The sequence below is a fragment of the Leiobunum rupestre genome, chromosome 4 (genome assembly GCF_980474605.1).
Source record: "Leiobunum rupestre chromosome 4, qqLeiRupe1.1.hap1, whole genome shotgun sequence".
Taxonomy (NCBI): Eukaryota; Metazoa; Arthropoda; class Arachnida; order Opiliones; family Sclerosomatidae; genus Leiobunum; species Leiobunum rupestre.
The window spans coordinates 19,940,964-20,013,052 of NC_143387.1; the positions used below are offsets into that span (position 1 = coordinate 19,940,964).

Genomic DNA, 72,089 nt, shown 5'->3' on the forward strand with positions numbered 1-72,089 from the left:
GTTTTTCTAATCAAGTTAACAAAGTGTCTAAAAAAATTCCATCCTCTGTTGTATTTTAAGCATAGTTTATCTAGTATTTGCTAAAGACTTCCATCCATCAACAACGACTCGCAAATAGCTTTATAGGTTACATAAAATAATCTTCATAATTCTTCAACAATGCTTCAATATTTAACTCATGGCTAGTCATTTTTTATGAAACCAATTAATATGTTCCTTTTCTGGCTATAGAATTGAATGTCAACTAATTAAAAACCACGAAAAAAGTCTAATATTAATATCATTTAAAATTCTTACCTTTTTAAGTTTTAAATCCGTTTAAATATTCGTTTTCTTGTAGTATACTCCAGATGACATAAATTTGTGGCTAGCACGATATCATATCACGTCATATTAGGCTTACTAAAAGCACTGATTTAAGTTACATGTGTATCGATTTTAAAAAGTCGTATTATTGTTTTTAAAATGTCGTATTTTAGGTTCAATCATATATCTACTTTATATACTTTATTTTGTACTTATAAATTTTGTTTGTAAGTAGATAAATAAAATGTCTCTTTGTTTTTACAAAAAAATCGCATTATTCATCCTACGAAATTAAATCGTGTAATACCTTCTTCGCCATTGCCTCCTCGATTTTTCAGCGGTGTTTATTGCATTAAACACCAGATTAACAAATTTCTGGCTTTCATAAAGTTACACTACTCTCCCGATGGAATTCAAAAAAAGTTATTTTAGCTTGCCCAACTTGTCACTTTTTCAAGTCGTATTTTTTTAGTGAAAAAGACGTCTATTTTTTTTTGCGCCAACGCTATTTGTACGTTTTCGGTGACGCTCTACAATTTTCTCATTGACAATTTTCTTATAGCACCTAGCGGTTAAAAATTAAATTTAAAAAAAACGTGAAAATATTTTTCGATTTAGATGCAATTTTGGTAGAAAGTGTCCCCCGGCACGTATAATGTACAGTACAAATTTCAACTTTCTAGAAAACACAGTTTTTGAGAAAAATCACTTTTTCGAGCAAAGAAAAAACACCCTGTATAGTTTCCTGATGATACCTAGCTAGCTCATATCCAAAAGTTACATTTTTCTTCACTGTTTGTTTGGGAATTTTACATTGGTCGCATAGACCTAACTATTTATAATACTTAGTTTATAGTAGGTTTTCAGTTTGCTTCTGTTAAAATTAGTTGTACTTTTTGGTCTTTGCTAAAGGATTATATAAGGTATTAACCAAGTATATTCTTGCTGGCTCTGAGGTCTACATTTAGCGTTGAAATAATACACAATGTATATACTAATTTAAAGTATTAAATATAATTTATTATACGTTTGATTCGCTCACGTTCTACATGTCGAACAGTCTCATCGGTGTCGTGTTTTCTTTTCAAAGCACCATCTTCGTTTTCAAAAATTTCTACATCTAAAATATTATCTTACTTGGTAGAGCAGCCACGCTCGGGTTGATAAATTCCACACAAAACGCGTCTAAATCTTAAATTTTAAAAATAAATACCTTCAGAAACCGCAGTTCTCTTATTTCTAAAAGCCAGTTTTATATTCTGATAAATCATTTTGCCGCGATAAGTGTTAATTTTAAGTTTGAAAGTTATAAAATATTAAAATTGTGAATAAGCCTTGGCTACGGTGCTAAGGGCTCGCGGCGGAGATTTCTCCCGCGTGGTTCTAAGTTGAAAAACTTTCGCGCACGTCTTCTGCGCATTAATCATGTGGGGTGGCGGAGTGGTTAGCACTTTCGCCTCACAGCAAGAGGAGCCGGGTTCGATCCCAACTTGTGGCAATGGGTGAAAACTCGGAACTACTCCTTCTGCGTTGAGTTTGCAAGTTTTCTCCCCGCTGGTTTAAGGGGTTTTCCCCGAGTTCTTCGGTTTCCCCTTCCATAAAAAATTGTAGAGGTTAACGGTACGAGTTAGTGTAGGGAGCTGTTGGCTCGCGTGGCATGTAGGGCTTGCTACCACCCTCCTACGCATTGTAACCCGGCCACCTGTTTAAAGGCATAATAAGTCGCTAGATGACTTGGGCCTAAGGTGGTGCCTTGGGTATTAGCCTAGCTGATTATTAATAACGGGTATGTGATCGTCAAAAATATGGCCTAGACCTTTGCTTATGGATACCTTATGGTACAACGTTACAACCATAGATATAGGAAACGTATATAAAGGTCTAGATAAAATATTTCAAAGGGAGTGAATACGGAGGTGACATCTAGCAGAAACGCGTAATTTCTGCAGGCTATCCTTATAAGGCGCTATCTATCGGTAAGAAAACTCGTACTATCATCGCGAGAGCCATTGTCTCATGCTTAAAAATTATACTAAAAGTCGCCAACAGATGGTGTCTAAAGACTACGGCCTGTGGAAAGGTCAAGCACTTAGTACTAAAATGCTAAGAGAGCTCGCGCTCTTGGTCACGTGCCTTCCTCGGTGTCTGCTAGGTGTCTGCTAGGTGTCTGCTAGGTGTCAATTCCGTATTTTATGTTTGGCTTAGACGCCCCGAAATTTATCTAGACCTTTATATACATTTCTTATATCTATGGTTACAACCGCGAATACGACACAACGATTGCTCGTATGCAAAATGTTCATAGAACTTCTTTTGTAAGAAATAGCCGGGCCCTAATGTTCGTAATTAGGATTATAGCCGTACATACAATACTAACGTAGATATTCGCGATAAACCATTACTGTGCACCGGTTTCCCCCATAACCATTGCGCGTAAAACAACTATTTCTAACAGTAACCTGTGAAAAGATGTTTTCTTTTGTGTATTTACTCTTACACGATTTATTTACGCAATTTTGAGCCATTCCACAACTTTAATTAAACATAAGTCCGCTTTAAAGATGTCAAAAAACCGCGTTAGTGGCGAGCTAAAGTCGGCCATTTAATCTTAGGCGAAATAGAGTGTTAGTTCACCAGTGCGGCGCCGATGGCGTAATTTTCGTTGCCAGCCAAACGAAAAGCATGGGTTAAAGGCAGGGTTCTTTAAAAGTTCTAATCGGACCACGCGACAAAATTTCAAAAATCGTTCAAGTTTGTTATCCGATTTCTATGGTCATATACATAGCAGGCGGATAATTTACCTTTGCGTCACGAGGTTGAAAATAAGCTACAACGATATTTAGGCAAATAGCCTTGGAGAAAGTCCGTGTTCCTTTAAGCTTTTTTAAACTTATTAACGTCAATTTATTCTATATTTTTTTAATATTTATAAATTAAAGTTAATTTATTATATTCATTTAAAATACAGTCGTGTCCAGGAATCGAACCTGGGTCATATTACGGCTGAGCCATTAATTTCCACAGGAATAACAGGATAAGTTTAAATTTGCCGCGCTTTTTAGTACAGTATGACAGCCAAGTGAGGCTAGCATCTCCTTTCAAAATAAACTTACATAGCACAAAGTCTAAATCGGCCCTCCTGTTATTTCTCCATGGACAAACCTTTCCGAGGAGAGGTATATTTTGGCTGGTCAACTTGTTTTCCTTAATACAGAGTAATGGCAGTGCTACGTCACCCGACGTCACCCATGCTTTTTCCTATTCATAAAAAAACTCGCACCCACAATGGCAAACATGGCCAAAGCTCCTTTTTTTTTTTTATAAAACTACAATTGAAGGTAAACTCTAGGCTGAACCCGTCTAACCATGGTCTAACATTTATCCTTCAGTATTCATCCATAAATCGTCTGTTATTGAACCTTATGTTGTCTGCTTTTTATTCTGTTCCTAAACTCTGAGGGAGCGGCAGCCCGCTTTCTCACGTTATTGTATAAAATCTATACAGCTACTTCTAAGGTCGCAAAGCATGGATTTAATAAACTCTGGTTTGATGATTGATACAGGAAATCTTATAAATTGTAAAGAGATTAAAAGGAAAACGTCTCAGTCATCATCTGATGAAGTAATTTCTTTAGAATTGACACTTGCATCATGAGTTGGTTATTTTTTGATTAATTTTGTTAGATCAGAAGTAAACATGCCTGCCATGTATTAATTTTATTTTGCTTTTCTCCTAAGTTTTTTGTTTAACTTTATTGCTTTTTAAACAAAATATATTCATTGGTCACTGCTCTTATACCAGAGAAACCATTTTCTCTAGGGTCCAGTATGTAAAGTTTTCCGAAAAATAGCTTGAACAAATTTGGATTATTATGCCGGAATATTTTTGAGTACACAGAGAAAATTATAGATTTGGAAATTTTCTGTTTCAGTTGGCTGAGAGTATCACTTTCACTTTGCAGTCTTGTGTTAGTAATGGAATTTCTCACAACAAATTGTCTAAAGTAAGTTAAGATTGTTCTATAGTATTGCAATTTAAAAAGAACCTATTGCTTTGTAATTTGTTTTAATCTATTACTTAATCATTCATACTATCTTTAGACTCTGGTAGCGTGATTATAGGCACTGTTTTTTTTCCACATTAGCTAGAAGATTCTGTTTTGGTTAAAAATGAGTCTAAATTTTTAATAATAGCCATTCATATTTTCTAAGGCCTCTTCCAAAATAGGTCAGAAGTGATAAGCTAAAACCTCTCGGATATACCTTTGTTAAAATATTTTGTTTTATGAGAATGGGTTATTTAATATAATATTGATAAATGAATATTTATAATCATAAATATTAAATTTCCTTTCCATAGTAAATTAAAATTGCTAAATTTTTAAATTAAAAAAACTTCATGAATAAAAATGGTTTCATTAAATATTGTAATATAAATAAAGCTTCCAGAACGCGGTCCTTCTTCAGTGTCAAATTATTACACAAATAAATGATTTCTCCAACATTTACACCTAATAATATTTTTTGTACGTAAAATTTTATTTACAAATTTATCAATATTTAGAATCTCCACCATTTTCAGGTACTTGTAATATTTAAAAGGAACCTCAATTAAATCGAGAACAAATGGATTTTTAGATCAGCCTTTTATTTTAATTAAGTTGAAAAATTAATTTCACAATAGGTTTTCCACAAAACAATCTTAATTTCTTAATTTTTAAAATTTAATACTTTTGCTATTTATTTTAAATATTAAATTTAATAATTGAAAAGTATTTTTTTTTCAAAAAATATAATTTATGGATAATATAATTTTTTCAAAAATAGTTATAATGAAAAGTAAAAATTATATAAGGTAAGATTTTACTATGAGTGTTAACACCAGTAGAGGGCACAATTTGGTCATATTTATACATTTTGATATTCCGTAGGGTACACGAAGATACAATTATTTATATGTAGACAAAACTAATGAGTTTTTTTATTATATTAAAGAGTGTTTAAAATTTAAACGGATTTTTCATGTGTTTTTTATAGCATTTTTTAGATTTTAGACCAAAGTAGACGAATATTGGGATGTATCGAAGGTTTCATAGGTTTTTGACCTACAAAATCGATTTCGACTATGATGCTTTATCATTCTGCGGCTTGTTCTCTTTTATATATAACACATTATCCCACGAAACTATGCACCGTCTCTGGGCCTCTAAGCCAAGAGGACCTGTTGGCTCTGTTACGCTCTCGAGCGCTTCGACGGCTGTTCTGCTCAGCGGTAAATGTAGTATCTGTCACATTGCAGAACGCCTCCACAGCCGTTTTGTTAAAGATTATTTCTCTAAGTTAAGCTTCTATCAGTTTACTATTGGGTAGTTTTTAGCTGGTTAGGTTAGGTTGGGTTGGGGTGGTGCCACACGCCCCCAGCGCTTGAGCGAAGCGAATGCGCAGCACCGTCAGGTGCCAATAAGGGGAACATTTGAAAACATTTTAAATTAATATACTTATATCATATTTGAGAAAAAAATTTATTACATTGAAATCTATAAATATTTTATGATATTGGCGAAAATATCTCCAACTGGAAGCCATTTGCAATCTTGGTTTTTGCCAAACATGGACAAGTAACAATACTCTGATAAGTATTGTGCCACAAATTTACTATCCTTGGATGAGTTAATATTGGATTTTGCCCAGCGATTGTTAATTTTCGCAGAACGATAAGGCACCATAGTCGAAATCGATTTTGTAGGTCAAAAACCAATGAGACCAACGATATCTCCCAATATTCGTCTACTTTGGCCTAAAATCTAGCAAATGACCAAACAATTGCACGTGCATCACGTGCTCTACGTGCTCAAAATGCCAAAAACCAAATTATTGAGGTACTAATAATATAAATATTAATTAAGTCTAAAATATTGGTACTCTCGTCAAGTACCCGTTTGTACCCTGAATTTTCATTTTACAGGAAATTGAGAAACAAAAACGCCATCTAGGGGGGCGACACTCATAGTAAAATCATACCTTATATAATTTATGAATAAATTTTTACTGAAAAATTATTTATCATTGACCAGTTTGAAATTTTTTAAGGTGAAGTTGAAGTTTGAAATTGGAACATTTCTGACCACCCCCAATTCTCAATTATTTAGTTTTATAATTATGATAGGAAGAGATAACACAGGTAAATTTAGAATTTCTAAATGGGGAAATATTTTGAGAAATCAGTTTTTAAGCCAGAAAAAAGCGCTGGTTTTGTTTAGGTCCATTTAATTGAAATTATTATTTAAAATTTTAATATTTCCAGAATGGAAGGATTATTCTTAAAAGCCCCGACCAAGCTGCTATAGGAGAAGTTGAAAGAAAAGATATCAAACTTACAGGCAAGATATTTTGTAAAAAGTAATTAATTCGATCCATGAGCTTCTAAGTGGACACATTTGAAAAATGTAGCTCAAGATAATCTTTTAGAAGCCACTGTTGCATTCTTAAATGGTCGAATACGTAGTCCACACTTGGAAAAATATTTGTAGTGCTCAAAGGGAATCCGACCAGGGTTAAGACTATGCTTTATAACTCTTCACCAAAACCAATTAAATGCTCTCTTGTGGATCCATGGTGAAATGATGAGTTTGTATATTAGAATTGTTAGAATAGACGGTAAAATAAATTCCAACGGCTTCCTGGCCTCTGAATGTTTTTTTTAGTTTGAGGGTTGGAAAAAAGGGGAACATTTCGTGACTTCATTAGTCAGATTATTTCTACCATTTTTAAGTCTGATGATGCATTCAATTAATTTGCATTTTCCTTCTTATGATGCATTCAATTAATTTGCATTTTCCTTCTTATGATGCCCTTACCAAAAATAAGTTGGATTTCAGTTTGTATACACATTATTAGTTGATATTAACTTGGTATTAAGTAGGCTCAAGTTGTCAGCATATTTCAATTTACTATTAAAGAGGTAATAAGTTGTTATTTAGTTGGTAGGAAAATACTTCTTTTACTAAGTTTGTAATTAGTTGGTTTTTAGTAGTCAGGAAGTTACATATTATTTTTAAGTTGGTTTTAAGTAGTTAAATGTAAATGTCAATTCTGGTTTAGTTGGAAATAAGTTGATTAATAAAGACGATTTGTTATTTTTTAGTAGGCATTTGTCCCAAATACAAACTGAAAACCAAGTTGAAATACAAGTAGTCGTAAGTGGTTTTTAGCCAACTTATTTTTTGATAAGGGTGCATCCAATTTGCATTTTCCACCTTATGATGCATTCAATTGATTTGCATTTTCCTTCTTATGATGCATTCAATTTGTATTTTCCGCCTTATGATGCATTCAATTTATTTGCATATTCTGCCTTATGATGCATTCAATTTGTATTTTCCACCTTATGACGCATTCAATTTATTTGCATATTCTGCCTTATGATGCATTCAATTAATTTGCATTTTAATTTAACAAGTTTGAAGTGCTAAATTGCTTTGATGGAGCCATGTGCTCCACGAGGAATCTTGATTTATGACTATATCATAGATATGTTTCTTGGAAACCGCCAAAAATGGTCTCTGAGCATGCTCAAATATCAACCAATCTGGTGTTCTATCCCTTAATTAAGAGCATCCAGTTTTGAAGGAACAGCGACGTTTAAAAATTGCACTCCGATGGATTTTACCGTTTATTCTATGTTATATTGTTAGGAATTTTGAAATACCTATATACGGTGGATGGGAGCAAACCAATTTTGGAGCTTGCGCTCCTCTCATTTGGAATGTCAGAAAATACTAGAGGAGCTATTTGAAGAGCAGAGCGCACCCATCTCTGCTATATACTGAATATAAAGTATATTATCTTATTATCCATAACATATATCAAATAACAAAGACCCTCAGTATAGCCTTCTTGAGCCTATAGCAAAAGAAATAAAAAAATGAATACTTTTAGATTTAATACACTGATTAGAGTGAACATACTGCACCCCAATCACAAAATAATATAAATTAATTTTGATACTGCCTTGGACAATATACTTTTTTCTATTATTTAAACAATTTTTATATTCTACATTCAGTACAATTATTGTGGAAATTGTTATTAATTGGGAGTGCAGTAGTTTCATTCTCAACCAATAATGAAAATGTTTTAAAAATTTCTTTAATGTTATCTGAGTAATGTAAAGAATTTACTGTTTTTTTTTGAGGAAATACTATATATTCAGTATTTATTCTCCAGTTACAGTGTTAAGAATGCTTTAAGCCTCTTTATGAATAGATCTTCAAAGCAATTCATTTACAGTAGTTTTGAAGGAGGCAATTGCTTTAAATGCCCACTTCCACTAATTACTTTAAATTAAGGTGTGCAATTGCAACATTCATATTTTTGCATTTGCTAATTTGGCATAAAAATATTTATTTTGCAGCTGATAGTTTGAAAACTTTTACATAACTTAATTTATTATTGCAGTAAAGGTGTTTCTAGTGAGATTTGAAACCAGCCTTTTAAGAGAGGCTATAAAGGAAGGCAAGTATTTTTCAACTAATTTGTTAAAATGCTGAAAATATTTTTGTGGGAAGCTTAGAAATTTGTACACCACGAAGAATGTTTATAATAATCAAACTATAATCTTGTGAATACGCTTGAATTTTTTGCATATTTTATATGTGAATAATTTTTTAAACAATTTAAGTGTTTTAATTCATCATGCAACTTTGAATCTAAATACTTCGATCACTTTTAAATCAAGTACTCAAGTTGATCAAATTACCAACATTTCAAAAACCAGTGTTTTGAGAAGTTTCTGATTTTTTGTATAAATAGTAAAATAAATTCCAACGCCTTCCTGGCGGTTTATCACTGATATTTAAAGGAAGAGTAAAATTTATTTGTTATGGTTGAATTAAAATTTAGCCAAGAAATATTAACAAAAATTTTATCTGTTGAGACTGGAAAAGAAAACCGTGTATTTAAATCTTGGGTTTTATGTTATGTAATACATAGAAAATTACCTAACATTGATAGTAATTATTTTCAATGACAGTCATGGCTAAACTTGAAGTAAACCTGATTGATTCACTCATACTAACTCTACATTCGGATCAGAGTGCTAATGAAACATGGAAGCCAATGTGGAAAGTCTTAGAAGAGCAAGTAGAGCAAAAAAAGCTTGTGACAATTGGTGTTAGCGATTTGGATACCCAGAAATTGAAAGAACTGTTTGAATGGTCAAAGGTAAAATAGGTTTTTTTATAAGATTATTTTAATTGTAATTAATGAATTTTAAAAACCAATTTTCAGATTAAACCCAGCGTTAACCAAGTGAATTTGGAGTCATGTTGCGTAATGCCTCCAGAAATGAGTGCTTATGCAAAAGAAAATGATATACAACTTTTGACCCACAGTGATCCAAAAGGTAAGAATGAGTGATCTACAGTGTGAAAGATTTTTTACAAAAGCTCTTCTTTTCAGAGCTCTTATCAAGTGATACATTAAATAAAACTCTTAAGCCAATAACCCCTACAACTGATGCTCCCTGGCAGCTTGATTGGATCACACGATACTCAGCCATTGTAAAATGCAGGGGAATTATTCAGAATAGGGGTTATCTGTTGGCTGCTTCAAGTATTCAACAGTAGTGGATTAACAGTAAATTAGAAGTCATTCCATTTATTAATATTAAATATCCTGTGAAAGTACTATTTCTGTAATAGTTTTATTATTTAATTAAAATTTTAGGTGATAGGAAAGAGTTAGAGGAGTTTAAGGCGTTAAATTTGGTATTGCAAATTTTTACTTTTATACTGCCTAAGAAAGAATGGTTGTCATTGGTCAACTTGTATAAAATAAAGAATATTTAAAGACCAGTTAAATGATATTTTCTTTTTTTGGTACTACATAAAATTCATTAATGTTAAAAAATTGTCAATAAATAAAAAAAATTATTCAAAAGTGAAATTTCCAAATCCTTGCTATCGGCTCATTTTACATTATTCTTGCTAGTAGCTGCCTCATGACTAATATAGGCATACCCAATCTCATTGACGTAAGAAGACTAATTTCACTATCTTAAGAAAAATGCTGTTCTTGAAGTGACGTTTCTTCGTTATAGACAAAATGAAAATTCTTTTTTTTTTACTCTACACATTTTACCTTCTAAGAGAAAAATACCACATGTGGTTTTTCTTAAAGGGAATATAATCTCTGTTATTTCTGTCGCCCTCCGAGGGTTCCAATATTTTCCATTGCCTCCCATGGTTTTTCACAACTGCGGCGCTGATAACCGCTGATTGTGAACGGAATAAAGGAAACTGATGGGGTCTTCCATAAAGAACGAGTTGGAGGTTCTATTCCCTTTAAATATGAAATTACAACATTTGCCATTTTTCAAATTATGCAAAACAACTACTATTTTATAGGTAAAGAATTTCCAAAGTGCAGAACTGAACTGTGTGCATGTATATTACAGATATTGCCATTCCCTACCCGGAAATGTAAAACTACTAAACCCTAGGAAAGATCATAACCACACTAACACCAATTTATATCCCAAAATCGAATTAAGATGCCCTTACCAAAAAATAAGTTGGTTTTTACATTTAAGTTGGTTTTAAGTTGTTTTTTAGTAGGTTTTCACATTTAAGTTGGTTTTAAGTAGGTTCAAGTTCCCAGCATATTTTAATAAACTATTTAAAGAGGTAATAAGTTGTTTTTAAGTTGGCTGGAAAATACTCATTTTTTGAAGTTGGTTTTAAGTTGGTTTTTAGTGGTCAGATAATTACTTATAATTTTTAAGTAGGTTATAAGTTGGCTTTAAGTGGTCTTTCTTAAGAGGTCTTTTTAAGTAAGTTTTAAGTTGGTTTTAAGTGGTCTTTATTAAGAAAGCTTTTAGTTGGTTTTAAGTTGGTGTAAAGTGGTTTTTAGTTGGTATTTAGTTGGCATTTGTTCCAAATACCAACTTAAAACCAACTTAAAAAGTTACAAGACCACTTATTTTTTGGTAAGGGATATGTTTCCATTGATAATGTGATAATGGATTTGGGGAGCAATTTATATGTACCATTTGTATTTATTTCAGTTTCATTATATCTGAATGATCATTCCTTTATCACAGACGATCCCTTACCAAAAAATAAGTGGTCTAGGAAATACTTTAAGTTGGTATTTGAAACAAATACCAACTTAAAACCAACTAAATACCAACTTAAAACCTACTTATAACCAACTTACAAATAATATGTCATTTTCTGACCACTAAAAACCAACTAAATACTAGGGATGCACCGATATATCGGCTAATTTTTCAAATATCGGTATCGGCCAATATCGGCTTAAGCGAGGCCGATATTAGCCGATACTTCTGGTATTAGAAAAACATTAAAATTTAAAAAAAGGCGATACTCAACTAATTAATGGAAAACATTTATTGCCACAACCTTACATTTCCTTTTAAAAAGGCCAGTTCTTCCACAACACTCGGCTTTAGTCTATTTAACAGGTGGTTACGAGAGTAAACAAAAAAGCATAATATTGTGATAGGTAACTTTGTTAATATCGGCCGATATATCGGCTATCCTAGGCCGATAAAATCGGCCGATATTATCGGCCACGATTAGCCGATATATCGGCTGTACCCATATCGGTGCATCCCTACTAAATACCAACTTAAAGAAAAAGGCATTTTCCCACCAACTTAAAACCAACTTATTACCAACTTAACTAGTTTACTGAAATATGCTGACCACTTAAAACCAACTTAATATCAACTTAAATGTTAATAGTATTGAATACCAACTAAAAACCAGCTTATTTTTTGGTAAGGGATTACCCTTACCAAAAAATAAGTTGGTTTTTAGTTGGTATTTAGTTGGTTTTCACATTTAAGTTGGTTTTTAGTTGGTATTTAGTAGGTTTTCACATTTAAGTTGGTTTTAAGTAGGTTCAAGTTCCCAGCATATTTTAATAAACTATTTAAAGAGGTAATAAGTTGTTTTTAAGTGGGCTGGAAAATACTCATTTTTTGAAGTTGGTTTTAAGTTGGTTTTTAGTGGTCAGATAATTACTTATAATTTTTAAGTAGGTTATAAGTTGGCTTTAAGTGGTCTTTATTAAGAGGTCTTTTTAAGTAAGTTTTAAGTTGGTTTTAAGTGGTCTTTATTAAGAAAGCTTTTAGTTGGTTTTAAGTTGGTGTAAAGTGGTTTTTAAGTAGGTTTTTAGTTGGTATTTAGTTGGCATTTGTTCCAAATACCAACTTAAAACCAACTTAAAAAGTTACAAGACCACTTATTTTTTGGTAAGGGTGCACACTTGAAAACATTTCCTTAACAATAGAAAACCACCAAAATCTGTATTAGAATCTTGCAGCTGCTACTTGTCATGCTACCAAAAAGAAATTCAGAACAACTCAAATTAATTTAAATAGAACAGGATCTTTCATAATAAAAATTAGGTTGTGATTGACTAGGGATGCACTGATATATCGGTCTTGGCCAATATCAGCAAATAGCGGTATAAGAAAAATATTTTCAGGAAAAACTTAATTTTAAGAAAATTCTCAATTAACTATTTGATTTGTGATAGAAAATATGTATTTCTTAAAATGAAAAGAAACATTTGCATATGCCCTTGCAAACTTTTTTTTAATGAAAACTAAGAATTAAATGGTATGACAGTGTTCTTAAAATATTAATGAGACAGCCTACGTAGATATCCTTACCACTAACTATCACTTATAATTATTAACCCCTGCAAGTTTTAATAGACCAAATGATAAATTTAAATCATTTATTTAAAATAACATTGGAGTTAGCTTTAATTCATCAAAACTTCCAGTTGAACCAATCTTGCATTAGTATCACCAGGCATACGATATGGAATCATTCCGGCAAACATTATAAGAGCACGAGCTTGCTTCCTCAAATAACCGACATACTGTAAATAAAATAAACTTTTCTATAAACTTAAATTTATTTTAAGAATATTATTAAAGGCTATCCCATACTCAGGATAGCACACTTTAGTGTTAATGTTTGTTATTTAAAGAAATGCGACTTACTTGTTCATGTCCATGAGAGCTATCATCAAAGAGAAGAGAATTGTTTAAACTTCCTGACGCAGTAAGAGAATTTCTGTAAAACGTTAATAAAATTTTTATTGGAGATCCAAATGGTGCATTTAAAAAATCTAAATTAAAACCTCTAAAATTTGTATGTTGTGAAAAGTGAATGATTAAAATTAATATTTTATTAGAGGACAAAAAGAGTACACTGTCATTTTTCAAATTATTTGTTTTCCAGTTTTACTGTACTAAACTATTCGTAGACATCTATGCATTTGGGGTGTTTTTGGGTAAACCATTTTACACCTGATTAAAAGTAGGAGCACTTGGTACAAATAGAAAGAAACTTATCTATATCCTTAATTGATATAAATCAAACGCTGCTTTAACTTGGGTAGACAAATGCCAAAAAAAACTAATCAAGTATTAAGCAGAACATTGTTTACACTGTCATCTCATTACTGAAATCGATTCAAATTGGAAGATATCACATTTCCAAATGAAATATCAGTTGTCCAGTCCCCTCCCCCTCCCCTCCCCTCCCCAAAGAAAAAGGGGGATAAGTTTTATAAATTTTCACCTTTGACAAAAATTCACAATCCCAATAACTGTTGGTTTGGTTTGTCAACTTTTCACCAAATAAATATTGTTAAGGAGGCATGAATATTTGTTTTTAATCATATCCAAAAATTTTCATATCGATTTAATCATTTTTGTCGCGCTTTCAAATCATATCTTAAATTTAATTTCTTTGTTTGTATTGTCCTAGTAACCACCACGTATAGGCCTTGCCTCTGTGGTTGCCTGCAGGGTTTTCTTTTCTTTGCGAAATAAATATTATTATTATTATAACATGTACACTAAAACTAATTAAAATTATTGATTATAATATAATTAAAAAATTAGCTCTGTTTGCCCAAAATACTTACTTGGTTGTTTTATACTGTGTATAAAGGATATTCATTGTTGCTAATAGAATATCTGGTACATTTCTTCTAACCTAAAAAATACTGATTACTAACCACGTATAAAAGGTAATGATGAACATAACATAAAAGGAGGAGTGGCTGAGTTGTTAGCATTTTCACCTTGCAGCAAGAGAAGCTGGGTTCTATCCCAGCTTGTGGTGCTTATTTGCTTTATGACAAAAACCCTAATTTATAATTTAATACCCCATTTTGCTCAGCTGTACAATTAAGTTGGAAGTTAATAAATATGAAACCACCTTTGCAGCTTCCTAGTACCAAGACCTTTAATTTGCTCATCAATCTAGTTTTAAAATGATACTGATAATTTTGGTTTTCATGTAAATTACATCCACTTTTTAAAGCTGGGAGTTTAAAAGAAATTTGCAGCAACACTTAGGGCGACTTAAACTTTGGCCTTGTAGCACTGTTTCTCCACGCCAAAAGCGTATCCTATATGGTAGGCAGTTTTTGTAACTGATTTTGAAAATCAAACCAGGAAATTATACAATGCATGTGTATAAACTTGGAATGTCTAAGAAAGATTATTGTGGACCTGACAATTCTGAAAAAGCGGGGTGTGGTTTAGAGAGGAGATTTCACTCACAACGTGCTAAGCTGGACTTGACTGCTGGTCCACAATCAGCCTTGTTCACTCACCTCCTTGCTCTTTTTTAACATTCTAAATTAATTTACACCGAAATAGACATGAAAAAATCTATAAGATCTTCAGTGCACTGATCAAGGTTTGTTAAACTCATTCCCTAGCAAGTCTATTTTTGAAGTGAGTGTTCATTTTCTTTTTCGAGCCACATCTTTGTAGTCATAACGTGAAAAACTCGTTACATCTTATATTTGACTGCTTCTAGAGATCCTTTCTCAACATGGTGACAATGGATCAAAAGACATTCCAAGTGTTACATATATAGTTTCTTGCTCTAACTTAACTACTACATAGTCAAGTAGTTACATAACCAAGAACACATTTAGGTCCCTAAGAATTTAACTATTACACAGGGCTTTTTCGTGGTGAACACTGAACTGATCACCACTCTAATCTAAGCTTAATTAACATGTGTCAAAATTTATAAAAACATCATTTAGCATTTTAAATTTAAATAAAAGTTTATCACAATCTAAAAATAAACTTACTTCTTCTGTAAACAAGGAGAAAGCATTAACTCTCTGCTCAACTTCAGTGGATTCAAATGGGATGATTTTCAATGCTTTAATTGTCTAAAAACAAAAGAGAGCTAGATAAATAAATTATCATAATACTATATCATAGAATAACACTTAACAGGTACCAAATATATTATCGACAGGGTTTTAGTTCAAAATATATACTACTTTTATCTGTGCATTTAATAATCTAAATACAAACATGTTATACGGATCTCATCATCTCACAGGTCATTTATGGGTGCCCCAGCTCCAAAGTTGCATCGGCTAATGCTAACAAAATAATGTCAAGAATGTTGGAACTACAGATTTATAAAGTGATAAAGATTTACCCTTAAACAAATAGCATTACACCAAAATCTTAGATAGGATGAAATCCTAGTCACAATACTCTAAACATTTACATGTCATTCAATTTAAAGAATTCTGTACATATAGATTGTTGCTAACTGATAACCCCAAGTGTAATAACTTATTTTCCTTTTAAACAACCAAAGACATTCTATATCGCTAGTGCTAACAATATCTTGTGATTATGTAGAAATTGATGCCCCAAACTTCTAGTTACTGTTATCATCCCTACAATCTACTTTATAGTTTTTAAGTAAATACCTACATCAAGTGCTTCCATTAATTGTTTACTGTGATAGTAGTTGAAAAATGTCATTATATCCAAGAGCAAAAAGAAAGTTCCAAATATATCTTTGTTATTTATATTATTTCCACAGCCATGAATTCTGTATCTCTTAGCAATATTCATTGCCAATAATTCAAGGCGCTCACGAGAAGAACCAGGAGAGTTAACCTGGGATACCACTTGACTTAAAAGCTTATTCAAAAGTTCCACAACTTTTCCATAATTCTGATAAATAAATGAGAAAATTAATGAATGGAAGTTTATACGTAAAAACAAAAAAAGTGCAGAGAACTACACAACCGAAATTTTAATACAAATACCTTTCCAAGATCATAAAGTCTAATAGCATCTTCATACAGTCCTTTCTCTTCAGTATCAGCTGCCACAACTCCAATTATCGTGGCTGTATCTCCACCAAATTTATCAATTATGCCTGGCTGAAATAAAATAATAAAACAAGATTAGTAGTTGCATAAACTAGAGATTTTATTCTGAATAAAATAGCAGGTCAAAGTTATCCTTAAGTAAATTAATTTTGACATCTATCGCCTTCTTCAATAAGTCCATAGTGAAAAAAAGGGTGAGGAAAATGGAATGCTTTGTGAAAAATTTCACCTAAGACTAGTGAAAATAAATGGTTAGTACAATCTTCTGTCTTTGTATTTTTACTATTTGTATGCGATTAGATTTGAATATCTTATGTAATAAATCAATTAGGTTTTCTTATATTGGCATGAAAAAGTTGAAAGATATAAGACCCAATCGTTCGAGAAAGTTTTAAGCATTTTAAATAAAAGTATTTTTAAACTTTAAAGTTTTGAACAAAACACAAAAAGGAGGGCATTTCATTAGTTGCCCCTTCCAATAATCAGTTTGGAGAGGTAATACACCCTTGCCTCCCCTAGTTCTTATGCCCCTGATTTACATAATCTATTTCTTTCCATCTCAAAATACTAATATTACACCTTCCGCTTGAAAATTCATTTAAAGCAATTGTCGGCTCTATCATGGCCACCTGTATAAGGCCCTTGTTATTAGATATGGCATTGAATCTATCCGATTCTTCGAAAAAAACGTTTTTACTAGAGTGTGGTGCCATCTATTAATGGCAAAGGAAGCTGCAATTCAAATAGCTAAACAATAACGTCGTTGTAGAGTATTATAATTAGACAACTTAGTGAACTTTAACCTAAATTATACATCCCATATAAAATATACTGTTAAAATTTACTATAATTCAAGTTATTGTCTTTTATGTCCCGCCTTTTAGCTCAAAATTTAGCTGAAGTATCTTGTTTTGATTTCAATGCTAGCGACACCAGTGGAAAAAAAGAGCCAACACTTGCTTTAATAATAACAATATTGCATGGGAAATATATTTTTATATGGATCATCTTTATAAATACTACTATTATATCGAGGAAGGATGGTTTATAAAAAAAAAAAGTAGTGAAATTTATACATTTTACACCATAGCTACATGTGGTAAGTTTCAGTCTAGTTGAGGTGAATGCATACCCAATCTGGTAGGAAAATTGCACATATTGGAAATTGCCTTGAGCCACAGGTTATGTTCTTAAAATAATATAAATGGAGCTTGCTTTTCAGATCTACTCAAGAGAATATCTCTAGATTTAACTAGGGTGACCAGACTAACAGTGCCTCTTTTGTAGTTACCCACACCGCGATCAAAGGTAACTGTTGTCCCCTTTCTCAATAAATGTTATGTCTATCAGTTATATAGAACTCTTATTAGTCAAATTTAGTCTTGTCTTGGACAAGAGAAATAAACCTCAGGCCTGCTGGATACTTCTAGCTCTCATAAGAGATATTTCATATGTTTAAAAAAGTAATACAAATAAATATAATACTTACAGTACGACAATTATCTTCTTGCATAGAGCCCAAAAGCATCTCATACTAAAAAAAAATCTTTATTACTTAATTTAAATATGAATGCTTAGAACTATCATTCAATACATATAATTACAATAAAAAAAAAACAATGAAATAAATAAACTAAAAATGTTTAATGGTCTAACATCTCCTAGCTGCAAATAACTTAATTTTTTTACTCCTTTTTTATTAGATTACGGATTTGATAATGTAAAGACATTCATTGCTTTGAAGAAATATATTAAATAATAATGGGGAAATCTTTCACAGCCAGGCAAATCATGTTAGGTAATGCTGACTTTGGGCTCAATTTTTAAACAATTTTTGGTTGGCACTGGATTACAATTACGATATGCAATATACCCATTACAGCATCAAAAATAGAAATAAATATAGAAATTAATATAACAAAAATTGAGCAGATATGACAGCTAGATGTGTTTTCTCTTTGCAGAAAAAGTACACTGCCAACAGAACAAAGCACTCACTAAATCAATATGCCAACCTAAATTCAACATAAGGAGTAAAAACGCAAACAAGTAAAGAGACCAAGATGTAGGGGAGAAAACTAAGCTTTATTGGGGAAAAATATGCATATTTTCCCCCAATAAAGCTTAGTTTTCTCCCCTACTTCTAGGTCTCTTTACTTGTTCGCGTTTTTACTCCTCACTCTCTAGACCATTGGTGGTTCTCGTGTTTTTAAATTCAACATAAGTGTGTCAATTTCCTACCTTTATAATTTTTTAAGGTCGACCATTTCTAAAATAACACATTTTTGGTTGACTTCAGACTAAGCCTAAAATGTGCTCTCTCATAAGAGCTATTATCTCTTTGAGTATGACATCAATTTTACATCACTACACATATTCATACCAGTATTATTTTAACAAACTTATTGAGCCATAATTATAGACCTGGATTTAATATATAGTAGTACTGCTGCCCACATGAAATGATATCAATGCTTTTCAGCTGAAGCAAGGCAATTAAAACTACCACGCATAACAGAATTGTTAAAAATTACATTACCTCTTTGGTTTCCAGTGCAAGTTGGCTAATACAAGACATGAAAAGGTTTTCATTTCTGGATCCTTTAATACTCCTTTATTACAGAAAAAATAAAAGACAATTTGTTATCAGCACTAATTAGTGTTATCAGGTATGTCATAAGCTAATTTAATCATATAGTTGAAGTTTTTCTTTTAGATAGTGCATGCAAAAATCATTTAAGCCATATTTCACTAACGTATTAAGAGTGTGCACCCAATTATTGCTTTTATACATGCATTGAAGTTCTTTATGAAATCAGAAAAAGTAAAAAAAATCTCTTCTTCTACCTTCTTGGCAAGAGTTAATTTCGCAAGACCTACTAAAAACACCCCAAAAAGTGAAAATTTCATTTTGAATTAGACTTCGAATAATTTCTGGAATCTATTTGAAACTGCTGTAATCTAACACGTGGTTTAGAAATATCTTTTATACAAACTAAAAAACCTAAGCAAAATCACACTTAAAAGATTTAGAAATGGGAAAACGACTTGAACAGTCCATAAACACTTATAATACTGTTTTTCCATTTTATATTGTAGCTGGTATTAGGAAGAATGTAGATATTTATAGTTAGGGAGAATGACTATGTTGAGACGATCTGCGAGCAACAGTTTCTAAATTAAACAGGACAAAAGGGGTTATTGGGCTAGGGAATAGAGAGTAGAGTGTAAACCATCATCATATCATACAGTGGGCATAGCGGTTCAAGGGGGCACGCAATTTAAAAAAAATTGTACATACAAGGATGACTAAGTTAAGACTAACTGCAACATGGTCTAGTTACCATGATTAAAGGCTTCAAAAGTCGCTTGATGACTTAGGCCTAAGGTGGTGCCTTGGGCATTAGCCTAGCTGATTATTGATTATTATTATTACCCCCCCCCCCCCCACAAGAGGAGGGTAGAAAAACATCACAGGTGTTTGGTTCAATTGCGGCGAGAGACAAGTTTAATGAAAACAAACTGCGCTTATTTCATTTATTTTTTTGGGTGAAAAGAGCTTACTCTCAGAGCATGAGGGGGATTGGGTCATTCTCCTTAAATATAAATAATTAAATTTTTATAGTATATTATACTTGCCTGAGTAGATAAAAATATTGAAGAGCTTCCCTCGGATCTGTCATTTCAAATTTCCTCACATAAAGGGTAATTAAACGAGCAAAATTTAGCCTTTGCATTGGTGTTCTATCATTTGGTTCTTTCGACACTGAAAAGTTGAACATTGGAAATTAATGCACATCATATATTATGAAACATTTAAGATTTAATGTCCTAACATGTAGTTACCGTATTTTAGCAAATATAACCCGCACACGAATATACCCTGCAGGTTCTTAAGTTTCAGTAAATGATCTCTTAGATAAACTGCGGGGTGTATACCGGAATTTTTTTTATATTTCGTACATCTATTAAATAAGCATTAAAGATGTTGAAAGACTGGAGAGTATCGCAGCGAAAAAACAACTGTGCTATATCGACTGTCACGATCGATCAAAGATTATCGCAGGTGAGAAAAATATTACCAATCTTATTTGTAAATCGAAATAGAAAATTTGTTGTAGTGGGTTACATTCCCCAAAATACAGTACTTTCAAAAGAATTTCCACAATAGCAGGGTGACAACAGAATATTTTCAAATACTTTAAAGGAATTATAGAAAATTTATAAGTTAAATAAAGGAAAATATAAGAAGAAAATTGGGATAAATAAAAGAAAAAATTGGAGAAAATTAATTACACAATAAGAGAAAACGGTTGTCCAAATTTTTTAAAGGGGGTACAACATTCTGGTATAGAATCATGCACAGAAGTATTCAATGGTTTAAAAGAAATTTCTATAATACTAATTTTTCAATTACAACTATTTTAATTTCTTCAGACTTTTGAGTTAAAATTAAGGCTGTTATAGGAATTTTAATTAAATCAATTTGAGAAAAAGGTAGGACGTTAAATTATACGAAAAAATAGTAGATATGGAACTATGGACACCCTGCAATAGAGAGAGAGAGAGAGAGAGAGAGAGAGAGAGAGAGAGAGAGAGAGATATATATATATATATATATATATATATATATATATATTTATGTATTCCTTTATACACTACTAGCTAGAATTGAATGAAATCGTAAATACAACCGTGCTTTCATTGGATGTCTTAAAGCTTAATTTTTGTGGTTTTTGATGAATGTCTAAAACGTTTCGAAAGCTATTTTTGTTCCCTAACAAAAACCTTTTCAGGATGTTATGAGGATTTTTTTTCTATTTTAAAATTGAAAACTTATTCATCCCATAAGCATTTTTAAATTGAGTATGATTAGCTAGCCTATTTTTTCCATGACAACATACAACTTATTAGAAACAGTTTAATCAAAATTTTTCGCAATATTTCGAAGGAAAAAAGAAATGGAATGCAATTATGCAAGTTGCTTCTGACTTAAGCTATTGGGATTACTTGAAAACAGCGTGGTTTATAAACTGATTTTTATTTATTTTTTTACATAATGAAAACCAACAGTGCGTAGGAAGGCTTTAACTTCCACATGTTTCATTGAAATTAAAAAATAACCAATGTTTAAACAACCAAAAAAAGGGGAAAAAAACTGAAACTTACAAAGCTGAGAGTGTGGTGATGTAGGTAAGGCTAGTAGACCTTGTTCATAAAGGCTGATGGCCACATGCACAGCATGGGCTCTTAAATGTTCAACTCCAAATAGAAACTCCAAAGCAGTTTCAAACTGAGATGTTAGAAAAAGTGTTCTGAAGTATAGGAAGGGCTGTTGGTAGGCGTTAAAGTGACTCTCCCCTAACGAATAAAAGCACAATTTCGTAAATTACTTTAAAAAAATACACCAAGTGGCATCATAATTTTAAGGTTACTTAAGCTAGTAATGAAAATTAGTAACTACAATCACTATGCATAAATCTTTTTGAGATAATCCCAATATTCCAAGTTGAAAAAGCTTTGCTACAGAAATGATAGATTATATGAAATAGGATCAAAAGAAAGATCGACTTACATTTCTGAAAACTTAAGATGAAATATAAACATTAAAAATTATATGATCATTCTTTATCAATTAAACCTAATTTCAAATGTATTAAAAACTTTGCATGAAATGGGCCTTAACCTCTTCATTGATATAGAGAAAAAAATTTGATTTTACCAATCAACAACAAAATATCTCACTGGCTTTCCTTAGCATACAAGTGTTCCATTTTCCACCTTATAAAATTACATATGAAACTGTTTATAAACCTTATTTACACGTTTTGAATTAGTGACCCCATAACTAAAAACTAACATGCACTGCATTAAAATTTGGTCAGATATTTACTATTATATAATAACTACAAGTACACTTCGCAGTTAGGTTTATTTAAAAAAAAAACAGTAATCAAGACACAGTTGTTAGTTATTTTTTTTTAACTAAAACACTCAATTATTCCTTAATTAAGCTTATTGATGTTTAAGATATAAGATCTAGTTGCTGCATATGTTTTTTAGCTAGATCACAGATAAACACTATTGGAGGTTGGTTGACACCAATTTTCAAAATATAATAAGCGGTATGACAAAATAACTTATGCATTAAACATCATTTTCAATAAAATGAAATAAAAAACCAATAACTGTGGAGTGTGAAAAAAAACGGGAGAAGTGAATGTAGCGCGTGAGTATGGAATTTAATATATCACGTCTAATCTTGAATATCCGACTCCACGCTTCAACTAGAATAAACTCCGGGTTTCGCCAGGCTTTCACTATTGGGGCCTGCGATTATATAATTATTAAAGTAAATATAAAATGGTGTCTAGGGGTATAAAATAATAGAGTATGAAGGTTGCCAAGAAATATTTAATTTTAAAGATAGCTTTTAAAATTATTTAAACGATCTAATTAAATAAAATCCTATTCTGTGGTGCACCAAATTCCTTATAATCTAACTTAAAAACTAAAACTACACAAAATTAAACAATATCCATACGTTAACTAATAACTATAACTTAAAACTATTGACAATTTGTGAACGAACCGATGGTGAAACGTTTATAAACTTCGATGTTCTAGCGTCTTTCCTTGACCGGAGCACGATGACTCTCAACTTAAGTGTTTGACCGCATACAACGCGATCGATGCGAGCGCGGTACTCGAAGATATCGAAGGTAACGTCCCGCGAATATTTTACCACAGAGTTGATGATGATGGTTTATCACTGGGACTGGTGGTAAAAGGTCCTCACAGTCAATGTGGACGAAAAGAGATGAGTCCTCGTTTGCGAATCGGATCTCTACAACATTACGCAACGGAACATGGTTTGAACTTGCATATGTTCAACTTCAGTTTGTTTTAGATTTATTCTCTTGAATCAACTGTCTTTACATTCCGACTGTCTTCGATTCCAACGATAATAAAACTGGCCCTTTTCTTCGAATTCTTTTTTAAAAGATCAAAAAACGAACTCCTCTTTTTAAATTTCACGAGTCACGTGTTTTTATTTTTTGAGACACGAGTATCTCGCGTTTCAAGCGCGGACAATTTATTTTAAAAATAAACACATAAAAATGCTTGGCAACCTCCAGTCGAGAATTTAAAGTCAAAATGGGGAAAATTAAGAGATTTTAGAAAGCGTGGCAAATTACCAAAAGTACCATAGTCGAACGGGAATCGACGTATCTGGCCAGATATACGTTGAACACCCGATTAAGTTAAAAACCAAAGCTACTGCCTCCAAGCGACCCGCACTTGGAGACGACTAAATTAGGCCTAACCCAGACGACCATAGAAACTTCGGAAATTATAATTAGTTAATTGAAATAAAATGAATAAATTTTGAAAATGTCCCAAAATTCCACGTTACATGAACTACAGCGGCATCATTGAATTTCATATTAATTTTGGTTGATCCTGATAGACCTTGTCATGTAGATGCCGAGGGTATTTTATATTTTGGCCGCAAATGATTATTTAATTTTTTAATTTAACTTTTTTAATTTTAAAAATTTCTCATTTTCATTGAATTTCATATTGATTTTGGTTGAGCCTGATAGACCTTGTCATGTAGATGCCAAGGGTATTTTTTATTTTGTCCGAAAATGATTATTTAATTTTTGTATTTAATTTTTTTAATTTTAAAAATTTCTCATTTTCATTGAATTTTATATTAATTTTGGTTGCGCCTGATAGACCTTGTCATGTAGATGCCGAGGGTATTTTTTATTTTGGCCGCAAATGATTATTTAACTTTTTAATCTAACTTTTTTAATTTTAAAAATTTCTCATTTTCATTGAATTTTATATTACTTTTGGTTGCGTTTGATAGACCTTGTCACGTAGATGCCGAGGGTATTTTTTATATTGGCCGCAAATGATTATTTAATTTTTAAATTTATTTTTTTAATTTTAAAAATTTCTCATTTTCATTGAATTTTATTTTAATTTTGCTTGCGCCTGATAGACCTTGTCACGTAGGGTATTTTTTATTTTGGCCAGAAATGATTTTTTAATGTAATTTTAAAAATGTCACATTTTTGGGCATTTTCACGTGTTTCGTTGTACCATGGATGGTTGTACTTATTTCCGTCGTGTGTTCGCCGATACCACAGTTTCGGTGTCCTAATAATTTCTACGTGATATTCCTGTACTTTATAACACCATATGTAACATAATTACTCATAAGTATGCCTCTGCAAAAATGCTTATATTCCTTGCGCTATTGAAAAGGTTACCATGAAAATGAAATCATGTGATCGCGAGGCACGAACTAAACTTGACAGGGGCAAAGCCAGAAACGCGGGAGGAATTCTCACTAACTTCCGCTTCCCATCGGTTAAATTGATGACGCGTATTTCGTCACGGAATTGTAAGTGACGTAATTTACGTCATATCCCGTGAACAAGGTTTCATTAACGAAAATGCTTTTATGGCATACTTATGAAGGATTATGTTACATATGATAACACCAATTACAGTTTTTGTTCATTTTCTCGGTGTTTTGTATTTTTGGGCCACAAAGTGATATTCCCGTACTTTATAAAATCAATATCTGCTAAGTTAAATTGCGATGATATAAACTCTACCCGAAAAAGTCCTTCAGCTAATTTTTCGCGAAGGAACTTCACTTTTAAATCTAGATATCTGGTTCTGGCATTGTCTACGTGGTTTTGAATGCACTGTATGGCGGCCTTGTTATCGATGTTGAGTTGAATGTCAGGTCCGATACTGTCTGGGAACATGCTATGACACTCTAACAGGATTCTACGGATGAATAAGATCTCCTTAGTTGCTTCTACGGCTGCCATTAGTTCCGCTTCCATCGTAGATAACGCTATTAATGATTGCTTTGCGGATTTCCAAGCGATTGGGTTCTTTCCACATGTAATGATGTAACCGGATATGGACTTTCTAGATTCTCTATCTGATGCAAATGATGCATCACAATAAACTTGTACGGCCACAGAACCATTGCGTTCCATCCTCAAAACCTTGTCTTTAGTCGTGATGACATAGTTCCATAAATGAACAAGATGACACCATGTTTCTTCGTTATAGTTGTTGCAATATTGCGCTAACGTTGTCACTGCGTACAGAATGTCTGGACGAGTGTGTCTTGCTATATACAACAATGCGCCAATCAAATTGCGATAAGGTACATCTGGTATTTCTTCTCCTGGTGTTGGAGGGTTGATGATGGATTTATGTTTCAATGGTTCATAACATCTTTTAAATGGAATATAGTCCAGCTGTTCATGCAATTTCTCTATATATCTCGTTTGCGCCATCGTTAATCCTTTTTGGTCTTCAGAAATATCGATTCCGAGGAATGTTTTGATTTTTCCTAAATCCTTCAAGTTGAATTTCGAAGTTAGTAATTGCATGACTTTGGCCATAATATTGTCATTTCTTGCGAGGACGATAATGTCATCGACGTAAACAAGAAGTATACTATCCCAAGCAAATCGGTAAACACACTGGCATGATTTGAGGTTGACAAAGCCTAATTCCTTTAGTTCTTCATCCAGCTTGTAATACCAACATCTACCGGATTGGTGTAATCCGTAGAGACTTTTGTGCAACCGCCATACGTATTCATTATTCACCTGGTATCCTTGCGGAATTTCCATATATGTGGTTTCATCGAGATCGCCATACAAGTAAGCGCATTTGACGTCTACATGCTTGTAGGACCACTGTAGAATTACCACCAGAACAAATAACAAGAGTCGGACAATAACCAAGTCGACAACTGGTGAATAGCTTTCGTGATAGTCAATCCCTTTCTTTTGTTTAAATCCTTGCGCCACAATTCTTGCTCTGTGACTGACTATATTTTTCTTTTCATCCCTTTTTCGTACGTACACCCATTTGCTTCCGATGATTTTTTGGTCAGTGGGTCTTTTGACTTGGGTGAACACTTCTCGTTCCCGAAGTGTCGCGATTTCATCGTCCATGGCTCTACCCCAATCGTCTTTATCTTCTGCAGTCGTAGCTTCTCCATAAGTAGAAGGATCATCACAGTTCGCGAAACAAAAATCCAAACCATCAAATCGTGACATTAAATTAATGTCAGGGGTTTCCTCATTTGGTGTTGCACTACTTGTTTGTTTCAGATTACAGATTCCCTCGAATGGGTCCTTGGTAGAGAAATTAATGAGATCGGGATCTATTTCAATATTATTCATTTTACAGAAATCAGTGACTTCTCTTGTGCTTCTGAATTCTCTCTTCCTGTCGCCATATTTATAATAAATGTCGTAATTACCGGCAGTTTTTCCCGATTCCCTTTGCCGTCTTATTCTTGACCATTTGGGTTCCTCTAACTTGCCTTCCTGTACTAGTCGTACTTGTCTTCTCTCGACTTCCGAAGATCCTCGTACAGGAGTTTGAGGATGTACCTGCACTGGCGTTGCAGCTATTCCTGATGTGCCGGGTTGTGGTGAAACTGGTACTGGATGGTTGCTAGTTGATGTAGCTGGCGTGCTATTTAGTCTAGCTGCAACTGTTGCACGTGTAAAGGGTTGCTTGAGGGTGTCGTCTTCTACAGCAAATCGGACGTGAGAATTAATACCGGTATACGTATCGAAAGTCTGGTCTTCATTAAATCTGGCGTTGTCGCACTGAATAATTTTGTTTGTGTCCGGGTTCCATATTCGGTAGCCTTGGGTTGAGCGTGCGTAACCCACCAGCACTCCTTTTCCAGCTGTATCCGAAAATTTATTTTCCCTCTTCCCCTTCGGAATAAAATAATGAGTTATGCTTCCGATTCGTTTCAGATACTTCAGTGAGGGAGTTCGTCCAAATCTTTGTTCGAAAGGTGTCTTATTCTCAAGTTTCTGCTGTGACAAACGATTCTTCAAATAGTTGAATGTGTACAACATTTCCACCCAGAATCGAGGATGCAGGTGGCTGTCTTTGAGCATAGCTCTGATTGAATTTAAGGCTGTGCGGTTGTAGCGTTCCGCTATTCCATTTTGTTGTGGGGTGTAGATGTTTGTCCGTTGATGTTGAATACCAATATCATTGAGGAAGGTTTGCATTTTTCCGCTACAATACTCCATCCCATTATCGCTTCTGATACTAATTACTTTCTCCCCAGTTTGTCTTTCCATTTTTGTAATATATTGTTTCATTTTGTCAAACACTTCCCACTTATGAGTCATCGCTTCGACCTCGGCCCATCGTGTGTGGTCATCGATAAACGAGATGAAATATAGGTTGCCAGATCCGGACTTATATGCGGATGGTCCCCACACGTCTGTGTGTACCAATTGTAACACTTTCTTTGTGTTTATCCCTGACATTGGTTTTCTTGGTAATTGAGTCGTCTTCGTTGCAGTACATATATCACAGGTAAACGTTTGTTGCTTCTTGAAAGCTGGTAAGTTTCGAGCGCTTCCTTTACTTGCCATATTGATAATGGTATGTATGCTGTGATGACCTAGACGTCGGTGCCATAAATCCAATAAATCTGCGTTAGTATCATCAGCAAGGTTATATTCATGCATCGTAACATCTGGCATTTCGCCAGTGTAGACATCCCCCTTCATTCTATATAAGCCATTTGATCCTTTGAATGATAATATTTTCTCTTGGTTACTATTTTGAACTACAAGTTCCATATTTCCACCAGTCCAATGATGTCCGGCTTTATCATTCTGATAACCACTTATTAGGTTTCGTCTTCCATTTGGTGCAAACCCAACATTCTTTAGCAGTAGGACTCTATCTTGTCCATCTACTTCGTGTTTGATAACAGCATCTCCTAAGCCTGTGATAGTGAACGTTCCATAATATGAATTCATCGTTATTGGTGACACATCACGGTAATTGGTAAGCCATTTCTTGTTATTACATAGATGCGCTCCAGCTCCCGAATCCCATATCCATTCATTTGTTTCCGACATATATTCTTCTGCGCTTGATACTGTAGCAACATCAAAAGTTTCTTTTTTTCGAAAAGGGTGATTGTATGTTTTCCTTGGTTTTCTGCAAATCTTCGCTAAATGCCCTATCATTCCACAATTGAAACAAGTCCTTGTTTCTTTTCTTTTCATCTGGGTATATCCCTTTGTAAACCCCTGAGTTGCCATTATATCCGAGTGTTTATTATTTCCATCGCCTAGTTCTCTCATCCGTAAACGATCCGCTTCGGCAATGATCGCCATCTTTACTTTGTCAGGAACAAAGTCAGCATCGTTCCATTGATTAATATTGAGAACTATTCCATTAAATTCCGCTGGTAACTCGTAGATCATCTGAAAGGCTATTTCGCTATCTGGAATTGGTGCCCCAACTTCAGCGAGAGATGCCGCAGCTTCGGTAACTCTGTTCAAATATGTAAGATCTATCTATATTGAATTGGCAAGACAGTTTGTTATTTATAAATCTCTATTTAATTATAGTTAAATCTAATATACAAAAATAGGTATGATCTCTACTGACCTTAAAAACACAAAAAAGAGAAAGTGAAAGTAAAAACAAAAAAAAGTATAAGCAGACGACAGATAAATATAGTTTCAGTTTAGAACAGGGCTAGACATAAGTACTTTTCCTATGCAAAGTAATAACTATTTCTAACAAACTCCCCCTTACTTTGACATAGGTAAAATTAATATACAAATATACATATATATCAACTTATTCCCCCTTTTTTTTTTTATTTTGTTAACTTTAACATCATACAAAATTCACTATGTTTTCTCTTAGGAAGAATTTTAGTAAAAATATCTGCCATATTTTCATTGGTATTTACATAACTAAGTTTGAATAAGTTGTTGTCAATACACTCTCGTACATAGTGATATTTCATCTGAATATGCCGCGATCTATTATTTTCTATCTTATTTTCAGAAAATTGTATTGCCGCTTGGTTATCACAATAAACAATCGGCTGTCCAAAAGTTTCTTCTAATTTGGCTAATTCTAACAGTTCTTTAACAATACTAGTTAACCATGCAATCTCTTTTGATGATTCTGCTAAGGCAATGTACTCAGATTCCATTGATGATAGGGCAATGTTCTGCTGTTTCACACTTCTCCAGCTTATTGGACTGTCACAGATATTAATCACAAAACCGCTAGTAGATTTTCTATCGTCTAAATCCGATCCCCATGATGCATCGGTAAACACACTGAGATCAACTTTGCTGAATCCATGATAATGAAGACCGTAATGGCTGGTCTGACACACGTACTCCAACACTTGTAATAAGTAATTCCAATGTTTCTGACCAGGATTTGACGAATAACGTGCTAAACTTGCTACTACAAATGCTATATCTGGTCTAGTACGCTGCGATAAATACAATAAACTACCAATGAGTTGTCTGTATGGGTAATTATTATTCGGTTCTGGTGTACAGTCTCTATTTGACAATGATATCCCAACGGGTAATGGTGTCTCCCTTTTCTTCTCAGTTTTGATCTTGAATGTTTCCTGTAATTTCTTCACGTAGCTATTTTGATGAATATATACTTGTCCTTTTGAGGGAAATTCAAATTCAATCCCCAAAAAGTAACTTAATTCTCCTAAATCAGTCATTTCGAATGTTGCTTGTAGTTGTGTCTTTAATTTCTTCATAACGTGTGTATTTGATGCAAGTACAATTATGTCATCAACATACACTATCAATAGTCCAGTCAATCCAAATCTGTAGATACAGTTGCATCCAAAAAGTCTTTTATATCCAAGCTGAAGTAACTGATTATCTAATTCAGAATACCACTGCTTTCCACTCTGCTTTAATCCGTAAAGAGCCTTCTTTAGCTTCCACACATAATCTTCTTTTCCCTTTTGAATATATCCAGCTGGCTGTCTTAAATAAAGTTCTTCTTCTAATGATCCATATAAATATGCACACTTCACGTCCATGTGGGAGTGTAGCCATCCGAGACATGCAATAAATATCATTATACATGCTCTGATCAGGGTAAAATTTACGACTGGAGAATAAGTCTGATTAAAGTCTCTTTCAGGAACTTGAGAAAAACCTTGGGCAACTAGTCTGGCTTTGTATCTATTGATTTCTCCGTTAGAATTCTTCTTAAGATCGTACACCCATTTTGCTCCAATTATCTTCTTATTAATTGGTTTTGGAACAATCTCAAACACTTCTCTATCTTGAATGATATTAATCTCTGTTGTCATGGCTTCTTGCCATTTTTCACTATTTGGACTTCCAATTGCTTCGTCGTATGTTGAAGGTATTACTACACATCGGGCTTCAACATTTCCAGTAGATTTGAAAGTAAATTCTTTGGGGTTGTATTGTTCTCCTCTATCTGCTAAGTATCGCTTCATTTCAGGTTCTGATCTGATTTTCTGATTTGTAATGTTATCATAGTGATAAACGTCAATTCGATCACCCTTTTTTCTGAGTATTTCTTCTCGTCTCCAACGGGGTATTATGGGTTGTGGAGGTGGTGGCTCTGGTTGTGCTCCTACTTCATCTCCTTCATCAGTATTCTCATCGTCCGATGAGTTGTCCGACTCTTGCGATTTATCATCATCTGACGATTCGTCTTCATTATCTTCTGACCATATTTGCTTCACTGGCTCATATGTTTCTTCTCTGGTTTCTTTAAGTATTTTAATACCTAACTTGCTCTCGTCGAAAGAAACATGTTTGGTTTCTAGAACTTTTCCTTCTGCTGGAAACCATATGCGATATCCTTTAGTATTCATAGCATAGCCTACCATGATACCAATCTTCGCTCTCTTCTCAAATTTATTACGGTGAGGTTGTGGTACAAATGCGTAAGCTACGCATCCATATCGCTTAAGATGTCGTAATGAAGGTGACGTGTTTCTCCATCTCCCTTCTGGTGTGATATTTGGTAGTTTCGAATGAGGTAATCTGTTTGATAAATACACTACTGTATATAATACTTCTCCCCACATATAATGCGGTAGTCTTGCATCTTCAAGCATTGCTCTAATTCCTTCTAATACTGTTCGATTATATCGCTCTGCAATGCCGTTCATTTGAGGACTATATGTGTTCGTCCTTTGACACACAACTCCGTCCTTTTTACAACCTTCCTTGAAATAATTTGCACAGTATTCTAAGCCATTATCTGTGCGTATTTTCTTGAGTTTCAAACCAGTTTGTCTTTCTGACATAGCCTTATATTCTTTATATTTATCATATGCTTCGCTTTTATTCTTCATAATATAAACTATTGCCTTTCTAGTATAATCGTCTATGAAACTGATAAAATATCGTGACCCACCTTGAGATATAACAGGTGAAGGTCCCCAAACGTCACTGTGGACAAGTTCTAATGGTTGTTTTGTAGATATATCAGGTATAGATTTTGAGGCGGCCTTTGTTGCTTTTGCTACTTTACATGGTATGCAGTGGTCAATTTCTCCTTTAAATTCTGGTAATCCGTGAGCCATATCTTTTCTCTGCAATTCCTTCATCCGTTTGATTGAAGGATGTCCTAATCTTTGGTGCCATCTTGCTGTATCAATTGTTAGACTCGTGTTACATCCACCCTTCACTGAGAGTTCCTTCCTGGGTTCTTCTCTACTTGGAATGTATGCATCAACAACATAAAGATTGTTTCCGGTTAAGGTGGAAGATAAAACCAACGTCTTGTTCACACCGTATACTTTAATCGAGCCATTAACTATTATAATCTTACATCCTTTATTATCAAATCTTCTGGCTGATAATAAATTTCTATTATACTGCGGAACATAGAATACATCTGTCAAATGAATGAGATTATCTCCATAAGGTGTTTTTACCACCATATTTACGACCCCAGTTCCAAAAGCTTTTGCTTCACCTTGAGCAATATCAATGGGTACTTCTATTTCCTGATATTCAACGAACCAGTCTCTTCTATGACAAAAATGGTGTGTAGCACCACAATCAAAAATCCAAGAATCTTTATCCGATGTTGAAATCATTGTAGTAGCTAAATATGCATTTCCATATGAATTTCCATTATCCCAATCGCTGCTACTGCTTGCATAACTGTTTCTAGTTTGATTAGCTGACCTTTGATTGCTCGGATAATTTGATCTATTTCCTTTCTGATTTACAGTGCGGCCTCCAGTTTGAATATTTGCATGACAATTTCTTGCTATATGACCAGTTTTTCCACATCTATAGCATTCAAAACTTTGACTAGTATTCTGATTCCCTTGATAGCCTTTGAAATTTCCACGCTTTTGTTGTGCACCTCTATTTTTCTGTTGATTATTCTGATTGGGTTGAATGGACATAAGTCCAGTCTTCATATCTGTTCTTTCTTCCTCTTGGTGTACTAGTTTCTGTCTTTCATATTCGGCTATAAGGAGGTTTTTGACTTTATCTGGAGTAAACTCTTCATCATTTAGTTGATAAGCTCTTTGAATCGTGTTCTCATATTGGGCGGGTAATTTACAAATCATCTGGTATGCTATTTCGTCTGGAGCTAAAATACGTCCTGCTAATTCCAATTGTTCCGCTGCAGCACTGATTCTCCCAAGATATCCTGACATGCTTTCAGGTACATTATATTTCAGACTCAGAAAATTCAATCGTAATGAAGCTATTCGTGCTCGTGACTTTGGTTCATAAAGGTCTTTAAGTGCGTTCCATACTTCTACGGCTGTTTCATATTGTGATACTAAATTCTTATGCTGGTCATCTACTGCCAGAGCTAATTTTGATAGAGCTTTTTGTTTTCTGGTTTCATATCTCTCTTTTACTTTAGAATCTGCTTCTTCATTTGGTTCTTCATCTGTTTCATCTATGATCCCCCATAGCCCAAAATCTAGCAGAGCCATTTTCATATTAAACTTCCAGTTTACATAATTCTCATCATTTAATTTATTAAATGAAAATGATGTTCCAAGGGATGTCAAGGAATTATTCTGTTTTTCCATTTTTAACTTTAATCTGTTTTGTTCATTTCCATTCTGCACTTTCACTAAGCTAAGCCTAACTCAAACACTGCCAATTCACAAATAAATCTTTTCTATTTTATTTATTCCATATTAACCACGCTTTCTGCTACCAATTGTAAGATCTATCTATATTGAATTGGCAAGACAGTTTGTTATTTATAAATCTCTATTTAATTATAGTTAAATCTAATATACAAAAATAGGTATGATCTCTACTGACCTTAAAAACACAAAAAAGAGAAAGTGAAAGTAAAAACAAAAAAAAGTATAAGCAGACGACAGATAAATATAGTTTCAGTTTAGAACAGGGCTAGACATAAGTACTTTTCCTATGCAAAGTAATAACTATTTCTAACAAAATACAATTCTATTCTTTCTCCCTTCGCGGGTACACATGTTATGAATGTTCTTCTAAGCATCGCTCTCCTAGCTCTGGAAACTGGTTCATAAGTTTGCTTAAGTAAATCCCAGGCAACTGCTGGATCTGTCGCAGTTCGAAGTAGTCTCTTAATTTGGGGTTCCAGAGTCAGATATAGAAATCCCATTGTTTGTGATTTCTTCTCATTGTGTGCAGTCAGCGAAGGTATAGTGGTTGGAGCTACTACTGTGGAATCTATAAATTTGTCCAAACCCTTGGCAGCCAAGGCCATCTTAACATCAATTTTCCAGTCAGCATAATTTGTGCCGTCTAATTTCCGAAATGTGAATATATCTTCACTTCTTGATGCCATGTTCATCTACTAAGCCTTTCCTATATATCACTTCAGTCATTGATCATTAGAACAGGAGACTCTTAATCTTTGTTGCTTATAGCTATAAATGACTGGCTCAGGCTTAATTAAACATAATAATAATAATGACACAAGCTCTCTGTTTGCTTTCAACATTCATACTAAAGTTTTAATCATTCACACTTGCACATATATATTCATTATGAACTAAGGTTAAGCAGACGCCCTAGCAGACGACACTTTCGTCTCCAAGGGGCTAGACATATGTGGAGCAGACTAAGGATACTACAATTTACGTCATATCCCGTGAACAAGGTTTCATTAACGAAAATGCTTTTATGGCATACTTATGAAGGATTATGTTACATATGATAACACCAATTACAGTTTTTGGTTCATTTTCTCGGTGTTTTGTATTTTTGGGCCACAAAGTGATATTCCCGTACTTTATAAAATCAATTACAGGTTTTGTTCATTTTCTAGGTGTTTTGTATTTTTGGGCCACAAACGCTTATTTCAGGTTGATATAAAAAGTATATACTTGATGCGTAAGGCTTGGTACTGTCCTCTAGGTCGCGTTATAGATGGCCCATCGCTTTTTTTAGTATGGGGTTGGGGAGGCGCCAATACGGGGAGTTACTATTTAAGTTGATACGATTTCACTAATTACGATGCCACTAGGTACGATTACAGAACTTAACAGAAGGGCCACCGTCAATGCTCGGAATGGGGCTGGGTCGCGTCTGAAAAGTTGTGTCGACGGATACACGACGAAACTATTTTTTAAAAAAAGTTACTAATCCCCTAAAATGACCATTTTTTTAAAAAAAACGTTACTAATCCCCTAAAATGACCATTTTTTTAAAAAAAACGTTACTAATCCCCTAAAATGACTACTTTTTAAAAATTAAGTTAATGAAAAAAATTATCATTTGCGGGCCAAAAAAAATAACTACGTAATCTACGCGTCAAGCGCTACTTTATCTGCAAAAAAAAACAGTAATCCCCTAAAATTACTACTTTTTTAAAATTAAGTTAATTAAAAAAATTATCATTTGCGGCCCTAAAAAAATAGTTTCGTAATCTACGCGTCAAGTGCTACATTCTCCGCCAAAAAAAAGCAAAATTACATGAGGCCGCTGTAGTTCAATTTTGCCAAAAAACCTAACCTGTAAAACCATATAAATTTCAGCATTATCCCAAAAATATTTATAAGGAATAGTTTCAACAATAATAATAACTAGTTATTTGATTGTGAGAATCCTGAGAACTAAAGAATAATTACCATATTCTTCGAGCAAAATAGTTTGTAATTTTGATAACGTTATACGATCAGATTGTCCAACAGAGGAATCATCTACTTCTGAGTCCGATGAGATTGGTACTTGACAGATTCGTAACCATAAGTAGTCTTCTAATTTATCTGCAACTTTATTATGATCTTCAGTGACATCGCAACAGCCCAAGATACAATAAACAATTCTGAAAACAATTAATTTTAATAATAATTCAATAAAACATTAAAAACCAAAAAAAAAATTAAGTAACAAGTCAGTCTAATGTAAAAACACTTCAGGATTCTTATTTTTAATTTCTTTCAAAAGTCACATCTCAACTTGTTCTACTTTTGCTATCAGTTGCTTATAGTGTCTACAATGGCATATAGCAACAAACCTATGATTTTAACATTTTGAGTCGGAGGGAATACTTAGCCCAATGTACCACACTGTTTCATACTTTTTAGTAGCTAATTTGTCATTTCCACTATTTATGCAAACAACAGCTAAACTTATTTTGGCTAGTAAACCAAGTATAATACAGCCTCAGTTTTGCAGAGCCAATAATAAATTTAAATATAAAGCTAAACAAGTTTAGTGATAGGCACTAGCTTGTGCATATAATTCTACCATATATTTTTTATATTAATATCACAGTTGAGCTAGAATGTTACTCACATTTATGGGTCATATACCAAAAAAAGAGCACTTTATGAATTATTTTATATTTTTATACTGGAATTCTTGAAAAATATTTGAAAAATGTGTTATTTTTAGGATATTGAAAATTCCAAAAATCAATGTTTTTAATTTATAGAATGTTACAAAAAATAATCCACATTGAATTCCCAAGACTAAAACTTAAAAAGAATCGAGTAAGCAAAACTTGTACGCATAATATTACCTTTTAAAAGGGTCTGTGCTTGCAGCTACAACTCGTCTGTAGTAGAGTCTAATCTGGCTTTCACTATTTGGACTAAGTCTTTTTTCTTCTTTAATTGAATACTCAGTTAGGTAATTCACAAAGTCTGCAAGCAGTGGCCTAGAAAAAGATTCATGATACCATTAAGAGCAAATAGGGGGAGTGGGCATCACTAACATTTTTTAGAGACAGCATTTTTCAAGAATTTTCAATCATTTACACTCTTTCCTTTCTGGAGTTTTTACACAGGTGAATACACCCAGAGAAGGAACAACAATGTAAGACGCTCAGAGCAAGTAAGGCGCGTTTAAGCGCCGTAAATTGGCCCTAGACTAGCTGGCGTTTCGGTCAAGGGTTATGGCTTTTTCTCAGTAATATTTTAACTTTTGGTAATGCAAAAACTTTTAATTTGGAATGCTTGGAGGAAATATGAAGTTTGTAAATGTTTCATTATACCGAGGTTTACATATTTTTCCATTAACATTCAAATTTAATAAAAAATAACGTAAATAATTTTTTTAATGCCTAAGAATCTGTGTCATTGCTGGGTTTCTTTAAGGCCTAGGAAACTGATAATGGACAATAACCATGCAGCCATTAAATATACTTCAGAACAACCAATAACTTAACTTACTGAAGTTGTTTGGAAATAAAAAAAGGTCTTTACAAAATTTAAGTGGTATTTTAATTCCTTAAAAGAGCAAGTTCGGTACGTTATCGAATCCGCCGCCAATTTCCTCTCAAGATCATCCAAGTCTCCTTAGAAGCGTTATTTAATTGCCCCAGTGACAGACTAGTGACGTTGCTCCGTCAGCCAAGCACACCCGGCGAACGTTTCCAAAATGTTATATGATTGGCTAAATTCAAATATTGTCATTTTTTTTGTCTCCCCCTTGTGGAAATGCCGACTTGCACTAGCCAAAGCTACAAATGCCTACTAGCTCCCATTTACTCCTGATAGTAATAATATTAATATGAGAATAATAAAATCAACATGAAACCAAAACAGAAACAGAAAAGATAAACTTTCAACTAGAAGGCTTCAAGGGAGCTTACCCAGTACTCTTCGCTACTTTCAGAGCAGCAGCGATGTCACCACATCGAATACAATAATAAATAAACGCCCAAACAGGTTGACCTTCGACTTCTCCATCCTAGAATAAGGAAAATCTTTATAACTGAAAGAGGTAACCTTTAACTTTCCTATATAGCGTTAAAAATAATATGCATATGATGTTACTACTAGCGACATGTGAGAGTCTGCTATTAATTTTCTACTAAATTGTGCTTTATCTAGCTTTACCTCTCATCAATTTTTTTGCTGTTTAAATGTTTAATTTGACTTCTGTTCAAAACCATCTTCACAATAGCCTAATTTAACAAACCTCTCAACAAAAACTCTTGGTAATAAAATATTTTCTAAATATTTATTGCAATGATTTGGAAAAATAAGATTGAAGGCTATGATTTAGCAAATTCAATTTAAAGCAAGGTGGAATTATCATACCTCTAGACCAGGATTGGAGGCAGGTAACTGAACATTGAGATAACTGTGAATTAATTTATACGTAGAAGGAATTCCACCAAGCTTGGCTTCATGCAAGTTTCCCTTCACAATGGAGCGGACAAAATCAAGATACCTAGAGAGAAAATAAGATTTTTTCAGTAAGGAAATCAACTTCGTCAAACTTTAAGTGATGTTACAAACTTTGATTCCAAATATTTTCTGGCTTGAGAAATTAAAGAGGCTTGCATTGGTTGCGAGCATCTGACTGCTAATATATCAGTTCCATGGTACACTGGTAAATCAGTCATTGTACACACTAGTTCCCATAAATCAACAGCACTCTTAACAGTAAGTAAAATTATCAATTTACCATTCGATGTTAACTAGGTAAGAGTAATTAATTAAATTGAAACTGTCCAATTGCCTACTACCATTATGTTAATTGTGAAAATTAATTACAATACTAAATGATACAGATACCTTGTCTTCCAACTGTTCTTGAGCAACTGTCAAGAATCGTTGGGAAAGGTTATTCTTTGATGAACCAGAAATAACACTATCATTGAAAAAATACAGCTAAAAAGGCAAAGAAAAGAGTTACATCGTTTATGGTATTTGGTGCAAAAATTTATTTGCTAGCTGCTAATTTTTTAATTAGTAGCAGCATTGAGCCAGATTTTTCAAAGAGTCGTATTTTTAAGCGAAACAATTATGATAAATATAAAATTATTTACCTCTCTCGCATAAGCAATTTCCATGTGATCCATGGAACTCCTGGTTTTACCAGTATTTGGTTCCACTCTATTTGCCTGTAATTAGCAAAAATATTAATACTAAAAGTAACAATATTAAAAACTATATTAGAATATCTCCTGAATATTAATCTGGTTTACTCAAGGATCTAATCACTTCCTAAATATCTGTACAGCAATTACGGCCATAAGAAACCAAGTAGTCTTGGGTAATGCTAAATCTGTAATAAATTGTGTAATAACTTCAGTATAGTCAAAGCTACACGCTTTTTCTTTGATCACAAGGCGTGATCAGCCACTGTTTTACTAAGTATTGTATTGAAATATTTTTGTAATTATGTTCTGAATCTTATCCCAAAAATTACAAACGAAAATTAAAAGAAATTAAACGAAAAATAACTATAAATCATTTTGGAATTAAAAATGATATAGTGTGGCCTTTGATTCAATTAATTTAACAAAAGGAAATTATTTTTAATTTTACACCCAAAAATTAGATGTGCCATTGACCTAAAAAACCCACCTTTGGCTATGGTTTTTTTTTAAATATGGATTAATTATAAAGAAAGAATACAATCAAATCACATAAAGAACAAAATTTGTATCATATTTGGTACCTCAAAAACACTGAAGGAGCTAATATCTGGTATTTGTAGGGCTTGTCCAGTTAGCGTATCTAAAATCTTTCGTTTCTCAGTTTCCCACTCCATTCGTAAACTTTGCCAATATAGTTTATTAGTTCTTTCAAAAGTCTAAAATAGATAAAAACAATTGTGTTATGTCAGTATGTGTAAAGAATAAATTTTGTTCAGTTATAAGAATAACATTGACTTACATCAAAAATAAATTTAAAATGAACAGAAAAATTATACATTAAACAAAACAGTGAATTTTTTCTTAAGTAGTTTGATGCTATTGAAACCATTAACTTATTTCAGTGGGGAGTTGTACATAAATATTGATGACAAAAAAAAATTAAAACAACGATGGTAATCTTAAAACTTGGACAATTGTTTTTTTATTTCTAATTGACCGTTTGATGACTATAAAGAGGTCATCAAACTAATGACGAAAAATCTGGTCAGTTCTAGCAATTCTGTTTCTTAACCAAAAAGTAGTAGGGATGCACCGATATATCAGTCTATTTTTCTAATATAGGTATCGGCCAATATCGGTATTAGAAAAATACTTTCAGGAAAATCTTTGAAAATAAGAAATTTCTCGATTAACTAACTAATTATAGTATTTTATTTCATTCGTTGCGCCAGGTACGCCAGACTTCAAAAGCTTGGTCATACCTTTTTTTTAGACAGGGGGTTAAGAATGTAAACAAATAAATATTAGATTTGTGATAGAAAATATGTATCAAGCAAAATGAAAAGAAACATTCGGAAATTCTCTTGCACACCCTTACCAAAAAATAAGTTGGATTTCAGTTTGTATTTAGTTTGTATACACATTATTAGTTGATATTGAGTTGGTATTAAGTAGGCTCAAGTTGTCAGCATATTTCAATTTACTATTAAAGAGGTAATAAGTTGTTATTTAGTTGGTAGGAAAATACTGCTTTTGCTAAGTTTATAATTAGTTGGTTTTTAGTAGTCAGGAAATTACATAATATTTTTAAGTTGGTTTTTAGATGTTTCCCTAGTAGGATTTAAGTTGCTTTTAAGTAGTTAAATGTAAATGTTGATTCTGGTTTAGTTGGAAATAAGTTGATTAATAAAGAGGATTTAAGTTATTTTTAAGTAGGCATTTGTCCCAAATACAAACTGAAAACCAAGTTGATATCCAAGTTGTCCTAAGTGGTTTTTAGCCAACATTTTTTGTTAAGGGCATTTTTTTAATGAAAAATTAGAATAAGATGGTATGACAGTAGACTGAAGAGTCTTTTACAATGATATTATTACATACACTACTCTCATGATAGATAAATTTTAACGAATAGCCGATATATCGGCTGTACCCATCTAGGTTCATCCCTTAAAGGAGACTGATTCATTCAAGGAAATTCCCACATGCACTACACAGAATGATATTTCAAAATCAGTCAAATCATGCAAACAAAAGGTAACGCAGAGGAGGAAATTCCACAGCCCATACCACAAAAGTGCACATGAGATATCATGTAGAGGTCCACAGGCCTCTACATAATAATTCAGATTATGAGCTTTGAAATAACTAGCATGGGATTATAAAAATAACAAATTGTTATTTATTTAAGGTATCATTATTAAACAGAATATAAGCTTTGGTATTTCTGTCTCTACCAAAAGGGGTTCCAAATAGTGGCTTCCCCTTATTATGACTTTTGATATTTTCGGGCATGCTTAGTGGTTTGTTGTAGAACTTATCCCTAAAATTGTTGGGGTCACAGACATCAAAAATATAGAATGGTAAAGACAATCAGCATGAAAATATTACTACAACACCAAATTACCCGTACATCTAAATATTTATTTCAATGGCAGAAGGTAACAAAAGGAATTATTTACACTTCAAGTACATAAAAAACAACAATACATGGTATTACTTACTGATCTCTTCGATTCTTCAATAACTGATAAAATAGCATTCTCACGCTGATTTTTTAAATAACCCTAATGTAAATAAAAAAGTAATAGAAATTGAAATGAGATAAAAGGTTGCAATATAAAATACAATAGCTTAGGTTATTGGTTGGGTTTGTGATACAATTTTATCATAAAAGAGACAATATTTGAAAATTTATGTACCTATAATTTAAATATTAACTCTAAATTTACATTTTATACTGCAATATATAACAAATTTGCAGTTATAAATGTCAAAAATAAGTAATTTAAGCAGAAATCTGTTAAATTCAAGATAAAATTTTTTATGTTTCCACTGATTTTTCTCTTAAACAAATTGCATCTCGTAAGTATATAATTTCGTAATTGCAGCTAGTGAGAATTTGAAAGTAGACTTTGTCCCTTCACCATAATTGACATAAGGTACTGTATCTAAGTCTACTACTATGTGTCTAATATTTGTAGGACTAAAATGTCAGAGAAAGGTTAGTTCTGAAAAAATTGAGTGTGCAATTAAATGAAAGGTATTTTGATATCGTAGTGTTAGTTTTTAATTTACATCTTTTAATACTAACAAAAAATTAATTGCTTATAGCCTACTTGGATATCAGTTTCTCTTATTGGCTCTATGGGTTCAAAGGGTTTTGCAGAACTAATGGTATCCAATTTATGTGCAATTCTTGGGAGATCGTAGCCTTTGCTGCCCAATAATATAGACCTAAAAAGATAGAAAAGAAATTATAGAATTAAAAGCAAGTTGAGTATTTAATTAAATTCTCTAGTTTATTAGTAATATTGCCCAACACAATGCTTCACTGCATGGTCTCTACGTGAACGAAAGTTTACTAGACTGATATTTGTTTTTAAACGTCCGGACGGGATGACTAAGGTTCCATGGTCGGGTGGCAAATCATTGGTGTGGGACTTCACCTGTACTGACCCGCTAGCGCCTTCTTATTTGGCCAATTCCTCTACAGCCCCTCTCTGGGCCGCCACCCAGGCTGAGAAGAGGAAAATAGCCAAACATTCGGGCCTTAAACACCGCTACCAATTTAAGGCCGTGGCTATTGAAACGCTGGGCTCCTTCGGTCGCGACGCCTTGGCTCTCATCCACGCCATAGGGCGTAAAATTCGAGATACCTCATCCAACGTATTGCTATAGCCGTGTAACGGGGTAACGCTGCTTCGATTTTAAGCACATTCCCTCCGGGAGCTTCGTTGGCGGTCTACATAGATAATCTATTTTAATGTAATTTTCTTTTTGTAATAAAGATTATTTTTGTTTTTTCATACTGAATTTCAGTGTCTAATATTGATTTTGTAATTCCTACAACTCTGTTGAGCAATATATATTAATACAGGGATATCCTTTTTTTGGTTAATTATTTTTTGACATACTTAAATGGTTAGACATTTGTTCTTTAAAATTACACTTTTGGATTTATATTAATATTTGTACTCACGCTTTAACATTGGAATTATCTTTTGAAACTTGCGCTGTTCTCGACCATAGCTGCTGCCCAGCTTCTAAAATTTGTCGTAGATTTCTTTGAACCCGAGGGAGTTCAGATGCTCCATCAATGTCAGCAGTTAACTGTTCTGCCTGCTGAAGAAGGTCCCCAAATCCAGTGTGAGTGTCCACATCCATCTTTAATTTTTACAATCTTAACTATCTACCACAAAATAAACTGCAATGACAAAAAAAATAGGCCCTATACTCCCAATAGATGGTAAAATAACTTCCAACCAAGGTTTAAACCATGGTGAAAACTAAGTTGTTTTTTTGAAATTTTGCTACTAATTACTCTGAATTATTCCCAATTATTTGTACATTTTCTTACAAAAACACTACGAAACTAAAACAAAAATGTCATGGCCAAAATATTTGTAAATTATCAGGGATGCACTGATATATCGGTCCATCCCTATACATTATTGAAACTTTAAAACTTCGTTTCTAGCAAAACCTTTGTAATATGCAAATCCAAAAATAAATCTACAATAACACAATTTAAAGCGATAGTTTATTATTGGCTAATAATAATCGACTAGGTACAGAGAAGGCATCTAAATTTGTGTTTTTGTTTTATGTTTTTAACAAAGAGGTTAAACAGTCAAAGAAGGGTAAGCCCTTTAAGTGTAGTCCCAGGAAATTACATAATATTTTTAAGTTGGTTTTTAGATGTTTCCCTAGTAGGATTTAAGTTGCTTTTAAGTAGTTAAATGTAAATGTTGATTCTGGTTTAGTTGGAAATAAGTTGATTAATAAAGAGGATTTAAGTTATTTTTAAGTAGGCATTTCTCCCAAATACAAACTGAAAACCAAGTTGAAAAACAAGTTGTCCTAAGTGGTTTTTAGCCAACTTATTTTTTGGTAAGGGTACATACAGCCTTAAGATAATTTTTTGCTTTTGTCCAAAATGATAAAATTTAATAATTTAATAAAAGCCAAATTTAGTATTTTATTCCTCTGAACAATAAGCAGTGAAGTTTGGCATGAATTAGGTTATAGATTTCACACCCTAATTCCCATATGTTCTTCAAAATATTTTGCTCATTGATCATAAATTTAGAACATACATACCGAATCTTATGTTGAGTACCAAAATTATCCTAGCTAAAGAATATAGCGGGTTAACATCTCTTTGATCTTGTGACATTTAGTTCTCTATGGGGAATGATCAATTTTTGGCAATTTTATGAGGATGTATGTAACTGATTAAACTAAAAAGAGTCAATTTTAAATATATTTTTACAATGCACCATAAATAGAATGAAAAATATTTGGTGGGAAATTAAAATTTTTATAAAATGTTTTTAATTAGGGATGCACCGATATATTGGCCTATTTTTCTATTATCAGTATCGGCCAATATTGACTTAAGCGAAGCCGATATTAGCCGATACCAGTATTAAAATTATATTAAAAAAAAACATTTAAAAATAAGAAATTCTCGATTAACTAATGATAATATTTTATTTGATTGGCCCCCTTACCAAAAAATAAGTGGTCTTGTAACTTTTTAAGTTGGTATTTGGAACAAATGCCAACTAAATACCAACTAAAAACCTACTTAAAAACCACTTTACACCAACTTAAAACCAACTAAAAGCTTTCTTAATAAAGACCACTTAAAACCAACTTTAAACCAACTTAAAAATTATAAGTAATTATCTGACCACTAAAAACCAACTTAAAACCAACTTCAAAAAATGAGTATTTTCCAGCCAACTTAAAAACAACTTAAAAACAACTTATTACCTCTTTAAATAAGTTTATTAAAATATGCTGGCAACTTGAACCTACTTAAAACCAACTTAAATGTGAAAACCTACTAAATACCAACTTAAAACCAACTTAAATGTGAAAACCAACTAAAAACCAACTTATTTTTTGGTAAGGGCCGCGCCACCTACCTCAGGCTTCAGAAGCTAGATCATACCTTTTTTTAGACAGGGCGCTAAGAGTGTAAACAAATAAAAAACAACAATATTGGATTTGTGATAGAAAATATGTATCACGTAAAATGAAATGAAAAATTAGAATAAAATGGTATGACAGTGAACTGAACTGTCTTTTACAATGATTTTATCTTATACACTACTGTTATGATAGATAACTTTGTTAATATTGGCTGATATTTTTTTTTTCGCCCAATATTACCGGCCACGAATAGCCGATATATCGGCTGTACCCATATCAGTGCATCCCTAAGCAAGACACCGCAAAATAAAAAATGGTTTTGGGTCGTATTTTTAACCCTCTTTCAAAAGGACTTATGAAAAAAATTATATTTATGGTGTGTTGTAAAAATACATAACATACATGCTGAGAAAATTGCCAAAAACTACAAAAAGGGTTTTTTTTTTTCAGATTGCGCCCCCTGGTGGTGAGATCGGAAAAAATATTTACCAAAAATTGATCATTCCCCATAGAGAACTAAATGCCACAAGATCGAAGAGATTTGAGGAGAGGGCACTTTTTATATTCTTAACCTGCTACATCCTTTATGTTTACCTATCCATTCTGGCTTTGAACTTCATAAAAGTTCTATATAGTAAAATTTTAAATAATTGAGATAAGAAACTATAACTATGTAGTATAAAGTAAAAATAACAAATGATTTGGGGGTTACCAAGGTCTATTAGGGGGAAAAACTTCAACCAATAGCCCTGTACGAATAGCGAATATACATCTTAAATAGCTTGTTCATGAAAGATCTACATGGCCTAACCACTAAGGATGCACCGATATGGGTACAGCCATTATATCGGCTATCCGTGGAAAATAATATTGGCCAATATTAACAAAGTCATCTATCATAACAGTAGTGTATATGAAAAAATCATTGTAATAGATAGTTAAGTGCACTGTCATACCATTTTATTCTAATTTTTCATTAAAAAAGTTTGCAAGAACATATCAGAATGTTTTTTTTTTCATTTTACTTGATACATATTATCTATCACAAATCAAATATTGTTCATTTTATTAATTTACACTCGAAACCCCGTCTAAAAAAATGGTCTAGCTTCTGAAGTCTGGCGTACGTGGCGCGGCCAATCACTCTTTGGGTTTTTTAAAAACGTAGCCTTGCTAGAATATATCTATCAGCACCTGCATCCAGTGGTGATAGTGAAAGGCTATTTAGTACAACCGGAAAGCTACTTACAAAATTAAGAAATAGACTAAAGAACTGGCTTTTTTAAAGGGAAATGCCAGGTTGTGGAAATAAAATATTATCATAAGGTAATTAATTGAGTATTTTATTATTTTTAAATGTTTTACCTGCAAATATTTTTTGAATACCGGTATCAGTCAATATTGGCTTCATTTAAGGCTACATTGGCCGATACTGATATTAGAAAAATTGGCCGATATATCGATGCATCCCTGCTAACCACCAAAGTTCCAAGTCACTATTTAAATTTTTTAACATCAAAGTTCTTACCGAACGTAAAGATATAACTTAACAATGTCAGCAACACCTTATATAGTTCTCATTCAACAGCTGTGTTCTCAACAATTAATAAGTCTTAATTTGTATTATCACCTGGAAGGCTATAAGTTTTTCCACTTTTTAGGGTAATTTAATGTTCTATCTCTTTAGATCAACAGACTGTAGCTCTCATCTTCTTTGAAGAAACCATCGCACGAGTTCCCCTTGCTTTGCTCTCTGATCATCACTCAATTGTTAATTATTTCTCAATCATCTCTTATATATATAAATTTTATATTCCACACTGCCTTCTCCTTAATCACTAATCAGTCACAGTTAATAAAAATAAACTTTAGAAGTGCAAAACATGTGGGAATTGTTATCATCATCACTATAGGAGATATCGCTGTCAGCCTACATAAAAGGTGATTGTCTTGATTTAGGTGAATTTATATTAAGGAATGTTCATTAAAAGATTCATTTTATCAATATTTTTAATTATTTTACCTGAGAACGTTATTGTACTACAGCAACCGAATAATACGTCATAAAATAATTAGGTAAATTCAAACGACCGCGGGAAATGAAACCACGAGCGGATAATTGCACGACGACTCTCCAGTCTAGAACTAGTAGAATTTATAACAGCGCGCTTATAAAGCCGTGTTAGAATCTTAGTATATATTTGGTCTATAGTAAAGCAGAGTACACGTGGAAAATTAATTTGCTTGGACTATACTACAAAGTGGAGGTCACAAGATTTTATATTTTTAATGAAAGTATCACCAAAAGTTACTTTTGGTATCACTTTAAACAATATGTTAAAAATAAACAAGAAATATAAATTTAAAAAATTAATCGTTAAATTTTTTTTTTTTTTTTATTCAATGACGGTGCATGGGACAAATAGTCCTCTCACCCACAGTACAAAATAGTAAGAATACATGTTTTTTATTTTTTTTTAATTTTTTTCGGTGTGGTGTGTTAGTAGTCATCTACAGAAATTCTATTGGAAGGAATGGTATGCATAGAAGTAGCTACGTTGACAGTTCAGAGCATCAAGTCCACGATGAGCCAAAGCCCTTGGCATCGCGTTCGGTGGTGTCAAGGGAGTGGACTTCGGATAGCGACATGTCTTCTGGCATAAGCGTGCAGATTAGTTGAGCGATAGCTTGGTTTGATGTTATCTGAATAGGCTCCGTCAAGATGTTATAGAGGAGAACGGCTATGTTTCCCCTGAAGTCCGGATCTATGACCCCTGCTGCCACCTGTATGCCTTTTCCATTAGTTCTTGTTTTCCCGAGATTCGTCCGTAGGTATGCTCAGGGAATTTAATAGTTATATCCAGTGGTATGAGGGTGTTCGAGTTGGGAGGTATAGCCGTGGCTATTGGGCTGAAGAGGTCCCATCCTGCTGCCATCGGAGATCTGCGCCGCGGCAGCACTGCGTTCAGCGAAAGCTTTTTACACTGCATCTGCGTAATGAAATATTATTGTCGATCTTTGTGGAATGGATATCTGTTATTTAGTCTGCAATAAAGTTTCAGAACAGCTAGAAGGGAGTTTAGGAGAAGTAAATTCCCCAGGTATATGGCGTGTCGGATGTGGTTAATGTCAAAAAGGGTATTGATCGGCAGGCTGTGTTGTATAGCGCTGTGCAGATGGGCGAACCTCTTGCAGCTGATGACGACATGTTCAATATCTTCCGTGACCCCGCATGTCATGCATGATGGGGATATGGTTTTGTCGTGGAGACGATGTATGAGCTGCCGTGTAGGGAAGCGGCGACATAGAAAGAGATTGACTAAGACGCAACGAGACCGATGTCCCCGGTATCTAGCGGTTGGGGGGGCGAAGAATTCCTGGCGGAGTGGTTGGAGCTTGGCTTCGGAAGTTGCGGCCCACGTAGTTGTATAATATTTGCGGAATGCGTTTTTATGAAGTCTTTGTAGTGTCGTCTTTGTGAAAGGCAGAAAAATCGCTGAATCGTAGGCCGCAGTGGTCGCTGCTTGTTTAGCTAACGAATCCGCTTCCTCGTTTCCATCAATCCGGCAATGGGACGGACACCATATCAGTGATATGTCGGGATGTGTTGTCAGCGTCTGTGTAATGCTTGTGACTAGCCAGTCAGCGGAGGAATGTGATACAATTTTTGCCAGGGCGCTTTGGGAGTCAGAGCAAACGACTACATTAGTAGTGTGTGGAGTTACTAATGCTAGTGCGTAGTGAACAGCTAGGAGTTCGAGCCGGGAGATATCGTGGTAGCTGTTTACCCTAATTGCTGTCTTGATATTAAGATCTTGGTAATAGTTAGTGTAGGGAGCTGTTGGCTCGCGTGGCATGAAGGGCTTGCCACCACCCTCCTACGCATTGTAACCCGGCCACCTGAATTAAGGGCTTTAAAAGTCGCAGGATGACTTAGGCCTAGGGTGGTGCCTTGGGTATTAGCCTAGCTGATTATTATTATTATATCCCAATCCCGCCAGGTCCGTCTCTGATGGAGAGGGAGGCATCTGTGTATAATGTGGTCTTGCTTGGATTCTGTGTCCACCGGTCCAGATTGAAGTGAAATTCTTGGTACATCTGTGCATTAGAGAGGTCTGATTTGGTCCCGATGAGCCATTTTGACAGAATTCTGTGGGTATGGTCTACCGACTCCCACGGTGGCGATTCCACTGTGGCTTTGTCTTCGGCTTGTGCGAGGGCTATTTGTGGCATGTTTGGACGTATTTTCTCTTGAATGTATAGCAGTCTGTTGGGTAGAGGCTGTCTGTGTATTGATGGAAGTCTGGGTAGAAGGACTTCCTTTATGTCGTAGTTCGCGTCGACTGATAATAGACGCGCTAAATATAGGGCTTCCTTTTCTCGAAATCTGTCCTGAAGAGGCAAGATGACACAACAGCTGTGGAGAGCAGCTATTGGGGTGGATGGTGGAACACCTAGAATAGTTCGCAGGGCTGCGTTTTGTACTGCCTGCATTCGGTGAATATTTTTGTTGCTTGTAGATGAGTATAAGAGCGACCCGTAGTCTAATTTTGGGCGAATAAATTGAAGGTATATGGCCGCCAGTGCCTTGTGAGACGCTCCCCAGGTCTTTCCAGCAATGGCTTTTAGGAGGTTAAGCCGCTTTTGGCATTGTATAACGGTTTGCTCCACATGTTTGTTCCATGAAAGTCTCTCGTCGAAAATAATGCCGAGGTATCTGCAATAGGATACTTCATGTATGGTGGTCCCATCAATATGTAGTTGGAAATCATTGTCTGTTCTTCTTTTCCGAGTAATTATGAGGTAGGTACATTTCGAGTATTGCAGATGTAGTTCCCATTTGTCCATATATAACGCTATCATATTCAGTGCCATCTGAATTTCACGTTGGAGGTGAGTTAGGCTGGAGCTAGTCGACCAGATCGCTATGTCATCTGCATGCAGACCTTTTGAAGTATTATGTGGAAGATCGCGGCATATGCCATCAATGGCATAGTTGAACAGCAATGGGCTTAGCGGATTTCCCTGTGGGAGTCCCATGTTAAAGGCTTCCGGGTGGGAGAGTGTTCCATTGAGGAAGACTTGAACTTTCCGGACGGAGAGCAAGTTTTTGATCCAGTTGAATATGTGGCCGGTATATCCGTGGCTTTCAAGCAGACTACATAGCTTTTCGGTGGATATACTGCCGAAAGCATCCTTGAGGTCTAGAAATACTATTGCCATGAATTTTTTTGTACTGAGGGCAGCCTCGGCTGTGTCCTTGATACGAAGTGGGTGCTCCAAGGGTGTTCTACTTTTCCGGAAGCCAGTTTGTTCTTGGGATAGCCGGGAGTCTGATTCCAGCAGAAAACGGAATCGAGTTTCCACCATCTTGTCAAATAGCTTCTTTAAAGCGAATTGGAGGACAATTGGGCGAAACGAGCTTGGTTCCTGGGGATCCTTCCCTGGTTTGGCAAACGGCAGTAGTATTGCATCATTCCATGTATGAGGATATGTATCTGTTGACCAACATACATTACAAAATTGTAGCAACAGTCGCAGAAAGGTGTCTGGTAGATATTTCAGAATATGGTTTGTGATGTCATCCTTGCCCGGTGCGGTATCTTTCAGTGACAACCAGGCTGTTTGGAATTCGCGCCATGTAAACGAGTCGTTGAATTGCTGGTTTTGTATATTGGTAGGAGATCTTGTCGATGGGTTGTGGAATGACGGGTTGTCTGTGTAATATAGAGATGAGTAATATGAAATCAGAACCTCAGCAGTCTCCTGGGCCGATGTCGTCAGCTGTCCATTAGGGGTGTTAATCGTTGGCGTTGTAGAAACGGGTTGAGAGCCTTTCGTATACCACTTGATCTTCCTCCAGACGGCGCCTGCTTTAGTAGATGATCCTATCGTGTTGCAATAATTTTGCCAGCTTTGGGATTGTGTTCTTTTGACTAGGCGTCGCAGTCGTGCCCTTTCCCGTTTGAATATGATCTTGTTTTCCTGAGTGGGATGAGTAACAAGCTGTCTTCTAAGTTTATTTACCCTTTTCTGACTGGAGGCGATGGACTGTGACCACCACGGTGGTTTTACTTGGTGGTTCTGAGAATTCCCTGAGGTGCTTGATGGTATATGTGAGGTTGCTAGGTGGGTGATTACTTCTCGGATTCCTTCCCACGTGGTTAGAAGCCGTGGGGTAGTTCGCGCAATGTAGTCGGCCTCCTTGGTGAAATCCGCCCAATTTGCACGGTTGTAGATAGTGTCTGCCGTTGAAATCGCCTAGTATGAGGAACGGAGCCTTTAGCTGTGACGACAGAAGAGTTAGCTCGCTTCGTGACGCATTACCCTTAGGATTATAGACTGAAACTACTTGCAGGTTGGCGTGCCCCCACGCTATCTGAATACCTACCAGTTCCAGGTGAGGAATATCTGGAAGCTGGAGTTTGGTTGCTTTAAAGAGGCTTGAGGTCATTAGTGCCACCCCGCCACCTCTAGAGGCTGTTCTATCTGTCCGGAAAACATCATAAGTTTTTAGGTTGAAGTTATTGGTGTGTTTTGTATTTAGCCAAGTTTCTTGAAGGGCGACGATGACTGGAGTATAACGTTGGAGAATATCAGTTAAGGAGGAAACATTTGCCTTAAGGCTGCGGATGTTCCATTGGAGGACGGAGTTGCTTCTATGGTGTTGACTATTGGTCCGTGGAGACATTGCCTGCCATCGATGCCGCTACTATATCTGTGTTTTGCTTGAGAATTTCTTTGGTGAGAGAGGTTTTCAAAAACCGGCTTGTGCTTTGGATAATAGCTTCTGTCAGCTTGTCGAGGTTGGCATTGGGTAAAAATTGATAGAGTACGTCGGTAAGGATGTGTAACATTTTTGCAATAAATTTCTCAGTTATGGTGTCTGTGTGAGGTGAAGCGGTATAGTTTGGGCTGGAATGCCACTGGCTTGGCTGTTTGTGAGAAATGGAAGAGTCTCTCATGTGGGTAGGCTCCAATTCTGGGAAATTAGACGCATTGTAATTATATGTGGATTTACGTAATTGTGTGTTGAATGTTTTGCTTGCTTCCCTTTTAGTTGAGTTGTTCATTGCCTGTATTCTCAAAATTTTGAGTTCTTTTTTTTTAGCTGGGCAGTCTTTAAATGATGCTGCATGAGGATTTTTGCAGTTAATGCATAGTGCTGGTTTCTGGCATTGATTCATTTCATCATGTTGTTTCCCACAATTGTCGCATGTTGGGGACGTGCTGGGGCATTGGATACCGAAGTGTCCAAGACGACGGCATTTGACGCATTGTATAGGCCTGCGCTCGTACTTGGCAACCTGGAAGCGGCGAAAAAATAGTTTGACAAAGTCGGGTGGTGGAGAAGAGAATTCCAGTAGCATGGTTCGACTGGTGGCACCGAGCCGTTTAACATTTGAAATCAGGTACCCACTATCTATGAGATCTTGGAATATGTCTTCGTTGGCCAAGTTGATATCTACATTATATATAATCCCTTTATTCGCCGCTGAAGTTGGCGTACCTGTTCTCTTGACTGATATTTGAAATTTTCCCAGTCGAGTGAGCTTGTTAATGGCTTCCTCCTGATCTGCGTTAGATGGCCTGAGGAATAGATCTCCACTTTTTAGGATGTCTAGTTCTGCTATTTCGCCAATATCTGTTTTAATGATTTGGCTTAGTTCTCTGAGACTGACGTCGTGGAACGTTTTCCTAGGTGTGGTAGGTTGGTTAGAGTTTGATTGTTGAGTTGGTTGTATGGAAATAATAAAGGTTTGAGGTTTTAAGGGCCGAGGCCCGTTTACTTGCATGTCTTCTTCCATATCATCAAGGTCAGCGGCGTCTGCTATGTCTTTCTGACCTTTTTGTCGTTTAAATTTAGGAGAGTGGCCTGAAAACCGGGAGTCATGTGCCATGACAGTAGGGATAGGGATAGGGAAGAAAGAAAGAAAAGGGAATATAAGGAACTAGGAAGAGAGAGGGGTACAAGCAAGAAAGAAGGGGGAAAGAAAAAAATACCTTTGGCTACGACTAAAAAAACCGGAGCAAAATAAATAGTGGCCTACCCTTTCGAAAATTTATTCCGACTCTGTCCATCGTTAAATTTTAAAGGACCATTTCAGGATTATTCCCATTCAGTTCAGTCAGAGAGGGTAAAGTCGCTTCGCTACTGAGAGGCGTCTCTTCCTATTCCCGCAATGTTAAAATTTCGTTACCAGTTTTTGACGCACGCGCGAATAGAAGAAATTACAAATGAAGTTCAGGATCCCACTACCAGGGTGCTACAGGGTGTCGTTAGTTAAATTTTTTTAGAAGAATTTTGTTACATCCGCAATATGGCACCGATTATTTTCTTATTTCTGATACTAAAAAATTTAAATAAAATGTGAAATGGTTGTTTCATGTGAATTTATGACGCAAGTAAGTACAACTAATTATTTTTAAATATTATATTTGAATATTGAAGTGTCAATTCTTTTTAACAGCCTAAAATAATGGGAAACATAAATAGCCAAGGCCTAACAACAATAACAATAGAAATTAATATATTGGAAATGAAATAAGATCAAATAACTTAATGAAAATAAATAAGAAATAAATATATAAGATAAAGCTTCGAAGTAGTTCAAAAAAGACGAATATGAGGTATGAGTTTAGTGCTGTATCTTCATCAATTTCCTGTCCAGTCTTTTCTGTGTCTTTTTGTAATCATGATCGAGATCTTGTTTTTTCAGGGCACTGTGCATGCAAAACTCAACGAAGAAACTTATCATGTTTTGAAATACAGTCGGACATGTTGAATCTATTGATGCTTGAAACCAAGTCTTGTCAATTCGACGTGTAATAAATTTTTCCATACGCTCTTTGACATTTGGCATGTGAGATAGTAGTTTAAAGCTAGTATCAAATACCTCATTTGTTTCTGTAATAAACTTTAAAAAATTGTCAGTAGGTACTATAAGGCTACCAAAAGAAGAGTTCTTTGTTGTTTTGAAAAACTTGAAGAAGGAGAGCACATTTGTAGGATCAATAATTGGATTGTTCTTTTTGAGTTGGCTGAGGCAAGAGGAGCATTGGTGGTTGGAAAAACAGCGATGGATTAGATATCCTGATATATAGCTAAGGACATTTTGTTTAAGTAGATTTGGACTCTCAATTGAATTGCATATGCTCTGTTCGAATGTGTTTAGAAGATGATGACAATTGCGTGTTTAAATCTAAAGTTCTTTTACCATTGTGATTAACAACTAAAGTAATGTAATTTATTAAAATTATTTATTATTGAGATAGACAGTTTCAAATTTCAATTACCATTTTCTGAATTTTCGCATGAAATACTGCTGGACAAAGTGTAATTATGTTCATCTAGAACATTCAATGTGTTTTCCTCTGAAATTGGTTGTGATGCGTTTGTGACCAACGCGCTTTCTTCCAACCCATGTTCATATGTCGCGTATGGATATGCTATACATTTTAGTATATTATTGTCAGTAAATTTTTTAAACCACATTAAGAACCCTTAGATGTTTTTCTTTATACTTCACTAACTGTACTGGAAAATGAGTAGTGTTAATAAAATATTGTTGGCACAGCTGATGGTATTAGACTATTTTTAGTTTTAATATTCATAAAACTCGTCAGTGAAATGATTAGAGCAAAACCTATGGTTAAAGTGTAGGTATTCCGTTGTTTTATTTGTCAGATTCTCATTTTTTACATTATCCAACTATGATAGGGAACTGAAATTTCAATAAGAAAGTTAAAGTAAAAATAAACCTATGTAAAAAACGCGTATTCACCGTTCCTTTTCCCTTGGAAACTTGAAAAATGATAATCGAGAATTCTTATTTTTCGTATTAGAACAATTTACGGCGGAACACAATGGTCCAGGCATTATTTAAAACATTTAAAAACTACTTAAAATGTAAATTAAAAACGAATCAATTTTTGCGTCGTACTAAACTGAATATTGAATCGCGCGCTAGGACTTCCGGATACGCTTGCAGCGCCATCAAACGTTCGGATCCTATGGGCATTTTCGCCGAAAAAAATAAATACGGATTTTTGAACGAGAGACGCCTCTCAGTAGCGAAGCGACTTTACCCTCTCTGGTTCAGTTCAGTTCTTTTCCCACCCCGGGTAGGTTCCTTTTGGTTCAGAGAGAGTCATTAGCTGAAAACTATTCGTGAGTTCTGAACCGTTAAGAGAACGGCCTAGGACTGAGCTGTAACGTCACGCAAAAGTTCTGGATAGTTCAGAACTTTTGTACGATTAGTTGTGATTCGTACGATTTGACGTACGCAGCCCGATGTGCAGACGAATTTTAGAGATTTCAACCTTGAGTTCCGACCAGTACTTGCTCTTGAGCAGGTACCATTTAGAACGGTTCCGAACGGTTCAACAAGAGGTTCTTGTCTGTGAATAGTTTGCATTTGGGTAGTTCTAGAATTTGTTTTGCCGAATAGTGCGCATGGGGACTGGTTGAACGGTTCAGAACTCACGAATAGTTTTCAGCTACTATCGCATTGAGTTATTATTATATTATATTAATCTAGAGATCCAATCAAATCTGCTACCCGCGAAACAATTTTGAAAATTACGAATGAGCCGTCTGCTCTAAAATGACGAGAAAACGTTATCATTCGACCCGTGGCGCCATCCGCTTTTTTATGTGGTGATCTTAAATCGTTTTGACGGCAAACTCGTCTTATTTGAAATAATTAGGCTTAGTTAATGAACCGCGCATTTCGAACGCTTTTCAAAAGGTACTTTGAAGAAAAGTAATTATAGGAAACTTAATGTAGTATAAGTTATTTTAATGTAAAATAAGATGTTATAAATTAATGGTATTTAATCTAATAATTATAAAACAATGTGACGAAAATGTTTCGTTAAAAACTGTGTAAACACAAGTAGAAATAAAAAGGTTTCGTGGTTTATTTAAATCTCTTAGTACATGGGTTAGGTTAATTGTAAAAATAATGTTTTAAAATCAAGATTCCCAGCTGTGTTTCTTTCAGAAAATTTTCTTCGGGGGGGTTTCCCAGACATCCGGGGGTGCCAGTATCCAGTGGCGCGCGTAGCACTCCATGCACGCCTGGAAGTGGCGTCTGAAAAGGGGGAAGCTCCGGGGGGGGGCGATAGACTTTTTCCAGGGGGGCTTCGCGCCCCCCCCGGAGAGATGCTTGAAAGAAACACTGATTCCCAGTTGTAATAATAGATGGCGCCTTATATCAGTAAGACCTTTGACCTTTCTCAATGATAAACTAATTTTGAGCCCCTCCCAAATTTTCATGTATAAGACAAAATTACTTTTTTAGTCTTATACGCCGTTTGGTTCAGATTTGAAGGTAAGAGCACGTTGAGACCAATCGAATAATCAGGTCATATCAAATTTCAAGGTCACCGGAAGTGTCGTCACGTGCTTCGTATTTCCGGAAAGCCCCCACTTTGACCCGTAAGACAAACAGTTCTTTGTTACAAATCACTAACCTAAAAAATATCTTGACCCATCGTGTACCTTATCACATGCTTATTTTGTCATGGGCTCTTGGGCTAATTGGTAATGTTGAGTGGACTCCACAACCAAAAGATGCTATCTGCGGGGATTATTTTGATCAATCGGACTTTCAGAAAGACTCAAAAATATGCTCACTTACGAAAAATGCGGTTCCTACTTTACACTTACCCAATCAAGACGAACCTTACTTGGAAGGAATTGCAAAATTTCTGCAAATATAAATAAAAAGTTTCAATGGTAGTCAATTTAAAATTATTTACAGAAAACGTAACGTCGGTGTATCTTACAAGTAGGCGTTTATTGGAGTTAATCACCGACGAGGAATCGCCACCACAGGATATTGACGTTGAACATGAATCGTACCAAAACTCATCGAATTTATCTTACTTCATGGCATACAATTCCACATACAATCACCGAGGCAAGATCACCACCACTACTCCAGGATTTTGGTGCAGTAGATAAATAATCAGAGTTTGACGTATCCAATACTTCCTACTCCAAAGAACGTAGCACTGAAAATGAACCACCACTACAGGATTGCGTAGTTGACCATGAATTAGACCGTAATATATCCTACTCCATGGAATGCAGTACTGAAGTAGATACAGCTTTCAAAGACTAAAATAGAGCTTTATTTTCCTTGCGAACCTTTCATGTAATTAGATAATGAATTTTGTAGTTTTAGGAATCATAATTTTATCCTAGACATCTCTTAAAATACGTGAGCAACAAATAACAGAACTTGGAGCTCTTGCTAAGAATAAAGACCGTGACATTGCAAAACTTAAAAAAATACAAGAAAACAAAATTCATCCAAAAGCACTAAGAATAACCATGAAGGAATAGTCAAAAAGCGAGGCGGGTGAATAAAAAGATAGACTGCTTTAAAGAGCTAATTTCAACATAGAGAAAAGATAAGCTTATGCTTGAATAAAATGTTGTGGAATTTGAAGAATTATTTTCAACCACTTCAAAGGAAATTTTTCAACTCTTAAAGCAAGCGCGACCAGTAAACAAAAGCAGAAAAGAATACAGCAGCATTCTTAGAGAATTTGCTATCATGCTTCATTTTTATAGTCCTAAAGCGTATAGATTTCTTCGTCGTCCTTTTGGTTTGCCTCATCAGTAGCCCCGCCACGGATTTTATGCATGTAGGTCCAGCCTGAATTAGAGGCCCCATCTATAATGTTTATTTAAAAAATTCCCGAGTTTCAAGAATTTTTTTATTTAAATGTTTTAATTTTTGACATGATTTCTATTTTCCCATTGAATTTTTTAAAGGCATTTTAATCAAGGAATGACACTCTTCGATTAGTTTTTTTTCCAAATTCGTCTACTAACTTTGGGTTTTCTTTTAAACAATTCGACAAATCACGATTTATCGACAGTGTAGCCAAAGGCTAAATTCTCCCATAGTTGTCGGTAGACGTGTTTCAATTCTTTTGAGTGAACTGAAACTTCTTTCTGAGATTGTATTTGCCACAGGAATGCAAGAAACAATTTTGTAGTATTTCACTATTTCGGGGAACCCATCTGCCATTTTAATTAAATAGTGGAAGCAGTCGATTACGCTGGTAAATTTCTTAGGGATAATTAAATTTCTGGCAATTTTAATTTGGCTTTTTAACGAATTCAGGTCGAATTGAAACCGATTATAAGTGTTACAATGGGTTACGATATCGTTTTCGTTAAGAAAGTTTTCCGAGTTAGGGTCAGACGCCATTATACCTTTGAATAAGCCAGAGTTTTCCAAAAACCGAATTTTCATTTCTGAAATAAATTTATCAACTAATTCGAAATAGGTGGACCTCAACTGGTCAATCAGGGTTTTTGCTTCCGTTTCCCTGCTACCCGTTGTACTCGTTACCACACTATGTTTTAATATCTTCTTAGGGATTATTTTACGTTTCCGTAAAGCTATCGGTTTACGATCAGGTATTGCAATAAAAGCAGATTCTGCGATTTTAGTAGCTTCTACCCAAATTAAATCAAAACGTTCCGAGCTCCTACATTCTTCTAAGGTCTTAACGGTAGCTTGGCAAATGGCAACGGCTTCCGTTAAAATAACTTTCGAACTTTGCAAGTATTCCGGCAGGGAATTCGTTACGCCTAATATTAAGTTGTTAAAGTTATGTAATTGGGATATATACCCACGACACTCAGCAGCTTCCTCTGGTTTTCCGTTTTCAATTAGATTCTCTAACGTTAAAACTACGGAATCGAGTCTATTTTTAAAATAACTAACACCTTTTTTTTTACTCCACCACCGAGTGTCGCAGCTTTGTGGCATTTTAAGTATCTCATAGCCCAGATCTTTTTGGGAGTTTTCAAAATATTCGCTTCTAATAACCGAATTGCTTTGAAAATTGTATATGGCCTGAACCAAACCAAGTAGTTCCCTAACTGCCAATATTTTGGAGCAACAGTCAACTAAAACTAAATTTAAGCGGTGCGCGTAGCAATGCACGTACGGACAATGTCCGCCTACTGCCTCTTCTACTTTCACCCTCACTCCTTTTACGTGTCCACTCATTACACTTGCCCCGTCATATGTCTGTCCAACGCAATTCTCCAGTTTTAAACCACCCTCTGTCAAAAGATTTATAATTGCCAAGCTGATATTCTCAGAATCGAACTTATGTAAATCAGTGAAACCTAGTAATCTTTATACGACACCTATTTCTATTCTAGTATATCGAATACAAACGCTTAGCTGCTCCACCCCTGCATTGTCTCGGGTTTCATCGGCAATTACAGAGTAAAACCCACCGGATTCGATGACCTCTTCGACAATCATTTTCCTTACTAAATTTGCACAAATGTCAATTATTTCATTTTGTACAGTGCTGTGATTATATTTTGCATTATTGGGCATACTCTCGAATTTGGCTTTCAAATCAGGACATTTTATTTTCAGAAGTTCTAAAATTTCAATAAAATTTCCTCTGTTTCCAATTTTATCGGCAGATGTATTCCCCTGAAGTGCTAAATCTTGTTGAGAACATAAAATTATGACTTCCACGTGTGCAGATAATACCTCTCTATTTCTAATTACGTCAAGTCTATGGTGGCCATTAACCTGACACGCTATTGATCCACGAGATTTTAATTCAGTGTAGTATAAATACTTTCTATAGGCTAGTTGGTGGGAAGATTTATTCGAAGTGAAATGTTCTTCGAATTTTTTGGCCATATTTTTCCAATCCGAAAATTCATCACAAATCCAGTATTTCTTCTGCCTAGAAAATGACGGCAACAAAAGCAGTAAACTGCATTTTTTGCAACTGAATACTCAAGGCAGCATTCGATATTTGTCGTACCAAAAAGAAATGAAACCACGATTTTTACCACCCATTAAAGTTTTAGGAAAAGGATTGAGTTTAGATAAAGATTGCCTTCCAGTTCAGCCTAAACTAATATCCAATTCGTGTAAGCGCACTTCTGTTAAATTAGTTAAATCTTGCACATCGGCAGATATAGTAGGGTTTCTAATAATTTCGGCTTCATTACTTAGTGCAATGTCTAAAGCAGAACTGACGTTTGGAAGAACCTGAGAAATATTACCACCTTCAAATTCTAAACCCTCTTTATTTGCCAAGCTTTCCCCGGGACTATCATCACTCTTGCCTGACGATTTCAAAAAACGTTCCATTGCGCCTTTCTGACTACTAACAACACCATCTTCTCTCTTGCACTTCTGGCGTTTTTGGGCCCCAGATAAAAACTTTCGGGTGTTCATATTTTAAAACTTAATTTAAAACCTATTCTAAACGAAGCTTGTAATAGCTTAGTAGTCTCGAAAAGACTGTTTGGATAAAGCAGAGCTATAGTATATGTAAATATAATAGCTAATTAGGTTTCAAAAAGGCAGTGGGAAAATCAGCTATAAATACCTGGGTGGTAAAAATCGTGATTTCATTTCTTCTTGGTACGACAAATATCGAATGCTGAGTATTCAGTTGCAAAAAATGCAGTTTACTACTTTTGTTGCCGTCATTTTCTAGGCAGTAGAAATACTGGTTTTGTGAACTTATTTTCGGATTGGAAAAATATGGCGAAAAAATTCGAAGAACATTTCACTTCGAATAAATCTTCCCATCAACTAGCCTATAGAATGTATTTAGACTACACTGAATTAAAATCTCGTGGATCAATAGCGTGTCAGGTTAATGGCCACCATAGACTTGACGTAATTAGAAATAGAGAGGTATTATCTGCACACGTGGAAGTCATAATTTTATGTTCTCAACAAGATTTAGCACTTCAGGGGAATACATCTGCCGATAAAATTGGTAACAGAGGAAATTTTATTGAAATTTTAGAACTTCTGAAAAGAAAATGTCCTGATTTGAAAGCCAAATGCGAGAGTATGCCCAATAATGCAAAATATATTCACAGCACTGTACAAAATTAAATAATTGACATTTGTACAAATTTAGTAAGGAAAATGATTGTCGAAGAGGTCATCGAATCCGGTGGGTTTTACTCTGTAATTGCCGATGAAACCCGAGACAATGCAGGGGTGGAGCAGCTAAGCGTTTGTATTCGATATACTAGAATAGAAATAGGTGTCGTAGAAAGATTTCTAGGTTTCACAGATTTGCATAAGTTCGATTCTGAGAATATCAGCTAGGCAATTATAAATCTTTTGACAGAGGGTGGTTTAAAACTGGAGAATTACGTTGGACAGACATATGACGGGGCAAGTGTAATGAGCGGACACGTAAAAGGAGTGAGGGTGAAAGTAGAAGAGGCAGTAGGCGGACATTGTCCGTACGTGCATTGCTACGCGCACCGCTTAAATTTAGTTTTAGCTGACTGTTGCTCCAAAATATTGGCAGTTAGGGAACTACTTGGTTTGGTTCAGGCCATATACAATTTTCAAAGCAATTCGGTTTTTAGAAGCGAATATTTTGAAAACTCCCAAAAAGATCTGGGCTATGAGATACTTAAAATGCCACAAAGCTGCGACACTCGGTGGTGGAGTAAAAAAAAAGGTGTTAGTTATTTTAGAAATAGACTCGATTCCGTAGTTTTAACGTTAGAGAATCTAATTGAAAACGGAAAACCAGAAGAAGCTGCTGAGTGTCGTGGGTATATATCCCAATTACATAACTTTAACAACTTAATATTAATTGTCGCACTAGACGAAGTATTAGGCGTAACGAATTCCCTGTCGGAATACTTGCAAAGTTCGAAAGTTATTTTAACGGAAGCCGTTGCCATTTGCCAAGCTAACGTTAAGACCTTAGAAGAATGTAGGAACTCGGAACGTTTTGATTTAATTTGGGGAGAAGCTACTAAAATCGCAGAATCTGCTTTTATTGCAATACCTGATCGTAACAGCGAACCGATAGCTTTACGGAAACGTAAAATAATCCCTAACAAGAGATTAAAACATAGTGTGGTAACGAGTACAACGGGTAGCAGGGAAACGGAAGCAAAAACCCTGATTGACCAGTTGAGGTCCACCTATTTCGAATTAGTTGATAAATTTATTTCAGAAATGAAAATTCGGTTTTTGGAAAACTCTGGCTTATTCAAAGGTATAATGGCGTCTGACCCTAACTCGGAAAACTTTCTTAACGAAAACGATATCGTAACCCATTGTAACACTTATAATCGGTTTCAATTCGACCTGAATTCGTTAAAAAGCCAAATTAAAATTGCCAGAAATTTAATTATCCCTAAGAAATTTACCAGCGTAATCGACTGCTTCCACTATTTAATTAAAATGGCAGATGGGTTCCCCGAAATAGTGAAATACTACAAAATTGTTTCTTGCATTCCTGTGACAAATACAATTTCAGAAAGAAGTTTCAGTTCACTCAAAAGAATTGAAACACGTCTACGGACAACTATGGGAGAATTTAGGCTTTCAAATCTGGCTACACTGTCGATAAATCGTGATTTGTAGAATTGTTTAAAAGAAAACCCAAAGTTAGTAGTCGACGAATTTGGAAAAAAAAACTAATCGAAGAGTGTCATTCCTTGATTAAAATGCCTTTAAAAAATTCAATGGGAAAATAGAAATCATGTCAAAAATTAAAACATTTAAATAAAAAAATTCTTGAAACTCGGGAATTTTTTAAATAAACATTATAGATGGGGCCTCTAATTCAGGCTGGGCCTACATGCATAAAATCCCTGGCGGGGCTACTGGGTGTAGCTGAGTATTTACGGCAGATTTTACAAAACATATCTTCTTCTTGGTAATCTAACCAAGGATGTAAATCCTTCCACTGGATCAAAAAATTTATTTTCCTCTTATTATTTGTTCTTCGGCTTGTAAATTATTTACTACAATAGGAACAGTCCGAACGGAGCTTTCCGTAATTTCAGGAATTTGATTGTTGTTCGTTTTTTTTAATTCACAAGTTAATTCAGCAATTTGCTCTTCCGCGTCTTGTGTACTCCCCTGGTTCCAAAATGAATTTATTGGCTTCATACCACTTCCATCGGGCTTAAACTTTTATTTCTACCACTAATCATATTTAAGATAAACTATGTAGATATTAAACTATCTTTAAACTAATCTATAGCTTATAACTATAAATACTAAATGTTTTATTTTTGTTACACCCACATGACTTTGTATAAGATATTCCAAACCTAACTAACTGTAGAGGGTGCCACCTAACCAGGAGTTGGGGCTACCCAGCTTCCCACCAGGCCGGCCTCCGGCATTCTTGTTCCTGACTCCAACCGAACCCCTAGCATCTGAACTTTCCCCTTATCATTTTCCATGTAAACATTGTTCCAGTATTAAATAGTATCTTTCGTATAAAAGCATTATTATTAACGAACATAACAAATGGCGACGGAGATGGGATCTCAACATTAAAACATAAATCCAGAAAACATCTGAATCTGCTTTCAGAAGAGATCCAGCGAACGAACGGCATAAGAAGGCACGGCTACATCACCTTTGTTTGGCAACCACGCGGAACAAGAATCCGGACACACATCCGCATCCATCGGGTAAATAAATGAACAATTATACAGAAATAACTACCTTATATTATCGAGTGAACAGTCGCGTGTGAAAACGATCCATTATGGCTTTATTTGGACACTTAAATGTTTTCGACAATAAAACTGAATCGTGGGACCAGTACGCGGAACGCCTCGACGCATATTTCACTGCGAACGATATCATGGCTGCCGCCAAAAAGAAGGCAATCTTACAAACCGCGCTCAGTCCGGGGACTTACACGTTATTGCGCAATCGCTTGCGTCCCACGACGGTGGATTCAAAAACGTACGCTGAACTCGTGACGGCGTTATCCACACATTTTAACCCGGTACCTCTACGTTGCGTCGCACGACTCCGGTTTTATCGCCGAAACCGAAACGACGGGGAATCGGTGGAGGCATACATTGCCGATCTCCAGGCTCTATCGATGAACTGCAAATTCACGAACACGGACGAGATGATAGTGGATAAAATCATCTTTGGCATCAACGACCCGGCAATGCAGCAGAAGTTGATAGCTGAGGAGGACGAAAAAACGGAAGTCACGTTGGAAAGGGCTACGACAATCCTATTAGCGATGGAAAACTCAAAACGTAGTCTTGGCGAAATAAAGAATAAAGAAGAAGGACAGGCACAAATAAATCGCATACGTCCGCAAACCAACGGCAGAAAACCTCATCGCCAAAGTAAAAAACAACGCCTCAAGTCGATCTGGTAATGGGTCATCACAACCTAACAACTCCAGAGGAAAAGAGGAAGGGAAAATCATTCCCGATTACAGTCGATGTCTGCGATGCAAAAGCGATCAACATAAAGCTCATTCAAGGACTCCAATGCAATAAGTGTGACCGTAAAGGCCACATTGCGAAGGCGTGCCTCAACCCTCCTGACAGGGAAAAAGACCGAAAACAGGCACCACCAAAGCGGTATACTCAATCGAACAACATTGATGAGACAAAACAAAACCAATCATGCCACTACGACGAGTACGAGGTCGACGTTTATCACATTGGTGACGGCTCAGGCTACACAATGATTCGCGAACGCGATTTTGACAGAATCGGCGAACATTCTGAGGTCTACCCTTTCTCACGTAACCTCCAATCCTACACAGGAGACCAAATAGACATCGTTGGCCAAGCCACGGTACATGTCAGATTTGGAGCTCGCGAGGCTAACCTTCCACTCATTGTCGTCAGAGGAAATGGGCCAAATCTGTGTGGCCGAAAATGGCTATACTCGTCTCTCAACATCCTACCATCTGTCAACCAGCCAACAACAGCTGTACACACCATCAAGAACGGCGATCCAGAGGTAAATACGCTGTTAGAAAAACATTCCAATCTTTTCACCTCAGGCTTGGGAAAGCTAAAAGGGATACAGGGTCACTTGTACATGATGGACGATGCGCAATCCAAGTATTGCAAAGCACGGACCATACCTTACGCGCGCAAGGAGCGTGTGGAGGACGAACTCCGACGAATGGAACGAGAAAGGATTATCGAAAAGGTGGATTATTCACACTACGCCTCACCTATTGTAACGGTACAGAAACCAAACGGCGGCATACGTACATGCGCCGACTACAAAACGACGATAAACCCTCAACTGAATATCGATCAGTACCCATTACCAAAACTGGAGGACATCTTTGCACGGTTTCCCGGATGCAAGTTTTTTTCCAAATTGGACCTTCGCGAAGCTTACAACCAGGTTGAGCTAGACAAGGAGTCACGGAAATACACAGTGATAAATACAACATTGGGCCTCTTCCGTTTCAATCGCTTACCTTTTGGAGTGGCCTCCGCATCCGCCATATTTCAGAGGTTGATGGACATGGTCCTCTGCGATGTCAAAAATGTCACACCCTTCCAAGATGATACGCTCGTGGGGGCAGCACAAAAGAGGAACATCTGAAGGTTTTGGACACAGTTTTACAAAAATTCAGTGCTTTCGGTTTAAAATTAAAACTGGAAAAGTGCAAGTTCCTCCAACCAGAAATTGAATTCCTGGGACACCGACTCGATGAGCGTGGCATTCATCCGTTAGAGGACAAGATGGCAGCTATAATGAACGCACCAGCGCCTGGCAACGTAGAAACACTGCGTTCTTTCCTAGGCATGCTCAATTATTATTCTCGCTTTCTCCCGAACAATTCGTCACGCCTTGCACCGCTCTATTCCCTTCTTCAACATGGTACACCATGGGTGTGGGGTAAAGAACAAGAAGTTGCATTCTCAGAAGCCAAGAAAACACTGAAAACCTCAAATCTTTTGTTCCATTTTGACATCAACGAGGAAGTCACGGTTGCATGTGACGCCTCACCGGTGGGCATCGGCGCGGTAATATCTCATCTCATAGATGGTCAAGATCAACCGATCGCTTTCGCTTCAAGGAGCCTCACCTCCGCTGAAAAAAATTATTCACAGCTCGACAAGGAGGGTCTCGCTCTCGTATACGGAGTGACGAAGTTTAAGGACTACTTGTACGGCAAGAAGTTTACGCTCTACACAGACCATCAACCCCTCGTATCACTTCTAGCTGCTCACAAAGCGATCCCAGCAATGGCAGTGGCCAGGATCCAGCGTTGGTCCCTTATGCTCGCTGCATACTCATATGAGATCAAGTTCCGGAAAGGGTCGCAAAATGCAAACGCCGATGCATTGAGTAGATCACCTTTACCGTGTACGACACTAAACACTCCGGTACCCGCTGAGTATGTATACCTAATAAAAAGCATAGCAGAGGCCGGTCCACTCACGCCGCGTCAGCTTGACGATGCCACGCAAGCGGACCCCCTTCTACGGCAGCTGAGAAATTGTATGACGAAGGGGTGGCCAAGTAAAATCCATCCAGATTTGGCCGCATATCATCGTCGACGAGATGAACTCTCAAATTTCAACGGCATCATACTCATGGGCAATCGAGTGATAGTTCCAGAAGCTAAACAACGCGAACTTCTACTGCAACTCCACAGCTCCCACCAAGGTGTGTTTAACATGAAGGTAGTGGCCAGGTCTCGAATCTGGTGGCCCACGATTAACACGGATATTGAAGCAATGTCAAACACTTGCCAAACATGCCGCCAACATGCAGCCTTGCCAGCAAAACAATACCAACCATGGCGAACCACAAAAACCCCTTGGGAAAGGGTGCACGCAGATTTTGCGGGTCCCATTGAAGGAAAATACCTTTTCATAATTGTCGATAGCTACAGCAAATGGCTTGAGGTATTTATAACCACAACACAATCGTCACAAGCCGTCAGGAAGTGCCTTCGACAATGCATTGCACGTTTCGGCATAATGCTCACACTTGTCACGGATAACGGTGCCTGCTTCACAAGTAATGACTTTGAAGACTTCACGAAATTTAATGGCATACACCACTAGCGCACCGCACCACATCACCCCGCTTCTAACAGAGCTGCTGAGCGTAATGTAAGAACCATCAAAGACAACCTCAAGAAAGTATCCAGTTTCAACTTTGAATCCCTCGATATAGTACACACCGGACTCACTGTACACAAAACTGGATCTTTAGACGAACGCATGGCCAGGATTCTCATCAACCACAGGCGGACGCCTACTTCCTGCGGCAAATCGCCTGCAGAACTTATGTTAGGACGTAACATCACAACACGGCTTGACTTATGTCACCCAAAAAACTGTAATACACAGTACCCGATCGGTATCGCAGACATAGACACTACTGACCGTATACAAAAATTTAAACTGAATGACACGGTTTACGCCTACAATTTTGGTGTCGGAGACAAATGGTTTAAAGGCACGATCACTAGTCACCTTGGCAAAATGATGTATACCATTCAAACCAATAGAGGAGAGATACGCCGCCACCAAAATCAACTACGCTTGCGGACGGAAACCTCCTCTGAAAAAATATGATGTCACACCAGATGGTCCTGTACCAAATCAACACCAACTCCCAAGCACTCCCTGTGCATCCACAAGAGGAGAAGTTCCAGCTATGACCACTCCATCCATTGCGACACCATCCCTAGTGACTGTTCCAAGTACACCAGCCATAGAGACAGTACCAGTCAGGACGACATTCCCAGCTACGGCTCCTCGCTCACCACATAGAGCTCCAGTTCAGACTCCTGGTCGTAAGCCTTCATCAACAATCAAACTAAGGTTGGACTTCACCCCCACACTAACAAAGAGTCCACACTCGGATGAAACTGAAAGAAGCTCAACAGCAACAACACCATCGCCCATAAATTCACAAGAAACCACATCTTTGGCACTCACGAGGGCAAGACGTCAGGCAAGAAAACCAGCCCGTTACAGATCAAATTAACCTTCAAATGAGTACACCTTCGTAGTATCATCTAACTTTTCAAAAAAAAAGAGGTATTGTTACACCCACATGACTTTGTATAAGATATTCCAAACTTAACTAACTGTAGACGGCGCCACCTAACCAGGAGTTGGGGCTACCCAGCTTCCCACCAGGCCGGCCTCCGGCATTCTTGTTCCTGACTCCAACCGAACCCCTAGCATCTGAACTTTCCCCTTATCATTTTCCATGTAAACATTGTTCCAGTATTAAATAGTATCTTTCGTATAAAAGCATTATTATTAACGAACATAACAATTTTCTATAAAACTGCGTCTTAAAATAACGTGTCGACCTAGGAAGGTGGTTTTGTTTTAACGGCAACGAATTCCGTAGATCTATTTTTTAGGCTCGCCCACGCTATTTTAAAAATTGGTCGAACACATGTTTGTTTTTCAGGTTTTTACCTCTCCGAGGGGACTATGTCCCTTAGGAGGGGTTTTGCAATCATCGTGTCTGTATGTGTGTCTGTCTGTCTGTCTGTCTGTCAGTGTGTGTGTGTCTATATTCTTCGAACGGGGGCAAAGTCAAAAACGCGTTACCGGGGGCAAAGTCCAATACGCGTTACCGGTGAAAAGTCGTGAAATCGTGTTTAAAGGTTGGCAAAACCACCGTCGGACGGTGAGCGTTAACGGATAAAGTTGCGGTTGCGTAGGGTGCGGTTTAGTTGTTTTTTTCGTTAACATTCACCGTCGCGTTGGTTTCGGCTCAGTTGTAATGGGAATTTGTTGCAATGTTTATGTGTAGTGTAGGAATGTTGAGTTTGTTTGTTATGGCGGTTGTGTGTGATGAGTTTGTTTTATGGCGGTTGTGAGTGTTGAATTTGCATGTGCGTCTTTGCTCTCCAACTTCTTCTTATTGACTTTTGGGACGGACCGAGTGTTGAGGGTTACGATAAACGTCTCAACGTCCAAATGGCAGGGTTTCCACCAACTGTTTACGGTATTCGTCTTAGTATCAATTTGCGATCGCATCAGGCGGGATTTGAACCCGAGACCTCATGTTTAACAGGCGGACGTTCTACCACAGAACCACCGACACGTATTACGCTTTATCGAAAATTAGACCTTCAGCTTTATCGGAAGCGTTTATTACAAATTAACAGAGTATTCAATTTCGGTTGTTATTAAATAGAACGAAATTTCGTGTTCCATTTAAATTATTGCATCGAAGTAATTCTACTGTAGCGTATTCTCTGTTGATTAAAAACGAAAGCGCCGCCCAGGTTTCGAACCCGAGCCCTTCTGCACGACAGGCGAACGTTCTACCACAGGACCACCGATAGACTTTACGCTTCCTTGAAAATTATAAACTCAGCTTAGCGGAAGAGTATATTAATGGTTTTTAAAGTCTACATTTTTTACGTATGCAATTTTAAAGGTCAAATCTTGTTTTAGCGCAGTCAGCCGAGATAAGAGGGTTAAAGGGTAGACCCTGTGGGTGGTCCACTTTGTTAGTTTTTTGTTATTTATTTACGGGTTTTATTATCGACCTATATATAGTTGTGTTAATGCAAAGGCGATAATTTAACATTTATTGCTTTGAGAGCTTTCGGTTAGTCTAGTGGCTCTCTGTGCTTTGTTGATGGTAAGGTTTTTGCTTTTTGTAAATACATTTGGTGTGGATATTTGGATATCTACGATTTCTAAAGCAGTCAATGATTTCCTGGGTGTGCGAGTCATTATATGATATTGGAAATTGGATGGTATTGGTCTTTTTCATCCGGTATGTGTCACAACATCAACTGGAAGTCTACGAGTGTTGAAATAAAATGAGCATTAATGATGCGGCAAGTATTTCGTAAGCGAGAAAAATACAACTACCATCTGTAGATATTTCTTTCATTAAAATTTGCTTCGTATTATATTCAACTGATAAACTTGTACTGTAAAAAGGGTTAAATTCAATTGTGCATTGTTTTAGTACGTCTAACTCACTGTTGTAACTACTTAATTTATAATATTTTGAATAAATTAAAATCGGTGGTTTCGTCTCATTTATTTTAATTATAATTAAAATTTTATACCGGGCGGGATGGAACCGGGATTACGTTTTTAGTAAATAACTTTGAATTTCGGATATATATCTTTAAGGATCATCTCGAGAAATTAATACCACTAGGGACAATTCTTCCGAGGAGAGGTATATTTTGGCAAGCTTGCCAACTTGTTTAATTTTTGTGAACTTGTTAAAATCTAAATTGTTTACGTATGAAAATTTAAAGGTCAAATATTGTTTAAGCGCAGTCAGCAGATAAGATGGTTAAAGCAGTAGTTATTTGTCGATGGTTAAAGGGTAGAACCCGTTAGTTTTTTGTAATTTATTTCGTTTTTTCAGTCTTTTTTTAATCTATTGTGTGTTTAGCGTATTAATTTTCAAGGGTAATAGTTCATTTATGAAGAAAATATCGAGTTGAATACATCGTGCTCTTCCGTTGGTCTGGTTTTTAACTGGGTCGTCATTACTTCGTAATTTATTTTAAACACTTTCTCGACTGATTAAGATGTTTAATGCAGTTCATCAATTGGGTTCGTTTGTTTTTATTTATAAAGAAACCTAACTATTCCGTCTACGGTCATTTATTGATATACGAGCTGACGTTTAGTCAAGTGGCTTTCTGTGCTTTGTGAATGGTAAGTTTTTTGCTTCTTGTTAATACATGTTTTATTGGTGTGGATATTTGGATATCTACGATTCTTAATGCAATCATTGATTTCCTGGGTGGGCGAGTCATTATATGATATAAGAAATTGGACGGTATGTCACAACGTCCACAGGAAGTCTACGAGTCGTCCACTACCCGATGTCGAATATAGCTATTATACGGTATCTTCATCAAGGGCGAGTGTTGAAATAAAATGAGCGTTAAAGATGCGGCAACTATTTCGTAAGCGAGAAAAATACAAATACCCTCTGTAGATATTTCTTTCATTAAAATTTGCTTCGTATTATATTCAACTGATAAACTTGTACTGTAAATAGGGTTAAATTCAATTGTACGTCTAACTCGCTGTTGTGACTACTTTATTTATAATATTCTGAATAAATTAAAATCTGTTGTTTCGTCTCAATTATTTTAATTATAATTAAAATTTTATACCGGGTGGGATAGAACCAGGATTACGTTTTTAGTAAATAACTCTGAATTGCGGAGATATATCTCTAAGGGTCATCTCGAGAAATTAATACCACTAGGGACAATTCTTCCGAGGAGAGGTAAATTTTGACTTGCCAACTTGTTTGATATAAGATAACAAAGTGACAAAGTCCAAATTGTAAATGTGTAATAGATCTCATTACCCGAAAATTACTATTCACTTACAAGTTAGAGAATAGAGAGCTGGGAGTTGTGGCGTACTCCTGTAATTCCAAGTGTCTGGGAGGCAGAGTTTGTGAATGGCCGTGTGAGGACGACCGGGTAAGTCTCTGACAAATGATCACAGGCTGTCAACCCTACCTCGGCGGATTTGTATAAAATTTGGTGTAAGGGGTTTTCACAATCTCTGGAACCGAAATCTCGGGTTTTTTTTAAATCGGTTTAGTAGTTTTTGAGATATAGAAAATCGGCATTTTTGAAAATGGGCTTGACCCCTAAACTTGACCAACTCATAACTTGGTCAATTTGTAACCGATTTTGATCATTTAAAGAGCATTCTAAAGTGGAGGATGAGTATTAGATACACAGATGGACAAATCTTAGTATTTCAATTCTTTAGAAGCTAATACTAGCGGTTAAATAATTTGAAGTTTGACCTTAGGCCTCGACCGAGGTTAAATGTTAAAAGTAAATTCTTTTTTCGAAATCCCCGTCAATAATTCATCTGAAAATGTTGAAATCTCAATATAATATTTTTCGTTTACGAGATATTAGTATTAACATTATACCCTACAAACATTTATTGTTTTATTTTTCCAGATTATTATTAACTACAAATCAATCAAACCTTTGTTTTTGCAATTGCTAATTCGATTTTTACCTTATCGCTGTCTCTCAACATGTATTTTGACTTCGATGAGAGGACTATAGAGGGATTTTCAATTTCACAAAGATTATTTTCTCTTAAAATCCAGCTTTCGTCTTTATTAAGTGGCCAATAATAATAAGTGGAATAAAAAGGGGGGTACATGTAAGAAGCCAGAATTAGATTAGATCTAATTCTGAAGAAATTAAATAGTCACCACATTCCTTTGAATATTCCTTGATGAGTTCAATATAGAATTTCTTTCGATACACACAAGCAACAAATGTTTCAGATAAGATTTCTTCAGTGTCTTCGTTGGTTTCTTGAACAGCACACGAAATGTTAAAATTTTCCATTTATCCCATTAAGGAAAGGGGTGCAACTTCAATTTGAGTTTTACTTAAAGGAATAAATTTAAGTTACGGTCGCGTACCTTTAATTGTTACCACTTTCGAAAATCTTTCTTTTAAAAAATATCCCCTTTCAATTATTTCGTCATTGGAAACGTAGAAAAATATTACGTTTTGAAATGCAGAATTCAAACATCTCCTTTGGCGATAATATTTGCCCTTATACTGGCCGTTGAAGACTAGTTTTATCGGTTAGCCTTTTGACTGTTCCTTCAATGTCATCA

The 72,089-nt window shown here is 35.4% G+C and overlaps 3 protein-coding genes and 1 long non-coding RNA gene across 6 annotated transcripts; 3 read left to right on the top strand and 1 right to left on the bottom strand.

Moving 5' to 3' along the window:
- The first annotated feature begins 3,748 nt into the window (after nt 1–3,748).
- On the top strand, nt 3,749–10,128 carry Gclm (Glutamate-cysteine ligase modifier subunit). The gene is made up of 7 exons (XM_090171783.1): nt 3,749–3,928; nt 4,239–4,310; nt 6,611–6,686; nt 8,764–8,820; nt 9,338–9,528; nt 9,595–9,709; nt 9,766–10,128. Exons 1-7 carry the CDS (start codon nt 3,833–3,835, stop codon nt 9,930–9,932), a joined length of 774 nt encoding a protein of 257 aa, XP_090027909.1. The 5' UTR covers nt 3,749–3,832; the 3' UTR covers nt 9,933–10,128.
- A 2,932-nt stretch (nt 10,129–13,060) lies between these two features.
- Nup93-1 (Nucleoporin 93kD-1) lies at nt 13,061–46,791 on the bottom strand. 3 transcript variants are annotated; one of them, XM_090171824.1, is made up of 22 exons: nt 46,670–46,791; nt 42,686–42,910; nt 41,823–41,940; nt 41,208–41,270; nt 39,288–39,422; nt 38,653–38,727; nt 38,399–38,494; nt 38,120–38,259; nt 37,919–38,051; nt 37,468–37,565; nt 36,394–36,531; nt 35,498–35,694; nt 21,691–21,882; nt 20,161–20,287; nt 19,061–19,133; nt 18,011–18,055; nt 16,456–16,572; nt 16,115–16,360; nt 15,469–15,552; nt 14,281–14,351; nt 13,349–13,421; nt 13,061–13,224 (listed from the first exon to the last, which is right to left on the bottom strand). In XM_090171824.1, exons 2-22 carry the CDS (start codon nt 42,868–42,870, stop codon nt 13,105–13,107), a joined length of 2,526 nt encoding a protein of 841 aa, XP_090027950.1. In that variant the 5' UTR covers nt 42,871–42,910; nt 46,670–46,791; the 3' UTR covers nt 13,061–13,104. The 3 variants fall into 3 exon arrangements, with proteins under 3 accessions (XP_090027950.1, XP_090027952.1, XP_090027951.1); XM_090171826.1 differs by lacking the exon at nt 46,670–46,791 and adding an exon at nt 46,277–46,544; XM_090171825.1 differs by lacking the exon at nt 46,670–46,791 and adding an exon at nt 43,807–43,839.
- Nucleotides 46,792–52,969: 6,178 nt separating this feature from the next.
- On the top strand, nt 52,970–54,026 carry LOC149946580 (uncharacterized). The gene is made up of 4 exons (XR_016480496.1): nt 52,970–53,052; nt 53,118–53,277; nt 53,367–53,472; nt 53,582–54,026. It is a non-coding gene; the product is annotated as an uncharacterized LOC149946580 (long non-coding RNA).
- A 9,187-nt stretch (nt 54,027–63,213) lies between these two features.
- On the top strand, nt 63,214–63,849 carry LOC149946581 (uncharacterized). Its single transcript, XM_090170823.1, has one exon. The coding sequence runs from the start codon at nt 63,214–63,216 to the stop codon at nt 63,847–63,849; it is 636 nt and encodes a 211-aa protein (XP_090026949.1).
- Nucleotides 63,850–72,089: the final 8,240 nt, after the last annotated feature.

Excerpts from the sequence above, each read along its gene's own strand:
- Gclm (XM_090171783.1), top strand. The coding sequence starts at position 3,833 with ATGGATTTAATAAACTCTGGTTTGATGATTGATACAGGAAATCTTATA. Across the intron at positions 4,311-6,610 it reads CTCACAACAAATTGTCTAAA|AATGGAAGGATTATTCTTAA; the intron begins GTAAGTTAAGAT and ends TAATATTTCCAG. Across the intron at positions 9,710-9,765 it reads GACCCACAGTGATCCAAAAG|AGCTCTTATCAAGTGATACA; the intron begins GTAAGAATGAGT and ends TCTTCTTTTCAG.
- Nup93-1 (XM_090171824.1), bottom strand. The coding sequence starts at position 42,870 with ATGGATGTGGACACTCACACTGGATTTGGGGACCTTCTTCAGCAGGCA. Across the intron at positions 36,532-37,467 it reads AAAGTAGCGAAGAGTACTGG|GCCACTGCTTGCAGACTTTG; the intron begins GTAAGCTCCCTT and ends ATCTTTTTCTAG. Across the intron at positions 16,361-16,455 it reads GACTTTATGATCTTGGAAAG|AATTATGGAAAAGTTGTGGA; the intron begins GTATTTGTATTA and ends TTTATTTATCAG.
- LOC149946581 (XM_090170823.1), top strand. The coding sequence starts at position 63,214 with ATGGCTTTATTTGGACACTTAAATGTTTTCGACAATAAAACTGAATCG.